We start from the raw sequence: 72089 nt of genomic DNA, 5'->3' as shown, positions 1-72089 counted from the left end.
GACCGAGGTTGGGAGGGGAGGAAGTAGAGGAGGGAGGCGTGGCACGTCGGGGTCGGGGGCGAGCGCCGGGGTCGGGGGCAAGCGTCGGGGTCGGAGACAAGGCCGGGGTCAGGGCCGTGGTCAGGGTCGGGGAAGGGGGCGAGCGCAGGGGCGCGGCGAGGGCGGGGGCGCGGCGAGGGCAGGGCCCCGGCGGGATTTGGGGGGGGGGAAAGAGGCGGCTTTTTTCCCTTCTTGTTCATTGAAGAATAATTGAGCCCCTCATTGTGACTTTGCCTTTTCCATGGAGTACGTTTTTTTAGGTAATGTAGTATTGATTCTTCTTTTGACGTATACTTCATCATCATCGTCATCTTCCCTCATTGGGTTGCCGTGCTGATCGTAGTCTTCCTCTTTGGCGACTCCATCCATTCCAATGATGTTCCTTTTGCCTCTCCTCACGACAACACAGCTGGGATTGTGCGGGTCAGTTGTAACGCCCACGATGCGGCTATATCTCCCACGTGTCGAGGCACGACTTAGAGGCATAACCGCATAGTGGTTTTGTCGCAAGAAGGGTCATCTTCACACAATCCCATGTAATGAACAAGAATGGGATAAAGAGTTGGCTTACAATCGCCACTTCACACAATACATAAATATCAGCATACATCATCCAAAATACAAACATATAGACCGACTACGGTCAAAATCCGGATGAAAATAAGACAACCCCAAATGCTAGATCCCCGATCGTCCCAACTGGGCTCCACTACTGATCATCAGGAAAAGACACATAGTAACGACCACGTTCCTCGTTGAACTCCCACTTGAGATCGACGCCATCATCTGCACTGGCATCATCGGCACCTGCAACTGTTTTGGTAGAATCTGTGAGTCACGGGGACTCAGCAATCTCACACCCGCGAGATCAAGACTATTTAAGCTTATAGGAAAGGATGGTGTAAAGAGGTGGAGCTACAGCGGCAAAAGCATATATGGTGGCTAACTTGCGCAAATGAGAGCGAGAAGAGAAGCAACGGAACGGACGTCATCTAGCAGTGACCAAGAAGAGGTCCTGAACACCTACTTACGTCATACATAACTCAGACCGTGTTCACTTTCCGGACTCCGCCGAGAAGAGACCATCACGGCTACACACGCAGTTGATGTATTTTAACTGGGTCAAGTGACAAGTTATCTACAACCGGACATTAACAAATTCCCATCTGCCTCATAACCGCGGGCACGGCTTTCGAAAGATAATACCCTGCAGGGGTGTCCCAACTTAGCCCATCATAAGCTCTCACGGTCAACGAAGGATAAACCTTCTCCCGGAAAGACCCGATCAGTCTCGGAATCCCGGTTTACAAGACATCTCGACAATGGTAAAACAAGACCAGCAAAGCCGCCCGAATGTGCCGACAAATCCCGATAGGAGCTGCACATATCTCGTTCTCAGGGCACACCGGATGAGCAGTCCGTACAACTAAAACCAATCCTCGAGTCTCCCCAAGGTGGCGCTGCAAAGGGCTCTAGTTTGAACCAGCACTCAGAGGAACACTGGCCCGGCGGTTTAAAATAAAGATGACCCTCGGGCTCTAGAAAACCCGGGGGAAAAAGGTATAGGTCGCAAATGGTAAAACCAAGGTTGGGCCTTGCTGGAGGAGTTTTATTCAAGGCGAACTGTCAAGGGGGCCCATAAATCACCCAACCGCGCAAGGAACGCAAACTCAAGGAACATAATCCCGGTATAATAGTAACTAGGGCGGCACGAGTGGAACAAAACACCAGGCATAAGGCCGAGCCTTCCACCCTTTACCAAATATATATAGATGCATTAATTAAATAAGAGATATTGTGATATCCCAACATATCCATGTTCCGACATGGAACAAACTTCAACTTCACCTGCAACTAGCACGCTATAAGAGGGGCTGAGCAAAAGCGGTAACATAGCCAAACAACGGTTTGCTAGGAAAGGATGGTTAGGACTGACATGGCTAAAATGGGAGACATGATATAGCAAAAGATAGGTAGCGAGCATGGCAATAGAGCGAACAACTAGCATAGCAAAGATAGAAGTGATTTCGAGGGGTGGTCATCTTGCCTGCAAGATTCTCAGAGTTGTCGAAAGCTTGATCCTCGTAAGCGTAGTCGACAGGTTCCTCGTTCACGAACTCGTCTCCCGGCTCTACCCAAGACAAGAACACAAGCAAATGGAACCACAATCAACAACGAGAAATGCGCAAACAACATGATGCAAAACATGTATGATATGCAAGATATGATATGCGATGCATATGCGTGCTCCGGAAGGAAAAAGATGAACATGGCAGTAACTTGGCAAACCAAGCATGCCACTGGAAAGATGAGATGATTTCGGTCGAAATCGATATAAAGATCACCGGAATCGGATGCACGGTTTGCAAATGGCAAGCAAAACAAGAATGACAAGAATCTGCGATTAACAGCATGATAGCACTTAAAATGCAACAAGTAGCAAAGCTACAGTACCCCAACATCGCAACAAAGCACATGGCAGTAATATAAAGGAGATTCTTGACAAAAGATGAACACTGAGCTACGGCTAGTTCACAACATATCAAGCTCAAACTTGGTGAAAAACTGGACATGGCAGAAAACAGCATCAGGTAGCAATGTTCAGAGCACGAAATCAACATGCTACAGGAACTTAACATAGCAAACCAAGGCATGGTAGTGTTCTACTAACAACAAATAACAAAAGTCCCTTACTGACCATAAGCCAGCAAGGACAAGAAGATATTATGGCAAGCATATTAACATAGCAAGTTTCGTTATCAGGTTTTAGACTTGGCAGAAAACAGAGCATGGCAGAAATATTAATATGTAGGCCTCTTTGTGAGCTTGATACACTCACTACAGAGAAATGCATGACAAACCAAGCATACCTACAGAAAGATGGCATGTTTATAAAGCTATACATGGCAAGAACAATTGCATAGTATGTATGGATCAACTACAATAAGCTTGGCAAAAATGCATGTCATGTTAAGAATCTGCCAGAAATATTTTATAGCAAAAGTAGAGCAATATTGAGTCATGCTATGGCACTCCATAATTGCAAACAATTGTAGGAATGGATCAATTACAACTATATCTAAAAAACATCCTTACTGAACATCTCCAAAATATGCATGGATATCTCTGTAGCAACAAGTTTACATGGCAACAAAATTACAGCAGTCAAGGACTTAGAGAAATCACTAAGTCCCTGAAATCAGAAATATTACGGGGCCTACTTTGCATGCTTGTGCTAGTCACCACAGAGATAACAAAAATACATGGACTATACCACTGGGAATATGGCATGGCATACTTCAAAACACATGTAGAGCTCATGCTCAAAAGATGCACAGAATAAATGATACAAAAATGACAAATCTCCAACTTCTGATAAGAACCAGAGAATAACAGCAACTAGCCCTTTTCCAACGAAGATTTGAGCATCAAGATGACCTCTAATGAACATGGTGCAATTGAACAAAATGAAGAGCATCGCGAGACGAACAATTTTACATATTACACGCGCGAATCGGAGCTACATGCAAGAAGTTATGGCATCGGAAACAGAGGCACATGCTAAAAAAAACTCAGGACTTAGAAAAAAAAGGAAGCGAAGGAAGTCAACGGGGGGGGGGGGGCTGTACCAGATCGGATCGGGGATACGCTACAATATCTCGGGCTCGGACTCCGGCGAGGAAGGTCGACGCCGGCGAGGCTGCGGACGGCGGGGCCCGGCGCCGGCGAGGTCCGGGCGAGGGCGGCGGGGTTCCCGAGGCGTGGCGGCGGCAGAGGAGTCCGGCGGCCACGGGCGGCGGGGTTGCCGAGGCGCGGCGGCGGCAGAGGAATCCGGCGGGTCGGCGGGCCGGCCGGCGAGCTCGGCGGCGCCGGCGGCGGCGGGAGCAGGCGCGCGGGCGCGCGAGGAGCCGCCGGCTCGGGGGCGGCGCGCGGGCCCGGCGGGCCGGCGGCGCGGGGACGGCGCGGGGCCACGTGGCGCTCAACGATTGGCTCGGGGGCGGCGGCTGAGGGCGGCGGACATGTCCGGGCGGCGGCGGCTTCGTCCGGTGGCGCGAGGAGGGGAAAGGCTAGGGTTTAGACTGCGTTTGTAATTCGGGATGCCCACATATAAATAGGTAGAGGGAGCTAGGAGACTCCAAATGAGGTGCGGTTTTCGCCCACACGATCGTGATCGAACGACCTAGAGCATGGAAGAGAGTTTGGTGGGTTTTGGGCTGGTTTTAGAGGGGGGTTTTGCTGGACACTCAAATGGACTTTGCGGATGCCCGGTTAACCGATGGAGTACCGAACGACCTCCGAATGGAACGAAACTTGACCGGTAGTCTCCGGATGGTATAAGAAGACCACTTGACAAGCCTCGGTCTATTCCGAGAAAGTTTGACACACGCACACGAAAAAAACAAGAGGGGTGCACCGGAGGAGATAGGAGCGCCGGATTGGAAAACGGACAACGGGGAAAATGCTCGGATGCATGAGACGAACACGTATGCGAATGCAATGCACATGATGACATGATATGAAAATGCATGACATGACAAAATACAAAACGAAAGACATAAACCCGACCACGGAGGGAAAAACATATCACATAGCCGAAAATGGCAAGAGTCGGAGTTACAAATATGGCAAGTTACATGCGGGGTGTTACAACACTCCACCACTACGAGAGGATCTCGTCCCGAGATCTAGGACTGAAGGAACTCCGGATATTCGGAACGGAGATGGTCCTCGCGTTCCCAGGTGGCTTCCCGGTCGGAATGGTGCGACCACTTCACTTTCAGGAATTTGATAGACTTGTTGCGAGTTTTGCGCTCAGTTTCTTCAAGAATAGCAACGGGGTGCTCATGATAAGACAAATCTTCTTGGAGGTCAATCTCTTCGAAGTCGATAGTGCGCTCAGGCGTCTTGAAGCACTTGCGGAGCTGTGACACGTGGAACACATCGTGCACGTTCGCGAAGTTGGAAGGAAGCTCAAGTTGATAGGCGAGGTCGCCTCTTTTGCCAATGATCTTGAAAGGACCCACGTATCTAGGGGCAAGCTTCCCTTTGATACCGAAGCGACGAGTTCCTTTCATTGGAGAGACGCGGAGGTAGACATGGTCTCCGATCTCGAAAGCCAAATCACGATGCTTACTATCATAGTAACTCTTCTGGCGCGATTGCGCGGCTTTGAGATTATCACGGATGACTTTACACATTTCTTCAGCTTCAGTGATTAAGTCATTGCCAAGAAGTTGGCGTTCACCAGTCTCTGACCAATTTAGAGGAGTACGGCACTTTCTGCCATAGAGAATCTCGAATGGGGCCTTGCCCGAACTCGCTTGCAAGCTGTTGTTGTAGGAGAATTCAGCATATGGCAGACAATCTTCCCATTTCACGCCAAAGGAAATGACACAAGCCCTGAGCATATCTTCAAGAATTTGATTGACTCGCTCGACTTGGCCACTAGTTTGAGGATGGAAAGCTGTGCTGAAGCGAATATTTGTGCCCATGGCCTTCTGGAAGGAGTCCCAGAACTTAGAGGTGAAGATGCTTCCACGATCTGAAGAAATCAATTGTGGAATGCCGTGCAAGGAGACAATTCTGGAGGTGTAAAGCTCTGCCAGCTGAGCTGCTGTGATGGATTCTTTGATAGGAAGGAAATGAGCCACTTTAGAGAGCTTGTCAATGACAACGAAGATAGCGTCATTTCCGCGCTTGGACTTGGGAAATCCAGTCACGAAGTCCATTTCGATATGATCAAACTTCCATTCTGGGATAGCAAGAGGTTGAAGGAGACCAGCTGGTCGTTGGTGTTCTGCTTTCACTCTTCGACAAACATCACATTCATTCACGAATTGAGCAATTTATCGCTTCATTCGAGTCCACCAATACGACTGCTTGAGGTCATGATACATCTTCGTACTTCTAGGATGAATGGAAAGGAGAGAATTGTGCGCCTCGTTCATTATGACTTTCCTTAGATCACCTTTAGGAACCACAATCCGGTCCTCGAAGAACAAAGTGTCTCTGTCATCAATGCGATAGCACTTGTATTTGGAAAGACCCTTGTCGATACCACGTTTCACCTTCTTCACCATGGCATCAAGGAGTTGTGCCTCACGAATTTGATCTTCCAAAGTAGGAGATACTATGAGGTTGGCAAGAAAGCCTTGAGGAACAACTTGGAGATTCAGCTTGCGGAAAGCTTCACAAAGATCCGGTTGGAAAGACTTGAGAATTAAGCTGTTGCAATAGGCCTTCCTACTTAAAGCATCTGCAATGACATTAGCCTTGCCTGGAGTATATTTGATACTCGGATTGTACTCTTGAATCATTTCGACCCATCGAGTCTGCCTGAGGTTGAGGTTGGGCTGAGTGAAGATATACTTGAGACTCTTGTGATCAGTGAAAATGTCCACCTGTCTTCCCAACAAGAGATGTCTCCACGTAATCAATGCATGGACGACTGCCGCCAACTCAAGATCGTGAGTGGGGTAGTTCTTCTCGTTGGGCTTCAACTGCCGAGAAGTATAGGCCACAACTTTCTTCTCTTGCATTAACACAGCACCGAGACCTTGGAGAGAAGCATCACAGAAAACTTCATACGGCTTGGATTCATCAGGAGGAGTCAAGACAGGAGCTGTGACTAGTTTCTCTTTGAGAGTGTTGAAAGCAACGTCACACTCAGGAGACCAGACATACTTCACATGCTTCTGTCGGAGGTTGGAAAGAGGCTTTGCAATCTTGGAGAAATTCTCAACGAATCTTCGGCAATAGCTTGCAAGACCCAGAAAACTGCGGAGCTGCTTGACATTTTGAGGAGGTTCCCAATCCACAACTGCAGACACCTTCTCGGGGTTGACAACGATGCCCTTGGCAGAGATGATGTGACTGAGGAAAAGAACTTCATCGAGCCAAAACTCACATTTGGAGAACTTCACATAGAATTGATACTCTCTGAGCTTGTCGAGCACCAATCGCAAATGTTTGGCATGATCCTGCTTATTCTTGGAGAAGACCAAGATATCATCGAGATACACCAGAACGAATTCATTGGTATAGGGGTTGAAGATGAAATTCATCATCCGAGAGAACACCGGAGGAGCATTGACAAGGCCGAAAGACACGCCAGTGTATTCATAAGAACCAAAGCTTGTTCTGAATGCTGTCTTGGGAATATCTTCTTCACGAATGCGAATCTGATGATAACCCATACGAAGCTCAAGCTTCGAGAATACTTTAGCACCTTTGAGTTGCTCAAATAGCTCATTGATGTTGGGAAGTGGATACTTGTTCTTGATTGTCTTCTTGTTCAATGGACGGTAGTCGACACGAAGTCGGTCCGTGCCATCCTTCTTCTTGACAAAAAGAACACCACAACCCCATGGAGAAGAACTCGGTCTGATCAAACCCAGACGTTCTTGTTCATCGAGCTGCTTCTTCAATTCCTTTAGCTCGTTAGGTCCAAGCTTGTATGGACGCTTGCAAACGGGTTCAGTGCCAGTCTCTAGTTCGATAACGAACTCAACTGGCCGATGAGGAGGCATACCCGGAAGCTCTTCTGGAAAGACATCTTGATACTCGCAAACGACTGGAATTTGAGAGATGGCATTCAATTCACCCTTCTCATTGAGAGAAAATAACCGAATGGTTTCATCACGAGCGGCATAAATAATCACATCCTCAGACGAGTGTGTCAATTGAATTTCCCTGGCAGCACAATCAAGTAGAGCTTTGTGCTTAGAAAGCCAGTCCATCCCGAGAATTAGATCAATATCCGAGTCACCAAGAACAATTGGAGAAGACAGAAATTCATAGTCGCCCATCTTGATTGTGGAATCCCGAACGAATGCTCGAGAAGTCAGTTGTCGAGCCGGAGAAACAATAGACAGAGGACTCGGCAATACTTCAGTAACCAGATCATGCATAGCCACAAAAGGTCTAGAAATGAAAGAATGCGATGCACCAGTATCAAAAAGAACTTTTGCAGGAATATCGTTAACAGGAAGATTACCCATTATCACATCAGTAGATTCCTCCGCTTGAGCTGCATTCATCATGTTCACCTTAGCAGACTTTGGATTATGCTTGACCACTGCATTGCTGGAAGATCTGACAGGAGGAGGAGGAGGAAGACGCCTCTGGTTGAAGCACTTGTTAGCATAGTGACCTTTCTGCTGACATTTGTTGCAAGTCACCTCTGAGAGTGGACGGTGATAAGGAGCATTGGACTTAGGAACTTGATTCTGAGAATTGTTCTGATAGCCAGAGTTGGAAGAGTTTGAAGAACCATGGCCACCTTTGTTCTTCTGCTGATAAGGCTGGCGAAACGGAGGAGGAGGAGGCAACCAGAACTTCTGTTGCTTAGCTGTCACAAGTGAGGAAGAAGAAGACTGAACTGCGTCTCTGACTCTCTTCTTAGAAGCCTCACACTTGAGCTGAGCAGCCTCTTACTTCAGTGCCATATTGTAGAATTGATCAAAGTGAGTAGGCTCAACAAGAATGAGAGCTAACTGCAAATCCTCTTTAAGGCCACCTCTGAAGTGATAGATCATACTCTTCTCATCAGGAACGTCTTGTTTAGCGAAGCGAGCAAGTTTCTGAAACTGAATGTTGTATTGATACACAGACATGTTTCCTTGCTTGAGATTGCGGAACTCCTCACGCTTGCTCTCAACAAAACTTTGTGGAATGTGGTGCGCTTTGAAGTCCCGACAGAAGTCAGTCCAAGTGATCACACGACCTCCTCTGGAATCTTTGTATTGTTGAAACCAATCAGCAGCTTGGTCCTTGAGCTGGAAAGAAGCGAACTTGACATAGTCCTCAGGCCTGACATTGCTACATTCAAAATGCTTGTTGATGTCCACGAGCCAATCATCGGCATCCGTGGCCTCGGCACAGTAGCTGAAAGACTTGGGCTGATTTGCGAGAAACTGGTTGAGAGTGGCAAAGTGAAACTGATTGTTGCCTTGACCTTGATTGCCTTGATTGCCTTGCCCTTGAGTACGCTCTTGCAAGAGTTGCAGAATCATCTGAGCATTGGCGTTGGTGGCTGCCATGATTGCTTGCCATGCCTCCGGAGGTGGAGGTGGTGGCGGAGGGTTCGCTTGACTCCCTTCATTGCGATCCGGATTCTGACGCGTTGGCGGAGCCATCCTGAAGAGGGTGACATCCGTTAGCATCTTGATAGACAATTAGGTAAGTAGAATCAACGGATAGAAATTGCAACATATAGTCTTCACAATAAACATTCGAACGAAGATGAACGAATGAATTCCGTAGTAAATCATCACACTTCCATAAGTTGAGAAGCCACTTGAAAAAGATATGGAATGAACATATGAATTCAAAGTAACTCAAATACCACAAAACAAAATAAAACAAGTATTGGCTTGCAGAATAAGCCGAAACAAACATATGATAGGTATTTCGTCCGAAGTTTTCGTGGTGGGGCCCACACGGGCTCAATCGTACAGCACCATCATGTACAAGGCTGTGCACATGACATATGAAGCGTCCCCGAGTCGGCAAAGCCATGGACTCTTTAAGACACAACGAGACCACTGTAAAATCAACCGTATACGGGCGGACCACTAGACGTCGAACCCCAATCTCATATCATGCGTCTGTCGGAAAGATATCCTAAGGCTACTTGAATTCCCACTTATAAACTCCCGAAACTTTCTGGTTATGCAATCTGGTGTAGGGGATACAGGGGACACAAAATATATCACCCAAACTAGCAATCCCTAGATCCAGCTGTATCCATCCGTCAACACATAACCAAGAAACCTTTGGAAATCGTTTACCTCAACCTTCGAAAAGCATCCATTATACAAGTTATGGCAATACTCCCGAACTCCCGCCCCAGTACTGGGTGGCGTCGAGGTGATCTCACCAACAACTGCATAAAAGAGATTTCGATGTCGGCGAAACTCAGGTATTCCAGAACTGCAAAGATAAAATTGTGACGACAACACCTCGGAGCTCAACTCCCCGGGACACTGCCACAACCCCTAAATGACAAGAGGCACCAAGAACAATGTTCTCGTCACAAATCCGTCGGGACGATTCCAAGATACCTGCGTGATCCTAAATTTTTTTTAGTGAAATTTGAGGAGAGAGTAGTCAAAACTTCTACGTCAGGAGGCCTCACCAGAGCGACGAAGGGACTGAGGAGTAAAAAGAATCCTACTCTCCGATATATATAATCCTAATACTCAAAACATTTTGTTCTAGACTCAACAACGCCAGCGATTCGATCAAGCAGGGGGCTCCTAAGTCGGGGATGGCTCTGATTACCAACTTGTAACGCCCACGATGCGGCTATATCTGCCACGTGTCGAGGCACGACTTAGAGGCATAACTGCATAGTGGTTTTGTCGCAAGAAGGGTCATCTTCACACAATCCCATGTAATGAACAAGAATGGGATAAAGAGTTGGCTTACAATCGCCACTTCACACAATACATAAATATCATCATACATCATCCAAAATACAAACATATAGACCGACTACGGTCAAAATCCAGATGAAAATAAGACAACCCCAAATGCTAGATCCCCGATCGTCCCAACTGGGCTCCACTATTGATCATCAGGAAAAGACACATAGTAACGACCACGTTCCTCGTCGAACTCCCACGTTCCTCGTCGAACTCCCACTTGAGATCGACGCCATCACCTGCACTGGCATCATCGGCACCTGCAACTGTTTTGGTAGAATCTGTGAGTCACGGGGACTCAGCAATCTCACACCCGCGAGATCAAGACTATTTAAGCTTATAGGAAAGGATGGTGTAAAGAGGTGGAGCTGCAGCGGCAAAAGCATATATGGTGTCTAACTTGAGCAAATGAGAGCGAGAAGAGAAGCAACGGAACGGACGTCATCTAGCAATGACCAAGAAGAGGTCCTGAACACCTACTTACATCATACATAACTCAGACCGTGTTCACTTCCCGGACTCCGCCGAGAAGAGACCATCACGGCTACACATGCAGTTGATGTATTTTAACTGGGTCAAGTGACAAGTTATCTACAACCGGACATTAACAAATTCCCATCTGCCTCATAACCGCGGGCACGGCTTTCCAAAGATAATACCCTGCAGGGGTGTCCCAACTTAGCCCATCATAAGCTCTCATGGTCAACGAAGGATAAACCTTCTCCCGGAAAGACCCGATCAGTCTCGGAATCCCGGTTTACAAGACATCTCGACAATGGTAAAACAAGACCAGCAAAGCCGCCTGAATGTGCCGATAAATCCCGATAGGAGCTGCACATATCTCGTTCTCAGGGCACACCGGATGAGCAGTCCGTACAACTAAAACCAATCCTCGAGTCTCCCCAAGGTGGCGCTGCAAAGGGCTCTAGTTTGGACCAGCACTCAGAGGAACACTGGCCTGGGGGTTTAAAATAAAGATGACCCTCGGGCTCTAGAAAACCCGGGGGAAAAAGGTATAGGTCGCAAATGGTAAAACCAAGGTTGGGCCTTGCTGGAGGAGTTTTATTCAAGGCGAACTGTCAAGGGGGTCCCATAAATCACCCAACCGCGCAAGGAACGCAAACTCAAGGAACATAATCCCGGTATAATAGTAACTAGGGCGGCAAGAGTGGAACAAAACACCAGGCATAAGGCCGAGCCTTCCACCCTTTACCAAATATATATAGATGCATTAATTAAATAAGAGATATTGTGATATCCCAACATATCCATGTTCCGACATGGAACAAACTTCAACTTCACCTGCAACTAGCACGCTATAAGAGGGGCTGAGCAAAAGCGGTAACATAGCCAAACAACGGTTTGCTATGAAAGGATGGTTAGGACTGACATGGCTAAAATGGGAGACATGATATAGCAAAAGATAGGTAGCGAGCATGGCAATAGAGCGAACAACTAGCATAGCAAAGATAGAAGTGATTTCGAGGGGTGGTCATCTTGCCTGCAAGATTCTCAGAGTTGTCGAAAGCTTGATCCTCGTAAGCGTAGTCGACAGGTTCCTCGTTCACGAACTCGTCTCCCGGCTCTACCCAAGACAAGAACACAAGCAAATGGAACCACAATCAACAACGAGAAATGCGCAAACAACATGATGCAAAACATGTATGATATGCAAGATATGATATGCGATGCATATGCGTGCTCCGGAAGGAAAAAGATGAACATGGCAGTAACTTGGCAAACCAAGCATGCCACTGGAAAGATGAGATGATTTCGTTCGAAATCGATATAAAGATCACCGGAATCGGATGCACGGTTTGCAAATGGCAAGCAAAACAAGAATGACAAGAATCTGCGATTAACAGCATGATAGCACTTAAAATGCAACAAGTAGCAAAGCTACAGTACCCCAACATCGCAACAAAGCACATGGCAGTAATCTACAGGAGATTCTTGACAAAAGATGAACACTGAGCTACGGCTAGTTCACAACATATCAAGCTCAAACAAGCATGGCAAAAGTGCAAAAGATTACAGGTTCACAGACTTAGTGAAAAACTGGACATGGCAGAAAACAGCATCAGGTAGCAATGTTCAGAGCACGGAATCAACATGCTACAGGAACTTAACATAGCAAAACAAGGCACGGTAGTGTTCTACTAACAGCACATGACAAAAGTCCCTTACTGACTGTCGTGGAATTGTCACGGCAGATGTCCTCGAGCTAGGACTTAGTCGTGGAGCCATCGCAGTTAGGAAGCTTGAAGGGGTTATGCGGGACAAGGGACGCGTGGGTTATACTGGTTCGGCCCCTTACGGTGAAGGTAAAAGCCTACGTCCAGTTTGAGGTGGTATTGATTAGGGTTACGATCACCAGGGAGCTAAACAGCTATGCCCGGCTCTCGATGAGATTGTTGTCGTCCTTAAACCGCTGCCGGGTCGTCCCTTTATATAGGGAGGCTGACGCCCAGCAGCCGTTAGAGTCCCGGCCGGCTCATAAGAGTGTCCGGCAAGGGCTCTAAACAATACTTGCCTTACACTACAAGTTCGACTATAGTAATGATTGTAACTACGGGCCTTAAGCCACATCCGGGTCTCAGCCCATCTCTGGCCCATCATCTTGAAACTTAGCTCCGGGCTTCTGGCAACGACCGTACGAGTAACCCGGCCCCTCCTGGCAGGTGACTCTAAGGTCTATATCCTCAACATTAGGCCCCAGATTGATTTGGGCCAGCTCATGTCAATCTTCAACTCTTCTGACAGAAAAAATCTCCGGCTTACCATTCATGTAAAGGCCATAACCCGGAGTGACGTCATCCTCTGGACTCCGGATAATCCGCCATGACGTCATCCTCCATTAAGTCCGTTTTTTACTCCGCCAGATCCACAACGGATCTTTGCTTTACTGTCATTCCAAAAATCGAGGCGTCGTGGGGGGGAGATGACCACGCCGTGGTCTCCTTGAATCTCGCGCCCACTTATGACCTCGCCTTATAAATAGGCTGGCCCAACGGGCTCTTCTCACGCTCTCTTCTTCCTCCTCGCGCCATTGCTCCTCTGCCCGAGCTCTGCCGCTGCCGCCGCCGTCGCGCCCCTGATCTTCATCAACCCGGCCGCTGCATCACCCTGACTCGGACCAGATAAACGAAGGCTACTTCCACTCCTCTCCAACTCCGGCGAGTCTCTTCTGCCTGGTTAGAGCAGATCTGCGGTAGAGTTCAAACAGTTCATCCGCGTTCTTCGCCATTGTCCGCAGGCTTCAGTAGTTCTCGTAGTTGCCACCCTTGTTTGATCTTTAGATATGTATAGACTTGCTGCAGTAGTTGTTTGTTACTCATTTCACCTGCAAAACACATTTCTTTCCACTGCATAAGATCTCCTTCGAGCTCAAGAACTCCCCTGCGTCCGCATTTTAGGTCTAGAAAATTTTCTTTGCTCCGACCACTTTGATCCAAAAAAGTTACGGTAGTATGCGAAACCTGTTTTACCACACTTAGTAAAAACTGCAACCATAGAATCTTGGCGGCTTACATTTCCGGCTTAAAGAAAACACGCGCCGTAGAACTTTCCGGTTTAAAGAGAACCATGCTCTGTAGAATCCTCCGGCTTAACTGTGATAAAGCCGTAAACAATCAATCTTATCTTGAATGCCCCTGCGGCTTAAATAATCCACTGTACCTGAGTATATATCATTAGTCCCCTTCATAAGCCGCCATCTTAGCTTGAACGATAGATCTCCGGCTTATATTAACCCGGACACTTTTTCTCTTTATCATAGACCACCAACTTTCACCGTGCCTCCCAAGGCTCCCATCACTTGCAACTGGATGAGGTCCAACGTCACCGACGAGACCCTGGCCAATTTCGTTAAGTCCGGATATTTGCCTAAGAAGGAAATCATGTCCTACCGTGCCCCTGACCCGTCGGAAGAGAGACCACAGCCACGGGACGGGGAGGTAGTGATCTTCGCACCGCCCGGCTCAAAGTTTTTCAGGGACGTGCTCAACTTCTTTGACCTACGGCCTCAGGATATAGGACCCAACTCCGTATCCAACATCTGCAACTTCCAAGTCTTTTGCGAAGTGTACCTTGGAGAAGAGCCTAGTCTGCTGCTTTTCAGAGAGCTGTTTTACTTAAACCGCCAAAATGAGTGTGCCAATGGGCCAAGTCTGGAGTTAGGTGGCATCTCCATCCAGCGGCGTAGGGACTGTCTTTTCCCTTACGCAGAGCCGCCGAGCCACCCCAAGGACTAGAATATGACTTGGTTCTACTGCCAAGATACGTCCCCGGCTGATGAGAACCCGCTGCCCGGCTTTCGCCCAACACGTCTAGAGCCGACTCATCCGCTGTCGGACAAACTGACTGCAGCGGAACGCCAGCCTCTGCTTCCAACTATCAATAAGATCAAGGCCCTGCTAGGCAATGGTCTGAACGGAATTGACCTGGTCCAGGTCTGGATCTCATGGCGGGTGATCCCATTGAGCCGCCGCCCCGGCTTAATGTGTGAGTACACCGGGCGAAAGGATGACCCGCAGAGGCACAGTCACAATGATCTTCCAGAAGACGTTGCAGAGGAAGAGACCAAGGCTCTTCTAAACGAGAGTCTGGCGGACTGTGGAAGGACCGGGTTATCCCCCTTCTGCAAGACCAATCCAGCCCCAGCGGTGAGCCGCTGACTTTAACCTTTCAACTTCTTCTGCATGTAACCTTGACCTGAACTGTTTTAAGAATTCATTACTGTATTCTTCAGGCTGATGATAAATTCTGGCGGGTCAAATATGACCATGAAGCGGCCAAGAAGGCCATGAAGGCAAAGAAAGCCGCCAAGAAAGCCGCCCCTCGCAAAAAGGGAAGCCGACCCACCGCTTTGGAGCTAATGCAATTAAGCGACAGCTCCGAGTCAGAGGTAACCCTTAAACCTTTCAATTCTTGCTATATTTGTTGTTTGTTGCTGTCCGCCTTATCAATACTTGCTCATTGACAGGATGACACCGGCGCCAGTAACCCGGTGGTAGAAGAGGTAATGTCACTTTCCTCCGACTCGGAGCCCTTGCCACAGCTGAAAGTCCGAAGGGTAACCCGGAAAGTAAGCTTTTCACATCCTTTAGCTCATTAAGACCCTCAATTTCTTTTGAAGCGACAGGTTCACGAAAGCCGGCGTCACACCCGGACCAACAAGGACACCAATCTCTCCGCCGGGTTACCCGACGCAACAAGGAAGCGTCGCACTGAGGTTTTTTCTCACTTGTACCCTTTTCATCCGTTGGCGGGTGTTATCCGTCAGCCACTCAACTCTTCTGACTCCAATTATCAGGAGACCTCCCCCTCTTCGGGTGACTCCATGCAGTCAAATCTGCCGGCCTTCAAGACTGCGCCCGGGTAACAACAATCATCTTACATTATCTTTGTCTGTACTTACTCTTTGTGTGCCTAACACTTCTGTCTTTTCAGTGCCCAGGCAAAGCCCACCAAAAGAGCGAAGAAGACCAGGTCAGCCGGAGTGCCGGACATACCTGAACCGGAGGTGACGGCTAAAGAGCCGCCAGCTGCCTACGCCCCCGAAGCCACCACTCCAATGGACACGGCACCTGAGGCCTCAGCCCCGACTACCAAGGCCACGACCGACACTGCGGTTAACCCGGAGGTCTCCGACTCAACCCCACCAGCAGACGACCCGGACGTGGTAATCACCCGGACGGAGTTCGTTGAGCCAGGGAGACCGACTGCGCTGGCCAAATGCTCCGCGAAGGGGGAGTTGCTGCAGCCACACCGGGTGAACCTGGACCTCTCCGGCTACACCGACTTGAGCATTGGAGAGCTCGTCTCTGGCTACATCAGCCAAGTACATAAGAGCCGGGACACCGAGGTCGCCATGGTCAACCAGATCCAACAAAAATCTGAGGTATCCTTCTGCTGTCTTCTTACTTACTGCATAGTTACCTTTGCCATGCTAGCCCCCAAGTCGACGACTTATGCTTGAATATGTTGTAGACTTAGGTTCCGGCTTAGTCAACTGAGCCGGCAGTATGTAGATAGATACGTTCAATATGCATTAGCCCCCAAGTGCCAAGTGTCTTTGCTTGGAAAACGCTTGGGACTTATATAATGACTGTTAATAACCCGGAAATATATGCAGGCTGTTGGCAAGAAACTAGAGGCGTACCTTGCGGATCTCCAGAGCCGGCTGAAGATGCAGGAGATGGAGACCCGGAAGGCAAACGCCAAGTTTGTATCCAGCATCGCCACCCAAGAAAAATTGAAGACCGAATTTGATGCTGAGAGAAAGGCCTGGGTCGAAGAGAAGGCCGCACTGGTGACCCGGGCGGAACAGGCGGAAAAGGCTCTCGCTGAGAAGACCGCCGAGCTCTCCGGCCTAAAGCGCCAGGTTTCCCAAATGGTGGCCGCTATCTTCGGTAAGTCGCCTCACCGGCTTTCATCAAGTTCATATATGTCATGATTCATCCTTGTCACCGGCTTATCTGATTCTGTTAAACAGGTCCCAGGAGTGCCAACCTCAACCAGAGCGTGGTCACCAAGTTAAAGGCCGTGTACACCCTGGTGGAACAGCTCTACACCGGGTCACAGCGTGCCTTAGCTGTGGTGGCCCTATCCAACGAGGTGCCAACTCATCTAGCCGAAGTCCTGCGCCGGCTCGCCGTTCTGCCTCAGCGGATCCAAGAACTGCGACGGGCCTCCGCGAGAGCCGGAGCAATCGCCGCGCTGAGCCGGGCCAAGGCATTCCTGCCGGAGCTAGACCCGGCAGACATCGCCCTGGGTTACCCAAGCCTGAAGGAAGACGGCTCAGCCTTCGACCAGAAGGACTTCGCGGCATGTGTGAAGGCTGTACGCCCGGTGGCCACCCTCATCGGGAACGACACCGACTTGACCAAGTACCAGCCGGGTTATGATGCGGAGAATCAGAGGATTCCAACCCCTCGCTATGAAGCCCTTAATCTGATCCCTCCGGCTCGTCAGCACACCTTCGCCCCGGAGATTGACCCGACCGGGTTAATTGACGAAGAAGCCCAGTTCGAAGCTCTCAGCGGCATCGAATGGAAATCATCAACCTTCGAGGTCTTGGGATCAGCCGGAGGAGAAGACAGGAATGAGCCGGGGACTTCAACTCAGCGGGCATCATAATTTAGCTGGCGGCTTATCAAACATTGTTCCATCTTTTAGACTTGGAGAATTATTGTAATAGAGTAGGTGCAACAGTTTATCTCTGCCGTGCCATCGTGCACGTTTTGAATGCGAAAGCCCTTTGAATTTTCTTCTTTGATGTTTCTCCGGGTCATAATCATCCCTTTGTTTTTCTCAACCTCAAAAGGTGCCTTTAAGTATCTGCATATAAAAGGAAAATCACAAGTCTCGAGGCGGCTTACCGCCCTGAGAATCAGGTGTTTGAGATAAATAACCCGGAATATGAATTAAAAAAGACTGGTCCTTAATTATACTCTGAACATAGCCAAAATAACACACTTAACAGCCTGTAAGCATTTTCCGGCTTAAATAACCCGGGTAGCAAGGTTGACACCTTAACTCCAATTTACTTGCCTTGATGACACCCATGACGTGCAACTAACACTGCAAACCAAAGTTAAGCCGACAAATGAGACCCGGCCATGCACCCCTCAGAGTAAACTTTTGAAAAAGCAGAACTTAGGGGCTTCAGGTTCGAATACGACCAGAGACCCGGCCCAAAGGGGTTAAGCCAAGATTCGGATATGATCATATAGCCCCCAGTGGGTGCGGCGATGCAAATCAAGAGGGTACCGACAGCTATGTTCTCTTTGGTTCGAATACGACCCATGTTTGAACAGGAAGCCCCCAAGTGATTCTTAAAATTGTTTAACGATGCTGATTCGAATACGATCCACGTCGGTTCTCAGAGGGGTTAAACTATGATTCAAATATGAACAAAGGCAACCTCCCAATGAGCTCGGCACTTGGCCAATCAAATGGGTATCGACAGCTATGTTCTCTTTGGTTCGAATACGACCCATGTTTGAACAGGAAGCCCCCAAGTGACTTTACTGCTTACGGCTAGATTCGAATACGATCATAAGCCGGATCCTCCTTTAAGTCAGCATGTAATCTTGTAATAAAAACAACACACACATATTTGGAGGAGAGAAAAGGACAGAGTTCCTGCTTTATTGCTTATCATAATAGATACATGGCTGAGATAAATATGTACACCACGAGAGCCGGTAGCTCAAGTGTAGTAAGGCCGAAGCTGAGCTATGTTCCACGGCCGACGGGTCTCTTCCTCAGATTTACGTGAATCTTTGTGCTCCCGAATATCAATGAGGTAATATGACCCGTTGTGCAAGTTCTTGCTGACCACAAAGGGCCCTTCCCAAGGTGGGGATAACTTGTGTACATCTGTTTGATCCTGGATGAGCCGGAGCACAAGGTCGCCTTCCTGGAAGACCCGGGATTTGACCCGGCGGCTATGATAACGGCGCAGGTCTTGTTGGTAAATCGCTGAACGGGCTGCTGCCACATCACGCTGTTCGTCCAACAAGTCCAGAGCATCTTGGCGCGCCTGTTCATTATCCGTCTCAACATAAGCCGCCACGCGAGGTGAATCGTGACGGATGTCGCTGGGGAGGACTGCTTCTGCTCCATAAACCATGAAGAAAGGCGTGAAGCCTGTAGACCTGTTAGGAGTAGTGTTGATGCTCCATAAGACGGAGGGCAACTCCTCCACCCAACAACCCGGCGTCCGTTGCAAAGGGACCAAAAGCCGGGGCTTGATACCCTTCAGAATTTCCTGGTTAGCTCTCTCAGCTTGACCATTGGATTGAGGATGAGCCACTGAAGAAACATCAAGTCGGATATGCTCTTGTTGACAAAACTCTTCCATGGCGCCTTTGGAGAGATTGGTGCCATTGTCAGTTATAATGCTGTGCGGAAAACCAAAGCGGAAAATCACCTTTTTCATAAATTGAACCGTCGTGGCTGCATCACACTTGCTAACTGGCTCAGCTTCCACCCACTTTGTGAATTTGTCAACTGCCACCAAGAGGTGGGTCTTCTTATCTTTGGATCTTTTAAAAGGCCCAACCATGTCAAGCCCCCAGACCGCAAAGGGCCAAGTGATTGGGATCATCCTCAACTCCTGAGCCGGCACATGAGCCCGTCGTGAGAACCTTTGGCAACCATCAAATTTACTGACCAAGTCCTCTGCATCAGCATGAGCCGTCAGCCAATAAAAACCATGACGGAAAGCCTTGGCCACAAGGGATTTTGAGCCGGCATGATGGCCACAATACCCTTCATGGATCTCACGCAAGATCTCTTGGCCTTCCTCAGGGGATATACAACGTTGAAATGCCCCTGAAACACTGCGATGATGTAACTCGCCATCGATAACGATCATTGACTTAGCCCGCCGGGTTACTTGCCTGGCCAAAGTTTCATCCTTAGGCAACTCTCCCCGGGTTATATAAGCCAGATATGGCATTGTCCAGTCTGGTATGACATGAAGAGCCGCCACCAGTCGTGCCTCCGGATCCGGGATAGCCAAGTCTTCCTCTATAGGCAACTTAACCGAAGGGTTATATAGGACGTCCAGGAAAGTGTTAGGTGGCACCGGCTTTCGCTGAGAGCCTAGCCGGCTTAGAGCATCAGCTGCCTCGTTCTTCCTACGATCAATGTGCTCCACTTGGTAGCCCTGAAAGTGCCCAGCAATGGCATCAACCTCGCGGCGATAAGCCGCCATGAGAGGATCCTTAGAATCCCACGTGCCTGATACTTGTTGAGCCACCAAGTCTGAGTCACCAAAGCACCTTACCCGGCTTAAGCTCATCTCCTTGGCCACCCGAAGACCGTGGAGCAAAGCCTCGTATTCAGCCGCATTGTTAGTGCAAGGAAACATCAACTGTAGCACATAATGGAACTTGTCACCCTTAGGGGAAGCCAATACAACGCCAGCCCCCGAGCCCTCCAGCTGTCTGGACCCATCAAAGTGAATAGTCCAATAAGTGTTGTCCGGATTTTGCTCAGGCACTTGTGACTCTGTCCAATCATTGATGAAATCCACCAAGGCCTGAGATTTAACAGCAGTGCATGGCACATATTTGAGGCTATGAGGTCCAAGTTCTATAGCCCACTTAGCAATTCTCCCTATGGCCTCTCTGTTTTGAATAATATCCCCAAGAGGGGCAGAACTGACCACAGTGATGGGATGACCCTGAAAATAATGCTTAAGTTTCCGGCTCGCCATGAACACACCATACACAAGCTTCTGCCAATGTGGGTACCGCTGTTTGGACTCAATGAGCACTTCGCTGACATAATAAACTGGCCGCTGAACCGGATGCTCCTTACCCGCTTCCTTGCGCTCCACCACAATAGCCACGCTGATTGCTCGTGCGTTTGCCGCCACATACAGTAGCAAGGGCTCCTTATCAACGGGAGCAGAAAGGACCGGGGGCTCTGCCAGCTGCTTCTTCAACTCCTCAAAAGCGGTATTAGCCGCATCATTCCAGACAAAGTTATCAGTTTTCTTCATCAACTGATATAAGGGCATAGCCTTCTCACCCAAACGGCTTATAAACCAGCTTAAAGCAGCGATGCGACCCGCCAAGCGATGTACGTCATTTATACACGCCGGCTTAGCTAGGGAGGTGATGGCCTTGATCTTCTCCGGGTTAGCCTCAATGCCTCTGTCAGAGACCAAGAAGCCCAGTAGTTTGCCTGCAGGAACACCAAAAACACACTTGGCCGGGTTAAGCATCATCTTATAGACCCGGAGATTATCAAAGGTTTCCCTTAAATCATCTATCAGGGTTTCCTCTTTGATGGATTTAACCACAATATCATCCACGTAATCATGAACATTGCGCCCGATCTGTTTATGAAGACAGTTCTGTACACAACGCTGGTAAGTCGCCTGTGCAAACTTGAGTCCAAAGGGCATAGACACATAGCAGAAGGCTCCAAAAGGAGTGATGAACGCCGTCTTCTCCTGGTCCTTAACTGCCATCTTAATCTGATGATACCCGGAATAAGCATCCAAGAAACTTAAGCGTGCACAACCTGTCGTAGCTTCAATGATTTGATCAATACGGGGGAGGGCAAAAGGATCAGCCGGACATGCCTTATTCAAGTCCGTGTAGTCCACACACATCGCCAGGTGCCGTTCTTCTTGTGCACGAGCACCGGGTTAGCCAACCACTCTGGGTGAAAGACTTCAACGATGAACCCGGCTGCCAAGAGCCGGGCCACTTCTTCACCAATAGCTTTCCGCCTCTCTTCATTAAACCGCCGGAGAAACTGTCGGACCGGCTTAAATTTCGGATCAACATTGAGAGTATGCTCAGCGAGTTCTCTAGGTACACCTGGCATGTCAGAAGGTTTCCATGCGAAGATGTCCCTATTCTCACGGATGAACTCGATGAGCGCGCTTTCCTATTTTGGATGCAGATTGGCACTGATGCTAAACTGCTGAGATGAATCTCCTGGAACAAAATCAACAAGCTTAGTTTCATCAGCCGACTTAAATTTCATCGCCGGCTCAGTCTCCGTAGTCGGCTTTTTCAGAGAGGTCATATCTGTTGGGTCTACATTGTCTTTGTAAAACTTCAACTCCTCTGTAGCACAAACAGACTCTGCATAAGCCGCATCGCCTTCCTCACACTCTGGAGCCACTTTTCGGCTGCCGTGAACCGTAATAGTCCCGTTGTGACCCGGCATTTTGAGCTGTAAGTACACATAACACGGCCGTGCCATGAACTTGGCGTAAGCCGGCCGTCCAAATATAGCATGGTATGGACTTCGTATCTTGACCACCTCAAAGGTCAACTTTTCCACCCTGTAGTTGTTCTCATCACCAAAAGCCACTTCCAATTCGATCTTGCCGACTGGATAAGCTGACTTACCAGGTACCACACCATGAAAGATAGTGTTGGACTGGCTGAGATTCTTATCAACCATCCCCATACGACGGAAAGTCTCATAATAGAGGATGTTGATGCTGCTGCCTCCATCCATGAGCACCTTTGTGAACTTGTATCCTCCCACTTGAGGAGCCACCACTAAGGCCAAGTGGCCCGGGTTATCCACCCGAGGAGGGTGATCCTCCCTACTCCACACTATGGGCTGCTCAGACCATCGTAAGTAGCGTGGGACTGCCGGCTCAACAGCATTCACCGCCCTCTTGTGAAGTTTCTGATCTCGCTTGCACAGACTAGTGGTAAACACATGATACTGTCCACCGCTTAGCTGCTTTGGATTGGTCTAATAACCCCCCTGCTGCTGTTGATGACCCTGGCCAGCCTGTTGATGAAAGCCCCCTTGACCATTCTGAGGACCGGAATTTGAGCCGCCGCCCGGGCCATGAAAGCCGCCAGCACCTGAGCCGCCGCCCGGGCCATTGTAACTCTTAAAGGCCTTCATGATCGCGCAATCCTTCCACAGATGAGTCGCTGGCTTCTCTCTAGAGCCATGCCTTGGACAAGGTTCATTCAACAGCTGCTCCAGCGTTGGACCTGACCCGCCGCCTCGGGGAGGGGGCCTCATCTTGCGTCGCTGGTTATTACCTTGGGAGTTGGCGTTGGCTACAAACTCTAGGCTGCCATCGGCCTTACGCTTGCCTCCTCCTTGGTTCCCCGGGTTAAACTGAGGACCCTTGCCATTGCCGTTCTTCTTTCCCTTCCCTGTCCTTTCATCATCTGAAGGGGGATCCTTGGTACCATCGGAATCGGCGTACTTGACAAGAGCCGCCATTAGTGTACCCATATCGGTGCAGTCGCGTTTAAGCCGCCCGAGTTTCATCTTAAGGGGCACAAAGCGACAGTTCTGTTCCAGCATTAAGACTGCAGAGCCGGCATCCATCTTATCTGATGAATGTATGATCTCCTTTTCTCGGCGAACCCAATGGGTCGTGGATTCACCCTCCTGCTGCCTACAGTTAGTCAAATCCACAATAGACATAGACTGCCTACAGGTATCTTTGAAGTTTTGGATGAACCGGGCTTTCAGCTCAGCCCAAGACCCAATGGAATTCGATGGTAGCCCTTTCAACCACGTGCGGGCAGTTCCATCTAACATCATGGTGAAGTACTTGGCCATGGCTGCCTCACTGACCTCCAGCAGTTCCATAGCCATCTCATAACTCTCAATCCAGGCCGCGGGTTGTAAGTCAGCTGTATAGTTAGGCACCTTCCTAGGGCCCTTGAAGTCCTTAGGTAGACGTTCATTACGGATAGCTGACACCAAGCAAGGGACACCCCCGGTCCTGGTAGGGATACCTACATCAATGGAAGTCGTCGGATAAGCTGGGGGGGGGGGTCTGGTAAGCCGTTAATTGAGGCACTTGCTCCGCCTGTTGGCGCGCTCGGTCCTGGTCTGCTGCGTAAAGGGCTCCATTATGAGCCGGGCCATGGCCAGGGGGCGGGTCATGGTGTCGGACATTGCTTGAGCCGGTTGCTGAGACCACGTGCCGGCTGTAACTCGGGCTCTGACCCGGACGAGGGGTCGAGTGGATCCTATCCCGGCTGTAGGAGTACGCCTCTTGCTGTGCCAGTGCCGTCTGCAGGAGTTCCCTGACCCGGCGGGTCTCGATGGCCGTCGGAGTCGCCGTCAACGGGGAGAGCCGCCAGCCGTGCTGCCGCAGCTACCATGTTCTCCAGCGGGTTATTATAATGTCCCGGGGGTATTGGCACATAATGAGGCGGGGCAGGGGGCACCTGGGGAGGCCCCATCACTTGCGGCTGAGTAAGGGGTCCAGACCCGGGCGCTATGCCCCCTGGCGGGTTACTAGACCCTGCACCTGGCGTGTTGAAGAGATTGCGTGGATCGTAAACCGGTGGGAGTCGAGACTGGGCCTTTTGATGCCTCCTTCTCATGACCTCATTGGCCGCGTTCTGATCCATCGTGAGTTGGAAGGACTGCGCCTGAATCAGCTGAGTCCGGGCATCGAGAGCCGCCCGCTCCGCAGCCAGCCTGATTCCTTCCGCTGCGAGATCCTCTTTAGCCTTTATCAGATCCAATATCAACTGTGCCACCTCCGCATCATGCTGGGCTTGATCCGCCGGGTCAACCGTGGCGGTTAACAGGGCCGTCATCTTGTCCGTGAGATCCATCAGCACCTGAGCCGGCGAAGGCACCGGGTTTCCCGACCCAGCAGCGGGGTTCTGAACAGGCTGTGCCCCAGCCATAAAGACTCCAACCTGACTTGGCGGCTCAAAAAGGTCCGGAATACTGTCGCCATCGGAACAACCCATGAGCCTGCCATCTTGAAGTTGGTACAACGAGTTTGACTCATCGGTGGCCGACTCGCCGTCAGAGCCGGCGGCCGCCTTATCACCAGACCCAGATGGATCAGAGGGTCCTCCATGGATGCATGCCACAAACGCGCACTTTAGGGCAGGCCGGGCCCAGGCGGGTCGTGCGCGTCGAGCCGTTTCGATGAGATCGGCGCAGAGATCCGGCTCAGGGCCCGGCTCACCAATCTTGCCGATGAAGACATGAATTCCGCCGAAGGGGACCCGGTACCCGTACTCAACTGAGCCGGCGTCGGGGCCCCAGTCTGCATCGTCGATGTAGAGCTTGCCGCGTCGACTCTTGGTCATCCGGCCCACAGCGTATCCCTTGAGCCCTTCGAAGCTGCCCTTCAAGAACTCAAATCCACCGTGCGCTGGCCCCACGGTGGGCGCCAACTATCGTGGAATTGTCACGGCAGATGTCCTCGAGCTAGGACTTAGTCGTGGAGCCATCGCAGCTAGGAAGCTTGAAGGGGTTATGCGGGACAAGGGACGCGTGGGTTTATACTCGTTCGGCCCCTTACGGTGAAGGTAAAAGCCTACGTCCAGTTTGAGGTGGTATTGATTAGGGTTACGATCACCAGGGAGCTAAACAGCTATGCCCGGCTCTCGATGAGATTGTTGTCGTCCTTAAACCGCTGCCGGGTCGTCCCTTTATATAGGGAGGCTGACGCCCAGCAGCCCTTAGAGTCCCGGCCGGCTCATAAGAGTGTCCGGCTCGGACTCTAAACAATACTTGCCTTACACTACAAGTTCTATTATAGTAATGATTGTAACTACGGGCCTTAAGCCACATCCGGGTCTCAGCCCATCTCTGGCCCATCATCTTGAAACTTAGCTCCGGGCTTCTGGCAACGACCGTACGAGTAACCCGGCCCCTCCTGGCAGGTGACTCTAAGGTCTATATCCTCAACATGCTACAGGAACTTAACATAGCAAAACAAGGCATGGTAGTGTTCTACTAACAGCACATGACAAAAGTCCCTTACTTACCATCAGCCAAAAAGGACCAGAAGATATGATGGCAAGCATGTTAACATAGCAAGTTTCGTTATCAGGTTTCAGACTTAGCAGAAAACAGAGCATGGCAGAAATATTAATATGTAGGCCTTTTTGTGAGATGATGCACTCACTACAGAGCAATGCATGACAAACCAAGCATACCTACAGCAAGATGGCATGTTTATGAAGCTATCCATGGCAAGAACAATTGCATAGCATGTATGGATCAACTACAATAAGCTTGGCAAAAATGCATGTCATGTTAAGAATCTGCCAGAAATATTTTATAGCAAAAGTAGAGCAAGATTGAGTCATGCTATGGCACTCCATAATTGCAAAATATTGCAGGAATGGAACAATTACAACTATAGCTACAAAACATCCTTACTGAACATCTCCAAAATATGCATGGATCTCTCTGTAGCAACAAGTGTACATGGCAACAAAATTACAGCAGTCAAGGACTTAGAGAAATCACTAAGTCCCTGAAATCAGAAATATTACGGGGCCTACTTTGCATGCTTGTGCCAGTCACCACAGAGATCACAACACATGTAGAGCTCATGCTCAAAAGATGCACAGAATAAATGATACAAAAATGACAAATCTCCAACTTCTGATAAGAACCAGAGAATAACAGCAACTAGCCCTCTTCCAACGAAGATTTGGGCATCAAGATGACCTCTAATGAACATGGTGCAATTGAAAAAAATGAAGAGCATCGCGAGACGAACAATTTGACATATTACACGCGCGAATCGGAGCTACATGCAAGACGTTATGGCATCGGAATCAGAGGCACATGCTGAAAAAACTCAGGACTTCGAAAAAAAAGGAAGCGAGGGAAGTCAACGGGGGGGGGGGGGGGGGCTGTACCAGATCGGATCGGGGATACGCTAAAGTATCTTGGGCTCGGACTCCGTCGAGGAAGGTCGACGCCGGCGAGGCAGCGGACGGCGGGGCCCGGCGCCGGCGAGGTCCGGGCGAGGGCGGCGGGGTTGCCGAGGCGCGGCGGCGGTAGAGGAGTCCGGCGGCCACGGGCGGCGGGGTTGCCGAGGTGCGGCGGCAGCAGAGGAATCCGGTGGGTCGGTGGGGCGGCCGGCGAGCTTGGCGGCGCTGGCGGCGGCGGGAGCAGGCGCGCGGGGAGCCGCGGGCTCGGGACGGGCTCGGGGGCGGCGCGCGGGCCCGGCGGGCCGGCGGCGCGGGGACGGCGTGGGGCCACGTGGCGCTCAACGATTGGCTCGGGGGCGGCGGCTGAGGGCGGCGGACATGTCCGGGCGGCGGCGGCTTCGTTCGGTGGCGCGAGGAGGGGAAAGGCTAGGGTTTAGACTGCGTTTGTAATTCGGGATGCCCACATATAAATAGGTAGAGGGAGCTAGGAGACTCCAAATGAGGTGCGGTTTTCGCCCACACGATCGTGATCGAACGACCTAGAGCATGGAAGAGAGTTTGGTGGGTTTTGGGCTGGTTTTAGTGGGGGTTTTTGCTGGACACTCAAATGGACTTTGCGGATGCCCGGTTAACCGATGGAGTACCAAACGACCTCCGAATGGAACGAAACTTGACCGGTAGTCTCCAGGTGGTATAAGAAGACCACTTGACAAGCCTCGGTCCATTCCGAGAAAGTTTGACACACGCACACGAAAAAAAGAGGGGTGCACCGGAGGAGATAGGAGCGCCAGATTGGAAAACGGACAACGGGGAAAATGCTCGGATGCATGAGACGAACACGTATGCGAATGCAATGCACATGATGACATGATATGAAAATGCATGACATGACAAAATACAAAACGAAAGACAAAAACCCGACCACGGAGGGAAAAACATATCACATAGCCGAAAATGGCAAGAGTCGGAGTTACAAATATGGCAAGTTACATGCGGGGTGTTACATCAGTTATGGAGAAGCATTGTGTCACGTGCTTAGCGTGTACCCATGGCTCATTTTTTGCGATAGCGTTCACGGTAGCTCTCTTGGCGTCGGGTATAGTCATGGTAGTTAAATTCTTGTTTTCTCTTTCGAAATTCTTAGCCCATCTGACACGGAACATCGTCATGTTGTGCAGTCCAGAGTAGTCAAGCTCCCAGATCTCCTCGACCCTTCCGTGAAATCTTTTAGTTGCGCCGTTGTCGTTGCCGGTCATGCATTCCATCGTCACCCCTGAGTTCCGATCATCACTGTCCATATCTTTGGCCTCCGTGTAGAACGTGTATCCGTTGATAACGTATGCCTGATAGGTTAGGAGGTTGGGCGAGGGGCCATGTGCTAAGGCGTATATGAGCAATCCGTCCTTAGAGCCCTCCCCCGGGGGATTAGCAATAATATGCTCTTTGAACCAATGCAGGAAAGTGGAGTTGTGCTCTCTAGTGACTTCGGTGTCCGTCCTGCATACCCCCCGATCATGATACTTCTTTGCGATAATTTCTTTGTGCAGTGCCACGAAAGGATCTACCTCGTCTAGGTGTTGTAGCACTACCAAGTTTGCTATGTCAAAGTCGCTGCGTCGATCTGAGTATGCCACGTGCAGTTCCCTGCGACCGTTGGAGTGACCTTCTCCTTCGAGCCTCCCATCGTGCTTGTTAACGGGCAAACCAACACTAACATCAGGCGGCTGGTCTGCACCATATAGAAAATTCTCGCAGAAAGAGATGCACTCTTGTGTCAGATAGCCCTGGACGATGCTTCCATCCGGATGGGACATGTTACAAACGAATCCTTTGATGATCCCATTCATCCTCTCAAACGGCATCATGTTGTGCAGAAATGACGGCCCCAAGTCTATTATGTCGTCCACAATAAGGACACACAGATGCACCATCACGTGAAAGAACGCGGGCGGGAAGTACATCTCAAGCTCATTCAGTATCACAATGATCTCTTCCTGTAGCCTTCAGAGCTGCTTCAGACTGATCGACTTTCGAGAGATGACGTCGAAAAAGTTGCAGAGACCAATAATCGTGTCACGGACGTGCTTGTCCATTATCCCTCTAAGGGCAACAGGTAGTATCTGCGTCATCATCACATGATAGTCATGGGACTTCATCCCGCTGAACCTTTTCTTGTTCGTTTCTAGATATCTGCTTATCTTGCCACAGTAACCGGAACTAACTTTGACTCCGGTAAGGCACTTAAAGAATTGATCGATCTCAGCCTGACTTAAGGTGAAGCAAGAAGGGGGGCAATAATCCTCTTTCTTTATTTTCTTGCCCTTCTTCTCCGCGCCTCTGTCTCCGTCTCTGTCTCGTCTGACTGTTTACGGGGCGGCATGTGCAAATCTTCCCTGATTTTCAAATCTTGCAAGTCTTTTCTTGCCTTCGGCCCATCCTTGGTCTTATCCGGCATGTTGATCAGTGTCGCGAGAAAACTCTCAAGGACATTCTTACAGATGTGCATTTGATCAAGGCAATGAGGTGTATCGAGTTTGTGCCAGTACTCCCCCAGAACACAGACCTCGTCTTCCATACCTTCAGCAGCGGCTCCGGTGCCTTTTTCATCGTCTTTCCCGGCGCGGGGCACTCCTTCCAGTTTTTCAACAGCTCATTGATTTCGGCACGGCTCCGCTTACGTGGAGGTCCTCGATGCTCAGCGTGACCATTGAATAGATCTCCCCGGCGGGTTGTCCTATTCGAGCCATCTTCGATGCCCCATGTACATGATTTTCCCAGACGCGCCATCTTTCCTTGACGTTAGCTACTGAGACGTCGTATCATCCATGCACCACGTGCATCCGCAATATCCATGGCACACCTGGCCTGCGACATATCCGTAACCGAGATAGTCGTGCACCGTCGTGATCAGCGCGGCTCTCATGTAGAAATACTCGCCTTTGCTGGCGTCCCATGTCTTGGCCGGTGTTTTCCATAAAGTGTCTAACTCCTCTTGAAGTAGCCCCAGATACAAATTAATATTATTTCCTGGTTGTTTCGGCCCTTGAATAAGCATGCTCATGTGAATGTACTTTGACTTCATGTACAACCAGGGGGGAGGTTGTACATCCATACAAACACGGGCCATGTGCTATGGTTGGTGTTCTGGTTGCCAAACAGATTCATGCCATCGGTACACGCGCCGAGCATGATGTTCCTTGCATCACATTTGAAATACCAATAGAAGCTGTTCAACGCTCTCCACTGGCTTCCATCCTTGACGTGTCTCAGCTTTGGATCATCTCCATCGTCAGGCGTCTTCCTCTCTGCGTGCCAGCGCATTAGCTTTGCTTCCTTGGGATCTATGAAATACCGCTGGAGACGGGGAGTGATCGGTAAGTACCATACAACTTTCTGGGGACATTTATTCCCAGCCTTCTTGTATCGAGAAGCATTGCACACTAGACAGCTTGTTTTTTCTGCATGCTCCTTCCGATAAATTATGCAATCATTGATGCATGCATGGTATCTAACATGCGGCAGATCAAGAGGGCACATGATCTTCTTGGCCTCATCAACACTAGTAGGACATAGATTCCCCGCGGGAAGAACATCCTGTAGGTACTTGAGATGCTCACCGAGGCTAGTGTCAGTCCATTTGTTTTTAGCCTTCGTCTTCAGGAGTTGGAGCGTGAAACTCAAGCGGGTCACCTCAGGATTGCAACCATCATACAATGGAGTGTTCGAGTCTACCACCAGTTTCTCTAGCTTAGTCTCCTCTCTAGAAGCAGCTCTCTCAGTACTCGTCTCCTTGCGAAGTAGTGCTTGAACATGAGGGTCCCGCACGATTGAACTTAGTACTGACGAACTCTGCTGCGCGGAGTCCACGTTCTCTCTACCGCCATGTCCGGCCCCTTCTACTCCGCCATGTCCGGCCCCTTCTCCGCCGCCATATCCGGCCTCTTCCCCACCGCCATTATCGATCATCTCTTCGTCTTGCCCCGTGTCGTCATTGCCTGCCCCGTCGGTGCCCTCAACATCGTCATCCTCATCTTCAATTATCCACCGAGTATAGCCATCCATGAAACCAGTCATGAGCAGGTGCGCTTCGACACGACCATCGTCATAGGGGTCGAGCCAAACTATTCCTTTGCAATTTCGACACAGACATAAAACCTCTGTCCGGTTATTTTCTTTCATGTCCTGCACCGCCGATCGCAACCAGCTGTCCACCATCATTCCACTGACCATCATGAACGTCTGCATGGTAATAATAAACAAATTGATTATAAGAATGCGTGCATGCATCAAAGTCATACAAAAATTCGGCATGACCTTCCCTAAAAATAGGACATATATAGATCTAGAGTTTGCCTGGAATTCGCTAAAATGGAAATAAATCGACATTTCGGCAAAACATAGGCAACTCAAAAGCACAATTTGGCGTCAACAGATGCCACACACACAATTTCCATCATATTGCCCAATTATCATATCACACGCACATACACATATTTCCATTTTGCAAAAGCATGAAATTTTAATCACCTCTATCTCAAGATCGAGCACACGGTGGAGATGATGATGTAGGGAGATCAAAAGTGGACAAAGCTCTTCTTGACAAAGATAGATCTATTTAGGGGGAAAATAGGTCACTTAACTAAATGCTACATCTACCTAGCTAGCTAATTTGGGAGGAGACAACTTCAACTAGTGGAGGGGGAAGGAAAAAGAGAAAGGAGATGCATTAATGGAGGTGGTGTAGTTAGCTAGGAGTAATGAAGAGAGAGAAAGGTAGGTAGAAGAGGGAGAGTAATGGGGGAGAAGTATTGAGGAAGAAGAAGAGTGAGAGAAAAAGAATGTGGGAGGTAGGGGAAAGGGAGGAGAGGAGATGGGGGAGGGGAGGACGGGTGGGAAAAGGTGGTGGGGTGCTGCGCCTTAGCAGTAGCGCGGCAGGAAAAGCGCGCTACTGCTAAGGGTGTAGCAGCAGTGCGCTTTTCTCACACGCGCTATTGCTTAATGGGCCAACCGTGTGGACAATTTCAAAATTAGCAGCAGCGACGTGACCAAAAAGCGCGCTACTACTATTGCTTTAGCAGTATCGCGCGTCGCGCCACCGCGCTGCTGGTAAACTTAGGTTGTTGGGTACTGTTGGAACATTTTTGTAGCAGCGCGGTTTATCCATCACGCGCTACTACTAAATTTTCATCAGCAGCGCGCTTTTCTTAACGTCGCTACTGCTAATTAGCAGTAGCGCCTCTTTTTGTGCCGCACTACTGCTAAGGTTCTGTGTATAAGTTTTTCCTTCGTAGTGTTGGACCGCATACTCGATCGTGCATGCCAGATTCACGGCACCCAGACAAACCAGCCAATCATACCAACAGAGACTGTTGGGTTTTTAAACAGGCCGGCAAGTTAAATGCCGAGAACAAGGAGAAGGGGTCGCAAAGCGAGGACGATGACGAGGATCCCCGGCCACCGAACACAGGGGGACAGAAGAAGTTTCCCCCCAAGTTAAAACGGTAACATGATATACGCTACCCACATCCCCAAGAGGGAACGCAAGCGCGCGCTCAGGGACGTCTATACGATGGAGCCAGTCGCCCCAAAGTTCAACCCATGATCTTCCTGTCCAATCACTTTTGATCGCAGGGACCATCCCACCAGTATCCGTCATGGCGGTTCAGCCGCACTGGTCCTTGACCCAATCATTGATGGATTCCACCTCACGCGAGTCCTCATGGACGGTGGTAGCAGCCTGAACCTGCTCTATCAGGATACATCGTGCAAAATGGGCATTAATCCATCAAGAATTTAGCCCACAAAGACTACCTGTAAAGGAGTCATACCAGGTGTAGAGGCCCGCTGTACGGGCTCAATCACACTAGAGGTTGTCTTCGGATCTCCGGACAACTTCCGAAGCGAAGAGCTGATCTTTGATATCGTCCCCTTTCGTAGTGGCTATCACGCATTGCTTGGACGAACCGCATTTGCGCGCTTCAACGCGGTGCCACACTACGCTTATCTTAAGCTCAAGATGCCCGGACCATGCGGCGTCATAACAGTCAATGGAAACACGGAACGCTCCCTCCGTACCGAGGAGCACACCGCTGCGTTAGCAGCATAAGTACAGAGCGGCCTTCTCAAGCAGAACCTTAATTCGTCGGCCGAGCTCCCAGACACTGTCAAACAAATCCGAACTACTCTGTAGTAGGACATCCCAGCTCGTCAAGAGCTTGACTAGCAACCTGGCCTCCGTCCCAGTCCCAACCAAGTGGCGGCATTTGTACCGCGCGTACATAACTACACACTCAAAATACCATGGGCATAGACGGAGGCATAACTAGCTTGTGTCCATAATACGGCTCGACCGCTCCTGGACACACATACTTTTAATTTTTTTTCTTTTTTATCCTTTTTAGGTCTCTTTTCCATAGGTTTCTTCTGACAACCTGATCATCGCTCCTCTTGGTAGGATGGATACACCAAGATGGCAAGAAGCACTAGCGTACAAGGGAATTTCTAGATGGTCTCTTTAACGATCACTCTACCTATTTCGAGGACCCGCACGCAGCTCTCCCTTGGTTGTGGCATGTTAAATAGCCCGGTTGCTTATTGCACCACTTGTACAAATATGCTTTGACATAATTATCAACCTATAATGGAAACAGTTTGCGGCCCAACTTCTGCGGCACTAGCCTACTCCCCCCTTTTTCCTTTTTTGATAATCTGCTCAAAGTTGCACCCGTACACTTTGGTACGCCTTAATCTGCCAGGGGCTCATTGCGACCCATAATACGGCAACAAAGTCCGAACACTTTTTACAATATAGTTTGGCACCCCGAATTTAGCATTATATGCATTGGCTCCGAATCATGTCTTTGGTCAATAGTTGGGTTGCCCGGCTCCTGTGCTTACTACCTTACGTTCCGCTATATCGGCTAGGGTAGTAAAGGGAAAACTACTATGATTGTCTCCTGGTTTATTCGGATTAGAACCTCACTAGAGAAAGCCGAAAACTGACTGTCATGATGCGGCGAGAGCCGGTCAGCCCTTCGGAGGTTTCAAATCTTTAGCGATTTTTTCCGCATTATGCGATGAATCGGCTCTTACCCGATCAGGTGTTTACAGTACCCTCGTTTAGATACTAGAGGCTGCGCCTAAATTTTCATTGTAGAACTCCTATGGCTAAGTGATGGTGATAAAGCCACATAGTCCGATTGCCTGGTTCGTTGCTAAACACCTCCTTCAAGGACCAAACAAATTGGATCAAGAGTGTTTAGATTCCATCCCGAACACCCCGTACCACCTACGTGGGGGCTGAAGCCGACGACTGGCCAACTCTCAAAATTTAATAAAAACGGCCGCATAGGTGGTAAAATATTAAACAAACATTATATTACATAGCCGAACTTGTTTTTATAATACAGGGCGAGACAGTGTAACTATATTCATCCAAAGATTACATCTTTCGTACATTGCTCCACCACAATGTGGGATCCCTCCAGGACATCGCTAAAATATCGCTTGGAAGTGCGGTGCTCCTTGCCCACGGGCGGTCCCTCGGTCGCGACCGTGACGACATTCATCTTCGCCCACTACATCTTGACACGGGCGAAGGCCATCCGCGCACCTTCGATACAAACCGACCGCTTGATGGCTTCAAGCCGAGGGCAGGCATCGACTAGCCGCTTCACAAGACCGAAGTAGCTGTTGGGTATGGCTTCGGCAGGCCACGGCCGGATTATTAAATCCTTCATGGCCAGTTCGGCCACCCTATGCAGTTCGACCAGCTGTTTTAGCTGGTCGCTGAAGGGCACCGGATGTTCTGGCGCAAGGTATTGCGACTAGAACAGATTCTCCGTTGACCTCCCCTCTTCGGCTCAGAAGAATTCAGCAGCGTCAGAAACGCTGCGCGGTAGATCCGCAAACGCCCCTGGAGAACTCCAAATCCAGGTCAGTAAGAGATACCTCTTCTTCACATACTTGCTTTGCATAATAAAAGCCTTAGCCGCCGCGATCTTCTTGGCCTCCTGGATTTCCTGGAGGGCGCCTTGGGCTTCGGCCCGGGCCTCTTGTGCGCTTTGGCGGGCCTTCGCGAGTTCGGACTCTTGGTCCGCATGCTGGCGCTCCAAGGACTCGTATTTCTTCAAGGCGTCCTGGAGCTCCTGCTGGACCTCCCCAACCCTGGCCTCATGCTTTTTCCGGGCGGCTTGTTCATTCGTCGCCCTCTCCTCGGCCTCGGCCAGCGCTTTCCTGAGGGTTTCAACCTCAGTAGCCGCTCCTACAAATATCATACAACTATGGTCAGCACAAGTCATTCATCCTTTTTTGGATATACACAAGGTCATCACATACCTTGCTCGTCCTCCAGCTGCCTTTTTACAAGGCCGAGCTCTTCTTTGGCCCGCTCCAGACTCTGCTTTAGTCCGGAGACCTCAGTAGCATGAGAGGTTGCGGCCAGCAACGACGCCTGCTTATTCACATAAGACATATTTAGTTAGTTTCCTGTGAACATTACTTGATCCTCTGTCTGTCTTTTCTTTCCGAACACCGGATAGTGTATCAGGGGCTACTGTCTATACTATGACTTTCTCTTTTGCGTCGCTTACCTCAAAGCCTGTCAGCAGGCTGGTGCAGGCTTCGGTCAGTCCGCTCTTGACGGACTGAACCCTCTCAACCACCATACCCATAAGGATACGGTGTTCCTCCACAATGGAAGCGCCTCGTAACGCTTCCAGCAGATTGTTCGGTGCCTCTGGATGGACAGAGGTCACTGGCGGAATAGGCACACCTCCTCCCTTCGAAGGAGGCTGCTCGCCTGATTCCGGAGCCGTGTAGGCCTCCGGGGTGGTATCCGGCTGGGGGCCGAATTGAATATGGCGCCCATCGCCAGTCTCCATGGGGGTTTTCTCCCCCAGATGTCCGACGGCTGAGGGGTCACCCTCTGACGCCACCCTGACGGCCTCCTGAACCTCTCCCTGGCCGGGGAAGGTCCTTCGGGACAGCACCTCGGCGTCGCCCTTGGCTTTGGGAGAGTGAGCCGTCGGTGGTGACTCGCTGGCCATTGCCTCTGAATCCAGCGAATCCCCCGATGAGGACCACAAGGAGCTGTCGCGGGTCGGACTGCAATTGCATAATTCAACATGTTAAAACTATGAAGTAGAGAGGCCGGATATATGGATGCATCCGGATTTCTTAGTACTCACGATGCGGCCAGGGGCTTGTTTCGGGGGCGTGGCTCTGGGCTGCTGTCAACGTCCAACGCGGAGTTATCCGCGTGGGAGCTCTCCCCCTCTTGGTTGCCTCTGCCTCCAGATTTGTGGAGGCCGCCCTCAACTTCCTTCCCCCCTCAGGGGGAGAGCTGCTTTCCTCCTCCTCGTCATCGTCGTCTTCGGCGGCAGAGGAGGGAGTCTCGTTGTCTTCGGATGTCCTGTCCGAAGCTCCTATGCGGCGGGGGCCACTCCGGACACCCTTGGCCTTCTTCTTGGCCTTCTTCTCCGGCACCTAGTAAGGCGCCTGGACCAGCATCTTTGTTAGAAGCGGGATGGCTGGTTCCTCGGGCAGCGGAGCCGGACACTTAATCCGCTCCGCTTTCTCTGTCCATACCTGAAAAAATAACTAGTGAAGTTTAGGTATCTTCCTTGAATAAGCAAGTAGAGGATACTGTCGGTGTTCTGGGAACGGGGGTCCCCAGACTTGCCTGCCCGTGGCCCACGGCATGGCTGTGCTAGCAGGCCTGTACAACCCATCTTCATCAATAAGCCTTTCAAGACCCTTGTGAGGGGCCAAGCCTCGCGAGGCGGACGACACAAGACCTCCTCAGGAGCAAACTCACCAGGTTGGCTCGCGAGGAGCGGAGAGAACAAGGCAGGGCAAACCTTGCGAGGTTCTTGTGACGTGAGCCATGACGATCGAGACCAGGCGGGCGCCAGTGCGCGCAGTGTCCTTGTTTCCCCTTTGGTGCTAAGGAAGCAAGCGCAGTCGCGGAGTACCGAGGCATCAAGCAAAGGTTTCCATATCAGTGCAACGAGACCAAGACCATGAGGACAGCAAGACGGAGGTCACCATGGAGCCCAAGGAAGCGTCACCACTAGAGACTTTTGCAGGCGAAGACCGCTTTTCTCAGGATAAGCTGTACTAGTTGTCCCCTTTCAAATTGGTCGTTGTTGGCTCCCTTCCCGCTCAATATTTGGGAAGAGGACCAGGGCCTATATAAGTAGAGCTAGATACCACAGTAGGGAGGCCCGAGCCTTATCCACCCTCACAAGCACAAGAACACCTCAACCTCAGGAGGCTGTTCTTCCCCCTGTACTGTTTACCATCAGCCCAAGAGGCAATCCACCACCACCACACTGGAGTAGGGTATTACACCACAACGGTGGCCCAAACCAGTATAAATCTTGTGTCTTTTGTGTTGTGAGTTCGTCGAGTTCGTCCGCGAGATCTTAGTGAGCTAGGGCGTGGATCGGTAGGGAGGAAAGAACTTCGCACGCACCCCAGAGTTCGAACCTTAAGGGTTTTGCCAGAACCCGTGATCCGACATTTGGCGCGCCAGGTAGGGGTGCGCCGGAGCCTCTTCCCCGCCAATTGATCTGCCGACGCTCGGCGGTCCCGATGTCCGGTGACCCGAGGGCCGACTCCGACTGCTGGGCAGCCTGGCCCACCCGGGCGGCGCCACCTGCCCATGAAGACCCCAACCCCGTGCTCCAGGCGGCACGGGCGCCACCTAACGCCGCCGGGCGTGGGCGGCGCGGCCAGGCGCCGTCCACCCTCACTCCACGACAAGTGCAAGCCGCTGCAAGGGCCGCAAGCCATGCCGCAGCAACGACGCCACACACCCGGCGGGAGCAGGCGAACACGCGGTCGTGCTCATAGTGGCGCGGGAGCTGCTGCGATGCCGACTGATGGAGAGCGGCCGGGATGCACTGCTGGAACGTGTCGCCGAGCTGCTGGATGCGGCGGCGTCAGGAGCGCTGCCCTTCTGCTATCTGCTTCCTTCTCAGGCCGCTACTGGATCTCACGGCGAGCCTGGCCGCAACCGCATGCCCTCAAGTGTGCCTGGGGGCTTCGTCGACACCAGCACGGCCGGCGGCACCGGGGGCCCCGCTGCCCCCACGCCGCCTCCGATGAGCATGGGCACGAGCGTCGCCTCTCATGGTCCCAACGAGACGTCGTGCTATCATCCTCAGGACACCGCGCTGGGCTGGGCAACGTGGAGTGTGGGGCACTACGGCGAGGTGTTCGGGGTAACAGCCCCGGAAGCCTACGTGCCCCGCATGATGGACCAAGAGTACACGCCGGCAGACGACCCTGGCTCGTTCCTCGGAGAAGGCTGGGAAGAAGAGGTGCTAGAAGTTGAGGCCTTCTAGGAGCCAACGGGGAACCACGACGACCGCGCCTGCAACAACAACTACAGGGTACCACTAATCTCTCAGGAGCAGGCTTACGCTAACCGTGGGCTGCAAGGGAATCAGGTCGCAGCGTCGGCCGATGACCCCGGCGTAGCAGCCCCCGTTCCGCCAGGGGAAGCATGCTGGGGGCTGCATGGAGGGAGCCAGGAGCAAGGCCCCTCCCCACGGCGCACGAAGCCAGGCGTCACCCAGAGGTAGGCCCACTGCCGGGGAGGTGCCGGCGAGCCTTCCCCCGGCAGAGGACCCGTGCTCGCCGAGGGCGCCGCTGGTGTCCCCTTTCCCCCCTTTGTGTCGTCCTAGTTGCCGATCGGCTCAAAGGTGGTCGAGGGTGGCGCAAGGCGGGGCCCTCGTCTTGAGATATGAAGCAAGGCCGATACCTGTGAAGAAGGCCCAGTGCCTGTGAAGATCGCCGCCCGTGACACTCTCACGTAATAATGAGTGGGGCCGCACACGCCCCGGAGTCTCCGGAGAGCCGCCCTCGGGCCTCGGGGGCTCCCTCCCACGCCTAGTGGCAGCACTTAGCTCCGCGCTGGTGAGAAGACTCGAAGACTAGAAGATTAGAATAGGCGCCGGACGCGGCTATTTGCTTTGGATCTCTTATTCTGTAACCTTGCCTTCTGGATTTGGATTTAAGTTGAAGTTGAATTTTCATTGATGCGCGCGGGGGGTGCCTTTTCTCATTCAAGAGATTTCTTGCCGTTTGGTTCTTGCCTTGTTCTGAAACTCATGCACGCTGCCTCCCCCTCGCAGGCCCCTCGCGAGCGGGGCTAGGCACGGCACACGCACCGCGCGCGACAGTTGGCGCTAGGTCCTCGCGAGGCCCCCTCGGGCGGATCAGCAGACCCTTCAGGAGCTCCGCGGTGACTCTCGACCTTACAATTCTGTTCGGGGGCCCGCCCTAGCTAAGTTTTTGCATACAGGGTAAGACAGTAAAGGAACGTGGGATCAACCAGATATGTCGCTCGCCGCGTCCTCCACGTCGTCTTCAGACGCACCGCTGGCGTCGCTGTCACCGTCGTCGGCGTCACCTCCACTTCACCAACGTCGGCGTCATCATCGTCAACCATGTCACCTTCGTCTGCAGCGACCACCACCGCGTCGTCTTCAGAAGCGGAGGCTCTGACCAGCGCGTCCACGTTGTCCTCCACCCACCGCGCCAGGTCGCCACGGACGGCCTTTGGCACGGGGGCAATGGCGGCGTCAAAGTCGAAGTCGGGGAAGGTGTTTCGAAGATGACTGAAGACACGTGAGAACGCACGCCTGAGCAAGCCCCGGCTCCTCTCTTCCACAAGCTGGCGAGCTTTGTTAGACCGGGCTTCCAGGCGCGTCACCACGTCGGTGAAGAAGCGGAGGTGGCTGGCGTAGTCGCCCGTGTGGGGGTGAGGCGCGTCCTCATCGCAAATGTGGCCCAAGGCGGTATTGGCCATGTTCTGAAGGTCCTGAAGCATGGGAGCATGCACGCGCTCTGATGTCCGCCGCTGGAGCACCTCCTCCCTGTTATGCCGCGCAACGGCCTCGGCATTATCAACCCGTTTCTGAAGAGAAAGCAGCTCGGCGCGGGCGGAGGCCAAGTCCGCGTGCGCCGTGACTAGAGCGGCCGCCGTGGCCTCCTCACGCCTCTCCGCCTTGGCTAACCTGGGCCTAAGAGCGGCGGTCCTGCCTGCTGCCTCCGTTTCCACAAGCTTCAGCTTTAGGTCGTGCCAACCATCAAGATCCGCGCAAACCTCAGCCACCCGGCGGTCGACCTTCTCCTGGACCTTTGCCTCGCGAGCCCCAACGACATCTTCTGCGTGGGCAACTTGACGCTCCCTTGTTTCCAATTGCTCTAGCTCAAGGCTACGCTCCACCGCTTCCAGAGCCAGCGCCTCCTCGCGCTTCCGGACCTCTTCTTCCTCGGTAGGCGTCCCCCTCAGCGACGCAAGGGCGGCTTTGCACGCCTCGACCTGCTGCTCGAGGGATGCACTCCAGGCTTGGAGCTCCCACGCGCGCTTCTCCGCAGCCTCGCGACAGCGGTCAGCCTCGCGAGCCTCCTCCAGAGCTCGAGAGCAAGCCTCACGGGAAACCTTGAGGGACGCCTCGGCCTTCGCATTATCAAGATCACGCTGGTAACGGCCAAGGTTGATGACCACCTTCAGCTTGCATCGTTCCTCTGCCAGCTGAAGACCCTCAGCCTTGAGGCGCGTGTCGACGTCCGCGAGCTCACCACCGAGTCGGCTCATAGCGCCCATCGCCTCCTGGAAGAGCTCATGACGAACAACACTCCGCCCGTGCTCGAACTCAAGCGCACGGCCCATCTCGTCCTCCGCCGCGGGGGCTGTGGGCGAAGCCTGGAGTGGTGCGCCCCCTCTCGGCTGGGGGCTAGTGCTGCCCCAGGTGCTAGCCGGGCCTCGCGAGGGGCACCGGCCAGTCGGGGCCCACTGCTTAAAGAGGAACCGAAGACCGAAGCCAACCAGCTACTGCCCATGGCCAGAGAAGGGGCCCTGGGCACGCCCGCCAAGCTCCACACCAGGCCGTGGGGGAGAGACCACGAGGCCGCAGGTTCAATGCGCCATGAAGGCAAGCATGCCTCTCCAACCGGCCCAGCTCCAGGGACAACACGCAGGCTCGGGGCACTCAAGGCCAGTGGGGAAGTCGAGGAAGGAGGAAGCTGCTCTTCAGGAGATGCAACGGCCTTGGCGGAGGGGACCCTGAAGAACCACCATCAGGAAAGGAAGCTGCACTCCAGAAATCACTAAGGTGCAACACCTACTTGTCGACGGCGATGTACTTCCTTCGCTTCAACAGCCCGAAAATACCGCTGCCGTTCGGGGATCATTTTCTCTTGCAGAGCTCCGCGAAATCCACGCAGAGCCGACTGAAGCGCTGGACGTGGCGGCCGGCACGGGATGCAGCCGAAGAAGCACTCGAGGGGACAGCTTCAGGGGTGCCGGGATGTGGAGAGCAGTCGGGCGCCGCCTCATCGCGACCTCCTGAGGCCACCGAAACTTCGGCCTCGGGAGCCCCGCGCTGCATCGTCTCAGCGACCGACACACCACAGGAAGAATCAATGAGCCCCTGAGGACGACGCCCTAGGAGCCCAGGCGGCGTTTGCACCTCAGCATTCGAGCCGCCAGCCTCTGGCGGCGCTTGTCCCCTGCATCCACATTCGGGACGAGCTCGGCACCAGCGACGAAAAAGGGAACCACATGGACGGGGTTCTCGCGAGGCCCCACTAGGCTGACCGGGCGCGGCCCCCACTCATGAAAGGAAGGCATGTGCTCCACAAATTCCTCCTTGTTCCTGCAGCGGTACAGCAGACAGCTCCTCCTGGGCATGTCGTCCAGCGATGCAATCCCCGTCAGGACCTCAAGCACAGTCTGCCGCATCTCAAGAGGAAGCCCGGACTCCTGAAGTCTCATATGGTCCTGACTGTTGAGCAAGGCCCACATCGGGCGGGAATGGCGCTGAAGCGAAGTGACTCCACGCCTGACGAACTCCTTCACCACCATGGGCGCGGTCACGCTGCTGTCTTTCAGCCTCTTCAGTCTGAACCAGACAGGGACAAGACAAGGGCTCGCGAGCAGGCGCCGCTGAGGAATGGAGCAGAGGACTGAGCACCCCAGCATTGACAAATACCCACCGGGTCCGAAACTCGCTCGTGGATGGAGGAAGCTCGAAGTTGATCCCCATGCCTGCCGTCGCAGCCACCGCTTGGAAGCTCACGCATACCGAGCTCTGCCGGGGATCCATCAGGTGCAATGAGAAGAAGTGGCGAAGAAGGGCCACAGAGGGGGCAATGCCCACCATGGCCTCGCAGACAAAGGCAAAGACGGCGAGAAGAGTCACGGATTGGGGGTCGAGATGCAGCATGTGGATCTGGTAATTTTCAAGCACTGTGTTGAAAAAGGCGGAGAAAGGGGGGACCAGGCGAGCCCAAAGAGCATCGATGAAGATTGGGACCTCGGTGGCTGCCCGGACCATGCGAGCACGAGACGCCGGCCAAGCCGCCGTCTCCCCCCACACATTGAAAATACAAGCGAGCATGGGGCGCACCTCATCCATGGCCTCATCATTGAGCACCAGGGATCGGCCAACCGCGGGCTCGACCGCCGGAGGCGCGCTGGCAGAAGATAGAGGCTTCTTCCCCTTGTCAGCTTGCTTCGGCGCCATGATGACGGAGTGGGCGGATTGCAGGCTAGATTGGGAGGAGAAGCATAGTCTCAGGGAAGCAGAGGAATCGGGGAGGAGTGGCGCGGGCGATGGAAGGGCAACTGTGTAGGTTGCGGTGGCCGCATAGCTAGGCGGATTTACAGGCAGCATGGAGAAGCGGAGATGCCCACGTCCAATCAACCGCCACGTGTCGACCAAGGCCGCGGGCTTTTGGGGCCCGTGGCACTCCATACTTGACCTTTGGCTTCACCTCGAAGCCAAGCCCGAGCGCGCCTTGGGCCCGGGGGCTACTGTCGGCGTTCTGGGAACGAGGGTCCCCAGACTTGCCTGCCTGCTGCCCACGGCGTGGCTGTGCTAGCAGGCCTGTATGATCCATCTTCATCAACAAGGCTTTTAAGACCCTCGCGAGGGGAAAAGCCTCGAGAAGCGGACGACACAAGACCTCCTCAGGAGCAACCTCACCAGGTTGGCTCGCGAGGAGTGGAGAGATCAAGGCAGGGAAAACCTCGCGAGGTTCTCGTGACGTGAGCCATGACGATCGAGACCAGGCGGGCGCTAGTGCGCGCAGTGTCCTTGTTTCCCCTTTGGTGCTAAGGAAGCAAGCGCAGTCCCGGAGTACCGAGGCATCAAGCAAAGGTTTCCATATCAATGCAACGAGACCAAGACCATGAGGACAGCAAGACGGAGGGCACCATGGAGCCCAAGAAAGCGTCACCACCAGAGTCTTTTGCAGGCGAAGACCGCTTTTGTCAGGATAAGCTGTACTAGCTGTCCCCTTTCAAATTGGCCGTTGGTTGCTCCCTTCCCGCTCAATATTTGGGGAGAGGACCAGGGCCTATATAAGTAGAGCTAGCCACCATAGTAGGGAGGTCCGAGCCTTATCCACCCTCACAAGCACAAAAACACCTCGACCTCAGGAGGCTGTTCTTCCCCCTGTACTGTTTACCATCAGCCCAAGAGGCAATCCACCACCACCACACTGGAGTGGCGTATTACACCACAACGGTGGCCCGAACCAGTATAAATCTTGTGTCTTTTTTGTTTTGAGTTCGCCGAGTTCGTCCGCGAGATCTTAGCGAGCTAGGGCGTGGATCGGTAGGGAGGAAAGAACTTCACGCGCACCCCAGAGTTCGAACCTTAAGGGTATTGCCAGAACCCATGATCCGACAGATACAACTTGAAACGCGAAAGACTTACCGCACTGGCGGGATGGGCCAGATCGTGCTCGCGGTCCTCGGTCGTCTCCGGCGGCGTCTCGTTGCCCTTGAAGAGCAACTTCCAGATATCTTCGTGCATGGTTCCGAAGAGACTTTCCAAGGTCTGGTGCTTCTCCGGATCGACTTCCCATAAAGGGCAAGTTCGGCTCTGGCATGGAAGGATCCGGCGAACTAGCATCACCTGGATCACGTTGACGAGCTTGATGTTTTTGTCCACAATGCTTTGGATGCGCGTTTGCAACGCTATCAGCTCGTCCGATGAGGACCAATTCGGGCCCTTCTCTATCCAGGAGGCAAAGGTCCGGACATGAATTCAGGAGTCGCGGCCCAGGTGGCGTCGTGGGGCTCTATGATATAGAACCACAGTTTCTGCCACTCTTTGAAGGTCTCCACAAAAGTACCCTTGGGCCATGTGACATTGGGCAGCTTGCTCACCATGGCGCCTCCGCACTCCACGTGTTGGCCATCCACCACCTTCGGCTTCACGTTGAAGATCTTAAGCCATAGTCCGAAGTGGGGTGGAATGCGGAGGAAGGCCTCACACACGACAATGAATGCCGAGATGTTGAGGAAGGAGTTTGGGGCTAGATCATGGAAATCTAGCCCATAATAGAACATGAGTCCGCGGACGAAACGGTGGAGAGGAAACCCTAACCGCGGACGAAGTGGGGGATGAACACCACCCTTTCATTGGGTTTTGGTGTGGGGACGATTTTCCCCTTGGCCGGAAGCCGATGGGCGATTTCCTTCGCCAGGTACCCGCCTTCCGAAGCTTGTTGTTGTCCTTCTCCTTGACGGAGGAGGCCATCCACTTGCCTTGCGCTCCAGATCTGGACATGGTCGAGTGCTTCCTCAAGGCGGAAAAGATGAGGACTGGGGCGCTGGAGCTCGAGAATGGGAGGACAGAGATAGAGAGAAGGCGTGGGTGAAAGAAGGGAATCCTTATCTCCTTATAAAGGCAGTGAATATCAAGCGCCTCCCCACTCGCCTTAAAACTTGCCTGTTCCCAAGGGTCGTGCAGACGGCACGGTTGGATTACCCACGCCCGTATTGATGAGAATCCTGCAATAAGGGGACACGATCTCTGCGTTGACAAGACGTGCCAGTGAGACCGCATCTCGAAGCGGCAGGCCGAAAAAGGGTTCAAAATAATAACTAGGTGATGATGTGGTATCATATTAAAAAAGTTGTCAGCGGATTTGACTCCTGAAATATTATACTCTCCGCGGTTATGCGTGGTGCCCATTTTGCAGAACCGAACACGGTCGTTGTGTCCGTAGACTATGTTGGAGTATTCGGAGACGGAACCCGCCTTGCAATGCTGAAGACAATCTGCGCGCCGGACAGATCGTCGTTGAAGCCTGGTTCAGGGGCTACTGAGGGAGTCCTCGATTAAGGGTCCTCGGGTATCCGGACTATGGTACATGTGCCAGACTGATGGGCTGTGAAGATATGAGACCGAAGACTCTCTCCCGTGTCCGGATAATACTCTCCTTGGCGTGGAAGGCAAGTTGGGCGCCCTGATATGAAGATTCCTTTCTCTGTAACCGACTTTGTACAACCCTAGTCCCCTCTGGTGTCTATATAAACCGGAGGGCTTAGTCCGTAGAGACCAGAATCATAATCATAGTCATATAGGCTAGACTTCTAGGGTTTTAGCCATTACGATCTCGTGGTAGATCCACTCTTGTAATACTCATATTCATCAAGATCAATCAAGCAGGAAGTAGGGTATTACCTCCATAGAGAGGGCTCGAACCTGGGTAAACATCGTGTCCCCCGTCTCATGTTACCATCGACCTTAGACGCACAGTTCGGGACCCCCTACCCGAGATCCGCCGGTTTTGACACCGACACTCTTCCCCCAAAAAGAAGGCGGAAAGGGATCCCACAACGGCCAAGTTTGAAGGGAGACAAATAGTACATCTTGTCCTGACGAAAGGTGGTCTTTGACTGCAAAGCTTCTGGTCGTGACGTCGTGGTGGGCTCGGTGATGACCTCCGCCCTGCGGTCCTAGCGGTCTTGGTCTTGTAGCATGGAAATGGAAACCTTTGGTTGATTCCTCGGGACTCCGCGCCTGCACTTGCCTCCTTAGCACCAAAGAGGAAACCTACCGTACTACACCTGCTGGCGCCCGCCTGGCCTTGGTCGTCATGGCTTGTGTCACCTTAACCTCACAAGGTGAGCGCTTGCATAGGAATGCCTGCTCCTCAGGAGCCGGCCTAGGGAGGCCGCTCCCTCTGGAGGTCTTGGCATCATTCGCCTCACGAGGCTTGGCCCCTCGTGAGGGTCTTGAGTTGCTGATGCTGAGGATGGGCCTGAAGGAAATATGCGCTAGAGGCAATAATAAATTTGTTATTTATATTTCCTTACTTCATGATAAATATTTATTATTCATGCTAGAATTGTATTAATCGGAAACTTAGTACATGTGTGAATACATAGACAAACAAAGTGTCCCTAGTATACCTCTACTAGACTAGCTCATTAATCAAAGATGGTTAAGTTTCCTGACCATAGACATGTGTTGTCATTTGATGAACGGGATCACATCATTAAAGAATGATGTGATGGACAAGACCCATCCGTTAACTTAGAATTAATGATCGTTTAGTTTTATTGCTATTGCTTTCTTCATGACTTATACATGTTCCTCTGACTATGAGATTATGCAACTCCCGAATACAGGAGGAACACCTTGTGTGCTATCAAAGGTCACAACATAACTGGGTGATTATAAAGATGCTCTACAGGTGTCTCCGATGGTGTTTGTTGAGTTGGCATAGATCGAGATTAGGATTTGTCACTCTGTGTATCGGAGAGGTATCTCTGGGCCCTCTCAGTAATGCATATCACTATAAGCCTTGCATGCAATGTGACTAATGAGTTAGTTGCGGGATGATGCATTAGGGAATGAGTAAAGTGACTTGCCGGTAACAAGATTGAACTAGGTATGAGGATACCGACGATCGAATCTCGGGCAAGTAACATACCGATGACAAAGGGAACAACGTATGTTGTTATGCGGTTTGACCGATAAAGATCTTCATAGAATATATAGGAGCCAATATGAGCATCCAGGTTCCACTATTGGTTATTGACCGGAGATGAGTCTCGGTCATGTCTACATAGTTCTCGAACCCGTAGGGTCCCCACGCTTAACGTTCGATGATGATTTGTATTATGAGTTATGTGATTTGATAACCATAGTTTGTTCGGAGTCCCGGATAAGATCATGGACATGACGAGGAGTCTTGAAATGGTCGAGACATAAATATTGATATATTGGACGATGTTATTCGGACACCGGATGAGTTCTAGGAGGTACCGGATAAATATCGGAGTACCGGAGGGTTATCGGAACCCCGCGGGGGAACTAATGGGTCTTAGTGGGGAGAGAGAAGGGCCACAAGGGGCTGGCTACGGCCCCCCTTGGGTCTGAATTGGACTAGGGGAAGGGGGCGGCGCCCCCCCTTTCCTTCCCTTCCCCCTCTCCCTTCCATCTTCCCCCTTCCTCCAGGTGGAGTCCTACTAGGACTTGGACTCCTAGTAGGATTCCTCTCTCCTGGCACGCCCTACAGGGGCCGGCTGGCCTCCCCCTCCCCTCCTTTATATACGGGGGTAGGGGCACCCTAGAACTGACCAAGTCTTCTCTTAGCCGTGTCGGCGCCCCCTCCACAGTTACAGTGCTTTGGCGAAGCCCTGCGCCGGTAACTTCATCATCACCGTTGCCACGCCGTCGTGCTGACGGAACTCTCCCTCGTCCTGAAATGGATCGAGAGATCGAGGGATTTCACTGAGCTGAACGTGTGCTGAACGCAGAGGTGCGGTACGTTCGGTGCTTGGATCAGTTGGATCGCGAAGACATTCGACTACATCAACCGCGTTACTAAACGCTTCCACTTTCGATCTATGAAGGTACGTGGACACACTCTCCCTGCTCGTTGCTATGCATCTCCTAGATAGATCTTGCGTGATCGTAGGTAAATTTTTTTGAAACACTGCGTTCCCCAATAGTGGCATCCGAGCCAGGTCTATGCGTAGATGTTATATGCACGAGTAGAACACAATGAGTTGTGGGTGATAATAGTCATACTGCTTACCAGCAACGTCTTACTTTGATTCGGCGGTATTGTTCGATGAGCGGACCGGACCGACATTACATGACCGCATTCATGAGGCTGGTTCTACCAACGTGCTTCGCACACAGGTGGCTACGCCCGGTCCTTGTTGAAGGTTAAAACAACACACTTGACGAAAACTCGTTGTGGTTTTGATGCGTAGGTAAGAACGGTTCTTGCTAGAAGCCCGTAGCAGCCACGTAAAACTTGCAACAACAAAGTAGATGACGTCTAACTTGTTTTTGCAGGGCTTGTTGTGATGTGATATGGTCAAGACGTGATGATATATAAATTTTTGTATGAGATGATCATGTTTTGTAAAAGTTATCGGCAACTGGCAGGAACCTTATGGTTGTCGCTTTATTGTATGAAATGCAATCACCATGTAGTTGCTTTACTTTATCACTAAGCGGTAGCGATAGTTGTAGAAGCAATAGTTGGCGAGATGACAACAATGCTACGATGGAGATCAAGGTGTCAAGCCGGTGACGATGGTGATCATGACGGTGCTTTGGAGATGGAGATTAAAGGCACAAGATGATGATGGCCATATCATATCACTTATTTTGATTGCATGTGATGTTTATCTTTTATGCATCTTATTTTTCTTAGTACGACGGTAGCATTATAAGATGATCTCTCACTAAATTTCAAAGTACAAGTGTCCTCCCTGAGTATGCACCGTTGCTACAGTTCATCGTGCCGAGACACCACATGATGATCGGGTGTGATAAGCTCTACGTTCACATACAACGGGTGCAAGAAAGTTTTGCACACGCAGAATACTCTGGTTAAACTTGATGAGCCTAGCATATGCAGATATGGCCTCGGAACACTGAGACCGAAAGGTCGAGCGTGAATCTTATAGTAGATATGATCAACATAGTGATGTTCACCATTGAAAGCTACTCCATCTCACGTGATGATCGGACATGGTTTAGTTGATATGGATCACATGATCATTTAGATGACTAGAGGGATGTCTATCTTAATTGAACATTAATTTATCATGAACTTCGTACCTGATAGTATTTTTCATGTCTATGTTGTTGTAGATCAATGGCCCGTGCTACCGCTCCTTTGAATTTTCATGCGTTCCTAGAGAAAGCTAAGTTGAAATATGATGGTAGCAACTACACGGACTGGGTCCATAACTTGAGGATTATCCTCATTGCTGCACAGAAGAATTACGTCCTAGAAGCACCGCTAGGTGCAAGACCCGCTGCAGGAGCAACTCCGGATGTTATGAACGTCGGGCAGAGCAAAGCTGATGACTACTCGATAGTTCAGTGTGCCATGCTTTACGGCTTAGAACCGGGACTTCAACGACGTTTTGAACGTCATGGAGCATATGAGATGTTCCAGGAGTTGAAGTTAATATTTCAAGAAAATGCCTGGCTTGAGAGATATGAAGTCTCCAATAAGTTCTATAGCTGCAAGATGGAGGAGAATAGTTCTGTCAGTGAACATACTCAGAATGTCTGTGTACCACAACCACTTGACTCAACTGGGAGTTAATCTTCCTGTTGATAGTGTCATTGACAGAGTTCTTCAATCACTGCCACCAAGATACAAAAGCTTCGTGATGAACTATAATATGCAAGGGATGGATAAGACAATTCCCGAGTGAGGGAGTCCTGGATTAAGGGGTCCTCGGACGTCCGGGCTATGTGACGTGGGCCGGACTAATGGTCCGTGAAGATACAAGACAGAAGAATTCCTCCCGTGTCCGGATGGGACTCTCCTTTGCGTGGATGGCAAGCTTGGCATTCGGATATGTAGATTCCTTCGTCTGTAACCGAATCTGTACAACCTTAGGCCCCTCCAGTGTCTATATAAACTGGAGGGTTAGTCCGTAGAGGCAATCACAATCATACAGGCTAGACATCTAGGGTTTAGCCATTACGATCTCGTGGTAGATCAACTCTTGTAATTCTCATATTCATCAAAATCAATCAAGCAGGAAGTTGGGTATTACCTCCATCAAGAGGGCCCGAACCTGGGTAAACATCGTGTCCCCCGTCTCTTGTTACCATCGACCTTAGACGCATAGTTCGGGACCCCCTACCCGAGATCCGCCGATTTTGACACCGACATTGGTGCTTTCATTGAGAGTACTGCTATGACGTCAAAGACATGATTGATGGCTCGCCTTGTTATCAAGGACAGTATCACCGGTGTAGGAGCCCTCGCCCCAGGTCAAACCCTCCGGCTGGGCGGCTTTACCATGACCGCCCATGTGGCCGTCAAGCCGACGATGACTACTCAGATCATCGAAAATCATCTATGTATGACTCCGAATACTCCAAACAGATGGATCCGGCGGAGTTGTCGTCTTTAAACGAACTCTTGGATCGCATCGCCGCCATGGGGGTCGCTACAGACTACGATCGGATTGGGCTTAAACCCGATCAGAGAGAAATCAAATCTCCATCGATCACCCATCAGATAGCGGTCGTAGAGGAGCAAAATAACAACTCTTCCTCTATGTTGAAGACGGACTATGTTCGGATTTCCGAGCTCGAAGAGCCGGATACTTGTCTGCGGAACGACACTCCCAGTCCTCCAAACCTAGAATCAGACGTTGGGCCTGAAAAATCAGTTGACATCCCGAAGCCCGAACTATTAAGCTCGGAAGTTTTTCAAACTCCGAACCCCAAATTGGGTCAGGGTTCGGATTTAAAGCCGCCCACCCACCACAAGAAATATTCGCCAAGCAATTCCGACCCTCCGGATATATGCGACCTCATGTATATACGACATCAGTCTTAGGAAACAGTCCATCACTTTTGGGCCAGGTTCCTCCTTGTTAAAGAAAAGATTAAAGATTGCTGCGACGAGGACGCGATTTCGGTATTCTGCAATAATTGCACAGACGAAGGAATCCTCAACGCCATCAACCGCCATCGCGTATTACACTTCGCTGACTTGGCAACCATAGTATAGAAGTACTGTGCAATGGAAAGCACCTGGAAAACTTAGACAGCTCGTTGGGAACCCCGGTTTCCACTCAACCCCTCGGCGGGCGAAAAGGATGCACCCCCGCGCGGCACCCGGCCCCATATTGAAGAAAACTAAGCCCATTACGGGACACGGAACCATTCTGGAGGGATGGCTCGATAAGCCATGCAAAATACACACGACACCGGACACCGAACCAACCCACAGCCTTAGAGCATGTTGGATACTCCGGCAAGTGGCCAAGAGCGGTGAGGATATCCTCACCAAAAACACCTCAGAGCAATGTCCCCCGGACAACGACGACCTCAGAGTATTGACGGTCTTCGAGACTTTCGCTTAAAACAATTGGCGCAAGAGGGCACTCCGCGACCTCGCCGAAGTCTGCCAAGTCACAGCAATAAACCCTTGGAATGACACGGCCATAACTTTCAATGCCAGCGACGAACCAAAATTCCGGTTAGTCCGGGCACCAGCCGCCATGCTCCTCAATCCAATTATGGACGGCTTTTGGCTCACTAAAGTGCTCATGGACGGCGGCAGCGGACTAAACCTCATCTACGAGGATGCACTCAACAAAATGGAAATAGACAGGAGACGCATCCAGCAAAGAAATACGACCTTCCGAGGGATTATTCCCAGCCGGGATGTGCGATGCGCGGGGAAAATCACATCCGACGTGGTATTCGGCATGCTGGAGAACTAGCGGTCCGAAGAGATAACCTTCCAAGTGGCCCCTTTCAATAGTGGATATCACGCCCTATTGGGGCGAGGCGCATTCACACGCTTTCAAGCCATACCCCATTACGGGTATATGAAGCTCAAGATGCCTGGGCCCAACGGTATTATCACTCTCACCAGCGATCCGGACATAGCACTCCGCGCCGAAAATAAAACCGCATCCCTGGCCCTCGAGGCACTGTCCGAGGCTCTCACGACCGAAGAGTTAACCGCACTACGCTCCACGGTGGATAGGGACGACGTAATCCTTGATAAGCGGCCCAAATCCACCTCCTTCAAACCAGCAGACGAAATAGTTAAATTTCAAGTCCACCCGACGGACCCCAAGAAGACAGCTTCCATCGGGGCACAACTGGACCCAACGGTTGACGCCACACTACGAGCGTTCCTGCGCGAGAACTGGGACATATTCGCCTGGCACCCTTCTCATATGCCAGGAATCCCACGCAGGCTGACCGAACACAGCCTCAATATACTGAAGGGACATAAGCCGGTCAAGCAAACACTATGACGCTTTTCTGAACCCAAATGACAAGCTATGGGGGAGGAGCTAGCCAACTTAATCGAGGCCGGATTCATCAGAGAAATAAAACACCCGGACTGGCTAGCAAACCTGCTGATGGTGCCAAATAAGGATAAATCCTGGCGCCTGTGCGTCGATTTCAAAGACCTCAACAAGGCCTGCCCTAAGGATCCCTTCCCGCTCCCCCGCATCAATCAGATTATTGATGCTACCGCAAGACACGACTCACTGTGTTTCCTCGACGCATACTCCGGATACCATCAAATCAAAATGAAGGAGTCCGATCAAGCCAAAATGGCATTCATTACCCCATACGGGCCTTTCTGCTTCAACACTATGCCCTTTGGGCTCAAAAATGCCGGCGCCACCTAACAACGCATGATTCAAACATGCCTGGAAAAACAAATCGGCAAGACAGTTGAAGCATATGTGGATGACATAGTCATCAAGACTAGGCACGTCGAGTCACTAATAGACGACCTGTGTCTCGCATTCGACAACCTCCGTACATATGACATCAAGCTCAATCCGGAAAAGTGTGTTTTCGGCGTTCCCGCTGGAAAACTGCTGGGTTTCATCGTTTCCAATATAGGAATTGAGGCAAACCCAGCCAAAATCCGAGCTTTGTCACAATTGGCTACACCAACAGACATTAAGCAGGTCCAAAAACTAGACAGATGCGTGGCGGCTTTAAGCCGCTTTATCTCCACACTAGGAGAAAAAGCAATGCCACTTTATCGCCTTCTCCGACGCACCGACCACTTCGAGTGGACGGATGCGGCAACGGCCGGACTGGAAGAAATAAAGGCTCTTTTAGCGAGCAACCCAATCCTGGCCGCGCGGAACATCGGCGAACCCGTGCTATTATACATCTCGGCAACACACCAGGTGGTGAGCACGGTGCTCGTCGTTGAGCGAGAGGAGGACGGACACAAATTCCCACTTCAGAAACCGGTATACTACGTATCCACTGTCCTGACACCATGCAAATCCTGGTACCCCCATTACCAAAAGATAGCATGTGCGGTCTTCATGGCATCCCGGAGGCTACGACACTACTTTCAGGAGTGCTCGATCACGGTGGCTTCCGAAGTACCACTCAATGACATAATAAATAACCGCGACACTACAGGCCGGATTGCCAAGTGGGCCATTGAGCTCCTGCCATTCGACATAACATACAAACCGCGCCGAGCCATTAAATCCCAAGTATTGGCCGACTTCTCCGCCGAATGGACAGAGGCCGAACTCCCTAAAGAGTACGGTACATATTCCAACTGGGTCATGCACTTCGATGGCTCTAAAATGCTGGCTGGCTTAGGAGCGGGCGTTGTCTTAACGTCCCCCACTGGAGACACAGTCCAGTACGTACTGCAAATATTATACACAGACTCCAACAATGCAGCCGAATACGAGGCTTTATTGCACGGTCTTCGAATGGCCACCTCCATGGGCATACAATGCCTGGAGGTGTGCGGGGATTCAAATCTCGCAATATCCCTAATAAATGGAGATTTCGACGCCAAGGATCCGAAGATGGTGGCCTATCGTAACGCCATACTCAAATATCAGCTCGGTTCGAGGGACTCGAGTTTCATTATGTGGCTCGAGAAAGTAATCAGGCGGCGGATGTCCTTGCCCGCATGGGCGCCAAGCGCGACCCCGTCCCGCCTAACATCTTTATGGAAAAGCTCTTCAAGCCATCCGTGGTGTGGCAGGATGAGAGCAGCAACACTAGTCCGGATCCGATTATACCCCTAGATTCTGAACACAATACCGATATCATTCGGGGCTCAGCCACCAAAATAACACCGTCGGCCCATCTAATATGGCAGTAATTGCCCCATGGACCGAACCCTTCTTGGCCTACCTTAATAGGCGAGAGCTCCCTGAGGATCAGAATGTGGCCCGTTGCATTGTCCTGCGCTCGAAAGCCTGCAAGGTCCATGACGGAGAGCTCTACAAGAAAAGCACTACCGGAGTACTTCAAAGATGTATCTCCGAAGAAGAGGGACGGTACCTCCTAGCTGAAATCCATGCTGGTCTCGGCGGTCACTACGCTGCGGCTCGGGCCCTTGTAAGTAAAGCCTTCTGTACATGTTTCTTTTGGCTGACGGCCCGAGCAGATGCTCAGGACCTTGTCCAATGTTGTGTCGGATGCCAGCTTTTCGCCAATCAAAGCCATATGCCGCCAACCGCTCTACAAACAATCCCCATTACTTGGTCTTTTGCGGACTGGGGGCTTGATATGGTCGGACCCCTTAAAGGAGGAAGCCATAAGAAAAAATATATGCTGGTCATGGTAGATAAATTCACGAAGTGGATAGAGGCCAAACCAGTTAAAGCGGCCGAAGCCGGACCAGTGATAGACTTTATATCCGGTGTCGTGCACCATTATGGTGTCCCACATAGCATCATCACTGATAACAGCTCCAATTTTACAGCCGATGAAGTGAAAACCTGGTGCGCTAACCTGGGCATTAAGCTCGATTACCCCTCTGTTTATCACCCACAAACAAACGGTCAAGTCGAACGACAGTACTGCAGGATGCTGCTAACGCGACACTACGATCAGAGACCCTTCGAGAAACTGTGTGTGATGCAATAATCGCAAACGGTGCTGTATGAAAACCGTCAGAAATGATGCAAAACGTTTGTGATGGAGGATGCATCAAACACGGTTCAGATTTTAGTTGCGTGTGCGATTCAGGCCACACAGTTAACCCGTTCGAACTGTTTGCGATCAGGTAGAACAACAGAAACAGGCAGCCATATCAATGTGTGTGCGATATACAGCATACAGTTTGCTCCGATGACCGTTTCCTATTAGGGAGTGCAACATAAACGATTAGCCAGATCAAGGTGTGTGTGATATAGGGCATACGGTTCACTCGGACGAACTGTTTTCGATTAGCGAACGCAACAGAAACGGTTCAACTTAACAAGATGTGTGTGATACTTGGCAAACAGCCGAATCAGATGAACTATTTGCGATGAGAAATTACAACATAGACGGTTAATACAGTTAGTTCGTGTGCGATTCTGTGTGTAGAAAAAACTTTGAAATATGCAAACTAGTTGCTTGCGGTGGCTAGGAATATCGCACACGATGCATCTGCGAGTACTTGTGTACGATGATTAGTAAGTTACACATACGTTTCCTTATGTTAACACTTGTGTGATAAATAACACGTGGCACCGGATACTGTATTCGGGTTGTGTGTATGCTCCACTTAGTCTTCCCGCGCTCCCGCGAATGCTTCCAGCACTCCAACGAATGCTTCCCGCGCTCCACATGGATGAATTGTAAAATCCACGCCTATTCCCTCACTGGTTTCCCGCCACCAGCTAACGGCTTGCGGCATATATCCCAGGCAGCAACGCACCGCCGCGACACTCTGCGAAGATCTAGTCCTCATGCATCTACCATTGGTTATTCCAAGCATGCCAGGCAACGACCAAAGCTTCGATGTCGACGCCTACCTGCGTTACATCTTCGGCGAGGAGAACGAGCCGGAGCAGGTTGGGGAGCAAGAGCTTCATCGGCCGGTGTAGGCACCATGGCCCATTGGCAGCGATATCGGCGTCATAGTCCTTGGGAGCACAATCGACATATTGCAGAGGAGGTGTGATGAGCAGTTTGCCATCCACCGTGCAAAAGATCTAGAGCTGCTCGGCGGCATGATCGACGACCCACCCGAAGAACCGCTATCACCAGTGCTCATCGAGAGCCTGATGCCCTGCAAGGAATGGGCAGAGGACCTCTGCGATTCAGTCAAGATAAAGGCAGCCTACGGCTTCATCATTGCCCGCGGCGGCCGTGTCAACCTCGATCCCGATGATGTGGTGGCCAGGCTCGAGCGCATCCTTGGCGGGGTTGACGTCCCCGATGAAGTAGAACATCGCCAACGTGATATCTTGAGGATGCAGGTGATCGACAGAATTTTCTACCAGGCCAGAGACATGGAAATGGAGCGGTTCCGCGGAGTTGTCATGCGCGCGATTGCATGCTGTCAAGCTCTTCTGGAAGAGGCTAGCAGCCCTAAGAGCCTCCCAGCGCCAGCAGCTCCATAGGCGGAGGCGGGTCGGGACACTCGGAGTGAATGGCCGCAAGGGTGCTATGCTTATCATGGAGTCCGAGAAGACCATGTTCGGAAGGCCGCCAGGTCAGCCTTTTAGCTTATATTTTATTATAATTGTATGCATATGTAGGTCGTGAGTGTTCTGGGCCTTTCCGCATTTGGCATTTTAATTTATCCTGAATATGTAAGACAATTATTAAGAATTATTAACAGTTGCCATTGTAACTTTGCCTCAACAGCGAGTAGAGCGCGCGCAGGGATGCCAGAGCAGAGCGCGCCGCGACCGGCTCAACGGCGAGCAACCACGTGGTCAACCTTCTGCCATCAATAAATTTTGACCTTGTTTCTCGTCACATTGTTGATTACAATGCAATAAGTATAATTGCAAATCTGTTCACACCTATCAAACTAATATGTGTTCACACTTAGCACCGGGCTAAAAAAACTACCCACTCGAAAATTACTTTACAGTTCCTCTCCTCATCACCCACAAAACTGGTTTTCTCTGTCAAGTCGTTCCGCCATGACCGGTAGGAGGAGTTTAGGGTGGACATATAACCAGACGGCAAAGACCAAGGCCGTGGAAGCACTAGAGAGGTCCCGCTGTGAAGCCGCAGCCACAGCAGAGATGTCCCGGCGCGCCGCGGAGCCCTCGAACGAGCTCTCACGGGCACGCGAGGGCTCTCACAAGCGCATTCGCAGCGTCGGCCATCGTGACGAGCCAGCGTTCCTGAAGTCCTTCGCCGCGACGACGACATTCTCGCCGGCGTCACTACGCAGCAGGAGCTGGTCGATGGCTTGATGAAGCTGCTCAAGATCAGCGATGCCTCAGTTGACAAGGCGACTGGCCTCGTCGAGAAACTCATGGATGACAATGCGAAGCTCCTCAAGTTGGTCGCCGAGAAGGAGGAGGAGGCCGCCGGCTGGAAGATGCTGCATGAGCAGAGCAGTGCCTCGGAGATGGCGCTGAAAGCGGTCGTCGAGGAACTAATGGTTCGCTTGAGGAAGCTCCAGATCGAGCGCGAGCAGGAGGTGGAGGAATCCGTGGCTGCTTTCAAGCAAAGTCGTGAGGAATTGAAGGAGCTACAGGATTTCGCCGCCCGACGATCCATCGACGAATAGAGACAGTAGTGACCCAGATCGTTGTCTGCAATTTCCTTCTTCTCTTGCCCCCGTGTCTTCCGGGCTTTGCCGCATGTGGCATTTTAAATTATCCGGAATATGTAAGACAATTATTATGTGCGCCATTGTAAATGTGTCGTCGTATTATCCGTTGCCATTTTATTTGTCTCGTATTATCCGTTTCCCTATGTGGCAGTTTAAATTAGGGCGGAATACTAGTTGAAAACACGAACAAAGCAAATGCTGCCATGGGATCACAAGCAAACACCCTCTGTCCAGGTGCTTTAATTAACCCATTAATGGAGAACTTGTGAGCGAGGTAGGCGGCGGCTGGTGCATGGAGGTCAAAGAGCTCACTTCCCGGTGAGCATGGGCGGCCTTGCTGCTCGCACGTGTCCCGTCAAGCCTGCGAGGTGGACGGGATGCACGCGTCCCGTCGAGCCTGGGCGACGGACTGCTCGCACGCGTCTCGTCGAACCTGCACGGCGGACTTCTCACGCTCGTCCCGTCTAATCAAACAGCTGCATGCACGCCACCGAGTATGGTTAAATTTTGAGATGGTAAATATAATACAACCATTTGCGATATTAACGTGTCAGCTTTTTGTTTCAAAAAGGACTTCGTTGGTACTAATGTGTGCGCCTCTTCTCAAACTAGATGATTTTTTTACCATGACATATATGTGCCATGTCATGAAACCATGGCAAGTTTCATGTTTTTTGGGTGACTTTTTTATTTACTGGGATTTAAAAACCGAGATTCTCATTGTTTCAGGAAGACGACAAGTTTGTAATTCATTCTAATTCCTTAAACGAGACCTAAACATGCTCCCAATGACACATGTATGATTTCCCACCCATTTTGCTTCACTGGAGCATGTGGTTTAAGTTCAAATTTGAATTATGGACTACATTAAATGTATAGAAAACTTAGTAATTAGTAATATATATACAATGGCCAAATGAACCCTGAACTATTTCAAATTTCAGCCCGACACTCCTGTTATTCTATGTTGCCTGTAGAAAACAAAGTTCAAGGCGAGAAGAGGCATCGATTATCATTTCGCCCACAAGAGGGGCATGCTTCCCTACCAGAACCACGAGGGCTGCGACAAGTTCCGGTTTGTAAAAGGCTTGTAATATAACTTCGCCCAAATTGGACAATTATATATACCATGTAGTGACACCATGCCATGTTTCATGATTTCCTAGTGAGTTTTGGATTTACATACATTTATAAATCGAGATTCGCAATGTTTGTGGCCAGACCAGGACGGCGAGACAGTTGAATTCGTTCCCATTCGTTCCATAGGACCTAAACATGCACCCAAAGGGAACATGTACGTTTTTTCTAGCCATTTTGGTGCACTGGAGCATGTATTTGTAGTTCGGATTTGAATGATGGACATTAAATGCCTAGAAAACTCAATTAATGAATAAAAAAGGTCAAACTAACCCCGAATAATTTCAAAGTTCATCGTGAATCTCTAGTTGTTCCATGTCGCATGTAGAAGAAAATACGAGGCTAGAAGAGGGAGTGATTATCATTTGGCCCACAAGGGGACACGTCTCCCTATCGAAACCATGAGGGTTCTTGCGACAGGCTCCGGTTTGTAAGAGGTTTGTAATAAAGCTTGGCCCAAATTGGCAATGTTTTTACCACGACATATATGTGCCATGACATGACACCTTGCCACCTTTGATGACTTTCTAGTGAGTTTAGGATTTATGGGGACTTAACCGAGATTCGAAATGTTTGAAGAAGAGCCAGGACACCGATACGGTTGTAATTCGTTCCCATTCCTGGCATGAGACCTAAACATGCACCCAAAGACACATGTATAATTTTTCTAGCCATTTTGGTGAACTGGAGCATGTATTTGTAGTTTAGATTTGAATTATGGACATTAAATGCCTAGGAAACTCAATTAGTGTATAAAAAGGTCAAACGAACCCTGAATAAGTTTAAATTTCAGAACAGATATCCCGTGGCTCCATGTTGCCCGTGGAAGAAAATACAAGGCGAAAAGAGGCAGTGATTAGGTTTCGCCCACAAGGGGAACACGTTTCCCTATCAGAACCACGAGGCTTCTTTGAGAGAAGCTCCAGTCTTTGTAAGAGGTTTGTAATAAAGCTTGGCCCAAATTGGACAATGTTTTTACCACGACATATATGTGCCATGACATGACACCATGCCTCCTTTGATGACTTTCTGGTGAGTTTAGGATTTATGGGGACTTTAAAACCAAGATTTGAAATGTTTGAGTATGAGCCATGACACCAGTACGGTTGCAATTCGTTCCCATTCCTGGCATGGGACATCAACATGCACCCAAGGACACATGTATAATTTTTCTAGCCATTTTGGTGAACTCGAGCATGTATTTGTAGTTTAGATTTGAATTATGGACATTAAATGCCTAGGTAAATCAATTAGTGTATAAAAAGGCCAAACGAACCTTGAGTAAGTTTAGATTTAGTTTAAATTTCGGCACGAATATCATGTCGTTCCATGTTGCCCATAGAAGAAAATACAAGGTGAAAAGAGGCACTGATTATGTTTCGCCCACAGGAGGGACACGTTTCCCTATCGGAACCACGAGGCTTCTTTGAGAGAAGCTCCTGTTTGTAAGATGCTTGTAATAAAACTTGCGCCACAATGGACGAAAATAATTCCTCGACATATAAGTGCGATGTCGTGTCACCATGGAAGGTTTCACGATTTTTAGCTTAGTTTTGGATTTACGGGGATTTAAGAACCGAGATTCTTCTCACGAAATGTTTTCAAATAGCACACGGTTCACTCATGAAAGCCGATATTCAATGAAAACTTCGTGGAAACCATATTTTAAAGTTTCATAAAAATCTGAAAAAATTGTGGGTTGTTAAGAAGGTGATGTTTTATTGCGACACAAAATTTCAAGTTGAAAAACATTACGAGATGTGAGCTATGAAAAAGACAAATTCCGCCCTGAATAGAGACATTACTATTCGGCACTATTCAACACTAATTTTGTCTTTTTCATAGCTCAATTCTCTTAATGTGTTTCAACTTGAAATTTTGTGTGCCAATAAAACATCATCCTCTTAACATCCCGCATTTTTTTGATATTTTTTTGAAACTTCAAAACATCTTTTTCTTGTGGTTTTCACCGGTTTCCACCGTATGTTGGTTTCCGTATGATATCCCCCCCGCTGCGCGTGTGATCTGAGTCCTGCGTTCTGACTGGCCAGAACCCAAACCCCACCGATCGTACGTGTGCACCGTTGGATGCTCCCAGATCGAACGGCAACCCTGAGCCCTTTCGATAGCACATGCAGTACATGGGTAAAGCACTGTGCGCATGCGTCGTGTAGCTCACGCTTCCTTCTGTACTAGTAGGTTTTCATTCAAAACGGGCTACCATTTCTCGCCACTCCTCTCATTGGTTTCCCGCCTCTTCTCCTAGATATGCATGATGTAGATGTTCGTTTAATTCTTATAGTTCATCTCATCCAAAATCAATTAGTTTTGTAAAAAAACTATTTTAAGATTCATGGAATTGTGCATTGTAAAGGTAAAAACAAAAAGTGACAATTCATTTAGAAAAAAAAGGTTTGGGCAATTAAGATATGGAAGATTCTAGAACAAAGGAGAAGTGCTTGTGTTTTGAGGTTTGTGCATTATGCTGAAGTTCAACCATGGAGTCTTCTAGATTGTACATGTGGCAGAATCTGGTGGAATGTAGATGATATCCAACGGCCAGTAGTGCTCGAATTTGCCATCTCTGTACCGTCGGATTGGCTTCATCCAACGAGCAACTTTCATAGTTATTCGCACACTATATATGTGTATAGATGTATAGATATATATATACAGATGTGTCCCATGCTAGACAAAATAAAGTCTGAGCGCATGCGTGGGACCCCCCCCCCACTGCCGCCTCGAAGTTGGGAAACTAACATCATAGGTATTGAACCAGGCTTGGAGTCGGGTACGGTGTTCGGTTTGCAATGTACTTGGCACGGCCCATCGAAGTTGTGCATTTGGGATTTAAACACATCATACACCATCGTACCCATACATATTTTCGGGCCGCATGCAGTGTATACGGGGTCTTCTGATCAACCACGTCTCCCTTGTGCGATTTTTTGTGATGACACGGATATCTGTGGGCTCCCCGAGTGTATATATATCATCCCTTTGACCGATAATGAGGGGTATGTGTTGGCCATGAATGGATTCCTCCTAGTTCATGTTAGGGCCGGTCACCGTCAAATGTCGGTCAACCAAAGCTCAAGCTCATGCATTGTCAGGATTCCCTCCCAGATGCTTGGATTGCTAGGTTTGACCTACATCAAACCCTGCGTACGTATCTCGTCCTTAACTACCATGCCTTCATGGTTGTTGTATGTATCGAGAGGTAGGCACCACATCTAAATTGTACATTATTCTATATTGAAAAAACACATCACCCCTTCCCAACGTACATCATTTTGGGCCGCATGCAAGAGGTGTTGGTTTTATGGTCCCTCTCATGCGATGTTTATGATGGTTCAATCTATTGGCCCAAGTGGTTTATCGATAACAACAACTCTCATTTGACCAAACGAAAGATTCATTGGTCCGTCTTATGGTAGGTCATGGCGACATGCATGTATGTGTAACGCCCACGATGCGGCTATATCTCCCACGTGTCGAGGCACGACTTAGAGGCATAACCGCATTGTGGTTTTGTCGCAAGAAGGGTCTCGACACGTGGGAGATATAGCCGCATCGTGGGCGTTACAAGTTGGTATCAGAGCCAGTTGGGAGATATAGCCGCCCCGCGCCCCGCGCCTGCCGCCTCCTCCGCGTCCGCGCTGCCGCCGCCGTGCTCGCCGCCGCCGCCGCCGCGGACATCGCCGCCGCCCACGCCTCCGGCCGTCGCCGGCGCCGCGCCGTGCCCCGCCGCCCGAGGCGCCGTGCCCCGCCGCCCGAGGACCTCCCGCCGCCCTCGCCTTCTCTCCCTCCGGCCGCGGTCTCCCTCTCCTCCTCCGTCGCCGGCCACGAGCGCCATCGCCGGCCTGAGCCAGATCCGATCGGGAGCAGTTACTGTACGCGTTGACTTCTCTCGCCCCCTCTTTTTCTCCAAGTCCTCAAATATCTTCAGCATCTTGCTCTGTTCGTATAGCCATAACTCCTTGCATGTAGCTCCGATACGCGCGTGTAATATGTCAACTTGTTCGCCTCGTGATGCTCTTCATTTTGTTCAATTTCACCATGTTCATTAGAGGTCACCTTGATGCCCAAATCTCTGTTGGAAGAGGGCTAGTTGCTGTTATTCTCTGGTTCTTGACAGAACTTGGAGATTTGTCATTTTTGTATCATTTAATCTGTGCATCTTTTGGGCATGAGCTCTACATGTGTTTTGAAGTATGCCATGCCATCTTTCCAGTGGTGTAGTCCATGTATTTTTTTGATCTCTTAGGTGACTAGCACAAGCATGCAAAGTAGGCCCCGTAATATTTCTGATTTCAGGGACAGTGATTTCTCCAAGTCCTTGTCTGCTGTAATTTTGTTGCCATGTAAACTTGATGTTACAGAGAGATCCATGCATATTTTGGAGATGTTCAGTAACGATGTTTTATGGATATAGTTATAATTGATCCATTCCTGTCATTTTTTGCAATTATGGAGTGCCATAGCATGACTCAAACGTGCTCTACTTTTGCTATAAAATATTTCTGGCGGATTCTTAACATGATATGCAATTTTGCCGAGCTTATTGTAGTTGATACATACATGCTATGCAATTGTTCTTGCCATGGATAGCTTCATAAACATGCCTTATTGCTGTAGGTTTTCTTGGTTTGTCATGCATTGCTCTGTAGTGAGTGCATCAAGCTCACAAAGAGGCCTACATATTATTATTTCTGCCATGCTCTGTTTTCTGCCAAGTCTGAAACCTGATAACGAAACTTGCTAAGTTTACATGCTTCCCATCATATCTTCTGGTCATTTTTGGCTTATGGTCAGTAAGGGACTTTTGTCATGTGCATTTAGTAGAACACTGCCATACCTTGTTTTCCTATGTTAAGTTCATGTAGCATGTTGATTTCGTGCTCTGAACATTGCTACCTGATGCTGTTTACTGCCATGTCCAGTTTTTCACTAAGTCTGTGAACCTGTTATCTTTTGCACTTTTGCCATGCTTGTTTGAGCTTGATATGTTGTGAACTAGCCATAGCTCAGTGTTCATATTTTGTCAAGCATCTCCTTTATTTTACTTCCATATTCTTTTTTGCTATGTTGGGGTGCTGTAGCATTGTTGCTTGTTGCATTTTAAGTGCTATCTTGCTGTTTATCGCAGATTCGTGTCATTCTTGTTTTGCTTGCCATTTGCAAACCGTGCGTCCGTTTCCGGTGATCTTTATATCGATTTCGACCGAAATCATCTCATCTTTCCAGTGCCATGCTTGGTTTGCCAAGTTACTGCCTTGTTCATCTTTTTTCTTCCGGAGCACGCATATGCATCGCATATCATATCTTGCATATCATACATGTTTTGCATCATGTTGCTTGCGCATTTCTCGTTGTTGATTGTGGTTCCGTTTGTTTGTGTTCTTGTCTTGGGTAGAGACGGGAGACGAGTTCGTGAACGAGGAACCTGTCGAGTACGCTTACGAGGAACCTGTCGAGTACGCTTACGAGGATCAAGCTTTCGACAACTCTGAGCATCGTGCAGGCAAGATGACCACCCCTCGAAATCACTTCTATCTTTGCTATGCTAGTTGTTCGCTCTATTGCCATGCTCCGCTACCTATCACTTGCTATATCATGTCTCCCATTTTAGCCATGTCAGCCCTAACCATCCTTTCCTAGCAAACCGTTGTTTGGCTAAGTTACCGCTTTTGCTCAGCCCCTCTTATAGCGTTGCTAGTTGCAGGTGAAGTTGAAGTTTGTTCCATGTCGGAACATGGATATGTTGGGATATCACAATATCTCTTATTTAATTAATGCATCTATATATATTTGGTAAAGGGTGGAAGGCTCGGCCTTATGCCTGGTGTTTTGTTCCACTCTTGCCGCCCTAGTTACTGTTATACCGGGATTATGTTCCTTGAGTTTGCGTTCCTTACACGGTCGGGTGATTTATGGGACCCCCTTGACAGTTCGCCTTGAATAAAACTCCTCCAGCAAGGCCCAACTTTGGTTTTACCATTTGTCGCCTAAGCCTTTTTCCCCCGGGTTTTCGCGAGCCCGAGGGTCATCTTTATTTTAAACCCCCAGACCAGTGCTCCTTCGAGTGCTGGCCCAAACCGAGCGATGTCCGGCGCCCCATGGGCAACCAGGGTCTATGCCAACCCGACGCCTGGCTCATCCGTTGTGCCCTGAGAACGAGATATGTGCAGCTCCTATCGGGATTTGTCGGCACATTCGGGGGCTTTGCTGGTCTTGTTTTACCATTGTCGAGATGTCTTGTAAACCGGGATTCCGAGACTGATCGGGTCTTTCCGGGAGAAGGTTTATCCTTCGTTGACCGTGAGAGCTTATGATGGGCTTAGTTGGGACACCCCTGCAGGGTATTATCTTTCGAAAGCCGTGCCCGCGGTTATGAGGCAGATGGGAATTTGTTAATGTCCGGTTGTAGATAACTTGACACTTGACACTTGACCTTAATTAAAACACATCAACCGCGTGTGTAGCCGTGATGGTCTCTTCTCAGCGGAGTCCGGGAAGTGAACACGGTTTCTGGGTTATGTTTGACGTAGGTAGGAGTTCAGGATCACTTCTTGATCATTGCTAGCTTCAGGACCGTTCCGTTGCTTCTCTTCTCGCTCTTATTTGCGTATGTTTAGCCACCATATTTGCTTAGTGCTTGCTGCAGCTCCACCTCTTTACACCATCCTTTCCTATAAGCTTAAATAGTCTTGATCTCGCGGGTGTGAGATTGCTGAGTCCTCGTGACTCACAGATACTTCCAAACAGTTGCAGGTGCCAACGATGCCAGTGCAGATGATGGCGTCAATCTCAAGTGGGAGTTCGACGAGAACGTGGTTGTTACTATGTGTCTTTTCCTGATGATCAGTAGTGGAGCCCAGTTGGGACGATCGGGGATCTAGCATTTGGGGTTGTCTTATTTTCATCTGGATTTTGACCGTAGTCGGTCTATATGTTTGTATTTTGGATGATGTATGAATAATATTTATGTATTGTGTGAAGTGGCGATTGTAAGCCAACTCTTTATCCCATTCTTGTTCATTACATGGGATTGTGTGAAGATGACCCTTCTTGCGACAAAACCACTATGCGGTTATGCCTCTAAGTCATGCCTCGACACGTGGGAGATATAGCCACATCGTGGGGGTTACAGTATGACCAAATTATCGATCATTACGTGCATCCGCCCCGTTGACACGAAGTGGGAGGTGGTGGGCGAAGCATCCTAGCTAGGTATGACATTATGTCATTATATATACCCTAGCTAGGTGGTTGTTAGGGTGCTTTTAGGTTTGTGAGGCAGGTACCACCAAAGTTATGCATTGTGTATTTAAAGTTTTAAACATCCCCAGTATTCGTACATATATTTGGCCACTTCCAGGTGGTTCTTTACTTCTGGCCCCTCTCATGGATCTTCAATGACACTCCCAACCGTGGGCCCGCGGGGTCAAAGTTTTGCATTGGAATTTTGAACATCACATACCACCCTTTTCACTCATATATATTTGGGCCACATGCCGGTGTGGCTGTCTTTTGACCCTCCCTAACGTTATTTTTTGCTGCAAAGACTCTGATGATCCTCAACGGACATGGGGTATAATATCTTAACCATGTGCGATACAAGTGTGATGTGAATCACCACGACCGTGCAAGCGCGAGCAAATTAAGGTGGAGGTACTAGCTCAACCGTGTGCGATGCAAGTGCGCTGAAATCACCACGACCGCCCAAGCGTGAGCAAAGGGTGGAGGTACTGGCTCAACCGTATGCGATGCAAGTGCGCTGAAATCACCACGACCGCGCAAGCGCGAGCAAAGGGTGGAGGTACTAGCTCAACCGTGTGTGATGCAAGTGCACTAAAATCACCACGACCGCGCAAGCGCGAGCAAAGGGCGGAGGTACTGGCTTAACCGTGTGCGATGCAAGTGCGCTGTAAAACCACCACCTGTGGAAGCTAAAGGCGCGTAAGTTTATTTGGAAATTAGGACGAACGTGTGCGATAGACCAGCTAGCTAGAAATATAAAAAACAAACTACCCACCTTGAGTCTTGCAAAAATCGGAGGATCCGCGCCCAAATTTTGTTATTGGACCGTGCGCGATCTTGGGCACTGCCGCCCCGCATCAATTCCTTTACCCAAATTTTAGTAGCCGTCGTACTTCAACCGTCGCCCACACTCCTCCAGCACCGACCTTATAGTAAAATTGCAGTAGCCGAGGCATTTGAACCGTCGCCCTCCCTCGTCCACCACCATCTCCACCCACCATTACTAAAATTTTCAGTAGTCGCGGCGTATCCTCAAACACCACCCCCTCCACAGTCCCCCACCCGCCCCCTCCCCCCTTTGAACCCTAGCTCGCGGCCGCCGCTGGCGCCGCCGCCAACCCTGCCGGTCTGCCCATTCCTCCTAGCTTAGATAATAAAGTTCAGGTTATCCAACGATTCCCATACCGTCGCCCCACTCCCCTGAGTTTTTAGATGATGCGTGCGGTGTCCCTCCCCGCCAAATCCACATCCCCTGCTCCAGAATGTCGCAGTCTAAGCTCGACCACGTATCCCGGGGAACCCGACGAGCGTTCGGCCAAGAAGAGGTTTAACATGGCCTCTCCGGCGGACGTTGGCGAGGTGGCCGCCGTTCGCCCCGACCTGTCGATCCCGGAGCAACACGTCACCGCGGAAGCCGGCGAAGACGTTGACTATGTTGCCATGCTGAAGGCTTCATGTCAGCGGGCTAGCGTATTACTGTATCTCGGGAAAGCTCGCTACGTCATCAAGCTCGTCCACACCGACGGCTTCACATGGGCCATGTCTCAGGTTAAGTGGTCCATCCCCAACCCCTCTAGTTCAACCGTCGTTGATCTCTTTGACGGCCCTGCCGCTGATCTCCTCCGCCAAGCGGTCAAGGATTTGCGAGCTTTATACGCCAACGAGCCCATTTTGTCACTTCTGAAGGACACGTTCTACAGCGGCGGCTTGGGATCCTCAATTGCCAAGTTAGATCTCATCGACCACGACCACGAGGAGGGCACCCACGAAGGTTCTTCCAAGGTGAAACAACCCATCTGTGACATCAAAGAGCGCACCATGGGTCTATGCTCTTCCAACTGGAAGGATCCCGTCCATGAAATGTGAGGCAACATTCTATCAGCAAATATTACATTTTCTAGCTTGCCAACCCGTACCCTATGTTGTAGTAGCATTTTCCGTGCGGTGCTTTAACTGTGCTGTGTTTAATTATTTCAGTTATGCAAAAATGTATTGTTCAATAGGTCTATGTGATGTTTAAGTATGAATTGTCCACTTTAGTTTCACGAATGGCTATATTTGGTTGTTTATAGTAGATGCCTTGTTTATCTGTATTTGGTTGTTAGGTTGGTTGGAGTGAGCATTTTTTCAGTTATCGAGTAGATGACTTATTTATCTGCATTTGGTTCTTAGTTTGGGTGCCGTGAGTATTTGTCCAGTTATCAAGAAGATACCTTGTTTATATGTATTTGGTTGTTAGGTTGTTTTTATAGCATTTGTCCAGTTATCAAGCAGATGCCTTGTTTATCCGTATTTGGTTGTTAGGTTGCTTTTTTAGCATTTCTCCAGTTATCACGCAGATGCCTTGTTTATCTTTATCTGCTTGTTAGGTTGGTTGCAATGAGCATTTGTCCAGTTTTCAAGCATATGCCCTGTTTATCTGTATTTGCTTGTTAGGTTGGTTGCAGTGAGACTCTGTCCAGTTTTCAATGGCTATATTTGGTTGTTATACTGGTCATTTATGCCTTGCTTATTTCAGTCATTCACAATGTGTGGTTCATTATGTGCAAGTCGGAACTGTGCCGCTCGACTACATCAATGCCAGTTTGAACAGCTATATTTGGTTCCAATTATTCCTGGTGTAGTTAACACATGCACTTTATTTCAGTTTTGCACATTTATCCAGTGTGATGTCTAAGCATTACCTACGTTCTATTCATTTTCAACAATACCAATTTGAATTGCAATATTTGATGGTCGTTAAGCCTGTTGTCGATAACATTGCCTTCCATTTTATATCTGCTTTAACAACATGCTAAAACCAACACATTCAAGCTATCATTTGGAGATGATGTTGTTTACCTTTGCTATATTTGTTTGATGTTAAGATTGCTATACTTATCATGTCTTTCCACTACTTATGCAGGACAACAACGGGAGTGGCCACCATTTTCCGCCGAGGTGAGCTTCATCCCTCAGCTTGTACTCCCCCCGTCGTTCCATAATGTAGTGCATATAGATCCAGTCCTGGACACTAGTTAGCTTCTAATATTGACTTGTTGCTTGTAGGTACATATGCCCTTGGCAAGGATCCACGCATCGACCCTTTTTGAGTATGGGGCAATGAGATATTGATGAACAAGCATGAAGTGAGGAAACTGATAAGGATTATTAGCAAAAAGATACGAATGGTGGCAAGCAAATTATTTGTTTATGCTCTATCCAACACAAAAGTGAGCTGTAGGATGGTAACTACAAACTCTGCAACCTTCTCTTTTTACTGCCCATAATGAGTTGTTAGACAACAATGTCTGAATCTTTTTCGTTCCTAGTGGTTCCCGAAGCAGTTCACTCAAGATTACCTCGCAAAGTACATGATTGGTGGACACGCAATGAAGGTTAAAGTATTTCATCCAGACTACAATGAGCATCAAGAAGTCCTAATGAAGACAGTGAAGGATGGATGGGCAACCATCACAAGGGGTTGGCCTAGAGTCGTGCGCGCCTTACGCATGGAGGAGGGCACAATATGGGCATTCCGCTTCACTTTCTCCAGCAACCAGAATGTCTTTCGCCTCTCTCTTTACAGTCTTTAGTACAACTGTGGTTCATCATTCTTTACTTGGCGCTTCTGTAGTTCTTCAGTATATGTACCTGTGCATGAATTAAGGATTCGTGGTTGAACCTATATTTGTAATAAACATGGTTGGATATGAAATAAGTGATTGCCTACTTTCAAATTCCTAACATGTGACTTTTAAATTAGGAATTAATTGGATTAAATAGGGATTACACTGCACACGGTTTGCGAAAGCGAAACGTTTGCGATATACGTGGAGAACAGAAACGTTTCTAGGATCCACTACGTGTGCGATCAATCTCCACTGCACACACGACTTTCTCTTGAAAACTGTTTGTGTTAGGCCACCTTGCGCAAACGTTTATCACATAAAAAGTCTGTGTGATGGACAGCCTTTGCCACACAGTTTCTTTCTACGCACCGTGTGTGATGCATTCAATAACGCAAATGATAAAATTATTAATATCGTGTGCAATGGCAACGCTATCACAAACGATTTAATGGGAAAAATTGTGTGTGATGTACCTGTGAACAGAAATGTATTCCTTGGAGTGACTGTGTGGGATGTACATACGAACGGAAATGTTTAGCGGGGACTGAATGTGTGCGATGTACTTGCGACCGGAAACAATTTTGCCGTATAATTGTATTTTTTTAGCCGTACTGTTTATGTTTCCGTATTTGAGCCCTCGCCAGTCGCACACGACCTCATTTTGCCGAATGTGTGTGCCAGGAGGGCATATCCCTGACGGTTTCTGGGTCGTGTGGGAAGGACCCCCTATCGTCCACACTCACTTGTCATTGGTTCCAGATGCCATCGCGAAATGGGGTTAAAAACCGTTTGTTTAGGACCGACGCACACCAGTGCGAGCTAACGGTCTTATCATGAGCAGCATTAAACCTAGACTAGTGCAGTCTTTGAAAGAATCAGACAAGCACTGGGTTGAGGAGCTCGACTCCGTACTCTGGGGGCTGCGGACCACGCCTAATCGCACTACCGGATACACACCATTCTTTATGGTGTACGACGCAGAGGCCGTTTTGCCCTGCGACATCATTCATGACTCATCTCGAGTGCGCATGTATGAAGAGAGAGAAGCTGAGTTGGATCGGCAGGATAGTCTAGATGCCTTGGAGGAGGAGCGCGACATTGCAAAAGCCCGTTCTGCATTCTATCAACAATAGGCTCGCAGATATCAAAGCAGAGAGGTGCGGGCCAAGACTTATAATGTTGGTGAACTCGTTCTACGCTTGCTATAAAAGAAAAAGGACAAACTCAAGCGCAAGTGGGAGGGTCCCTTCATCATAGATGAAGTTCTCACTGGAGGAGCGTACCACCTGCGTGATGCATCGGACAATCGCTTAGAGCCGAACCCGTGGAACGCCGCCAGACTCCGAAGATTCTACGCCTAGAGCCGAACTCTTTGTTCGTTTTCTTCTCCCTTTGTCTCAATTTTTCCTCTCTTTAACTTTTTTTCTAGCTTTAAGCTCTTGTGTGGCTAAACCGCGCACCTATGACGTACACATCCTTAAATGTATACGCCCATAATGCCTGGGGGCTTCTTTTACAGAAGCCTATTGTTATTTTCCGAGCATCCAGCTCACCACATATGTGTCCTTTCCTCATATGTACCTTTTCTTTGCCATTATATGCATCGTTATGACTTAAGTTTTTGCCAAGCTGGGTTGCCTGGCTCCTGTGCTTATGCCCTACGTTCCCGTTTGTTCGGCTAGGCCATAAAGAGAGCACCTCTACGATTGTTACAGCCGGGTCATCCGGACCTGTACCTCGGACTGGGTGAAGCCGAAAGCTAGCGTTCTGAAGGGAATATTCGGTCGGTGGACTAAAGATGTTTTACACTCATTACACTATGAACCCCCGGATGTTACGTATACTGCGACTTTTCAATCACAGTTCGGGCATGCACACTAACGCATGTTCACCCAGGGAAAGGAACCCTTAACGGAACTATTCTCCCTGGAAGATGTTTCTTACAATCAAAAAGTAATATAACATAGCTAGCCGGATACAACTTGTCTGTTCAAGCAACTATGACCCCTACGCCTGGTTTCCACGCATACCCCGGTCTATATTGCCGCTTCGGTATTCGGAAACACTCCGCACCTTCGGGTCCAGAGGTCGAAGCTAAAAGGTCTGCCATGACAATCGTTTTACAATCCGGCTCGGGACAAATATGTCAATGGAAGTACATAGTCACTTGGACTCAAAAACTTCTTCCTCTATGTCGTCTAACAGGCTGTCTAGCTTACAATCCTGTTGGGAATATTTGACGGTCATATACCAAACTAACTGGAATTTCTTGTCCATCTGACCCCCGAGGTCCGACCCGGGCCATATGATTTGGATCAATCTTGGTGTACCGTATTTTTACCATGGCCCAGGCCTCTCGCGCACCTTCTTGGCAGGCCGATATCTTCCTGTCGGTGTGGAATGACACCTATGGGATCACGAGAATCCCTACTACGGTTGCCGGGGCGCAGGGTTGCAGGAAGAGCAGGATTAGTAATCAGCAAAAGGATCGTTTACCCAGGTTCGGGACGTGAGGATGCGTAAAACCCTAGTCCTGCTTTGGTCGGTGTATTTTAGAGAGTTCTTGAGCTCTCGAACTAGCTATGGTGAGTGCGTGGTTCGAAAGAGCCGAATCCTTCTCCAGTATGCCATGGGCCTCCTTTTATAGTCAAAAGGGGCTGCCACAGTGGCATACAGGAGGTGGAAAGGCGCACAGTATTGCGAGCTTGTCGCTCGTATTACAGGACAAGACACATTTAATGCGTAGCTGAGGTGTCCTCTTGCTTTATTGGGGACGGGAGCGAGGCCCATCCCGTCCGCCGTTGCTCCTCCTCACTTCGACACGCGCCCTGGCCGGTGGTGCATGCGGTGCCATGTAGGCAGGCAGGCAGCTGAGGTGGCACGGTGGTAGGGTCTTCACGAAGATCTGCATGCCGCCACACAGGTGTGTGCTGAGTTGGCATGGAAGCTGCATGTTGCCACGCAAGCGCTTGCCCAGCTGGTTGGGCTGGCAGCTGCATGCGAACGGCGGCGGAGGCTTGGTTGGTGCAGGCTTGGCAGTGGCCCTGCTGGCGTCCTGACAAGGATCTTGCCGGGGGTCTGGTGGCCTTCCTCGG

Source organism: Aegilops tauschii, chromosome 5 (genome assembly GCF_002575655.3).
Source record: "Aegilops tauschii subsp. strangulata cultivar AL8/78 chromosome 5, Aet v6.0, whole genome shotgun sequence".
Classification (NCBI taxonomy): Eukaryota; Viridiplantae; Streptophyta; class Magnoliopsida; order Poales; family Poaceae; genus Aegilops; species Aegilops tauschii.
This window is presented reverse-complemented; position numbering follows the sequence as displayed.